Here is a 60,948-nt window from a genome sequence, read left to right as displayed (position 1 = left end):
CTGGTGTCTGGTTCAGTGGAAGTAATAGTATATTTCAGTGTTATTCAATTGGATGGGATTATTACTTCCATTGAATCAGACACCAGTTCAAGAACACATAGACAGAAAGGATCTAGCTGCTGTATGCAGCTCTATGCTTTCTCCCATTGTGCCCTTGTATTTAACCTGTGCTCTAACTTTGCTACTACTTCAGATTTCTGAAACATGCTATTCTGGGCCTTTCAAATGCTGTGCTCCTTATCTAGACTGTCCTCCTCTGACATTTTTCTCCTGGTAAAAATTAGTTCACACCTTTGTGAGACTTGTCAACTTTTTTTTTTAGTCCATGCTGCACAGCTTGGCATATGAACTCTTAGTTCCCTGACCAAGGATTGAACCCACACTCTCATTAGTTAAAATGTGGAGTCCTAACCATTAGACCACCAGGGATTCCCAATCCACTGTGTTCTTATGGATTTTGTGCTTATTGTCATCAAGCCATCATCTCATCCTGGAAAGTTCTACAAAGCCAACAAATATTAATACAATTTATTTTTAATCAATATTAATTTGGCCCTAACTCCCTACATTTTATTTACCAATTCTTCTTTTTATCCTCTACTCAGATCCGTATCAAAGACAAACTTTTATTTCATTTCAACAAGAATATTTAAAAATTGTTTAATTATACAAGCAAGCAATATATTAACACATTATTCTTGTGAAAATAATAAATTCATTACAGGTCAAGATAAAGTTTCTTTAGTTATCATTTTCAGTTCTTGTCTTTTTCCTTCTCCTTGGAGGTAATCATTATTTTGGAATCTTTCTAGATATTTTTAATATATTTACCTTTTTATAAATAAATACATGAATTTAAGTATATACATTAACTTCCATTAAAAATGTTAATATTATTTTCTTTTAATTATTTCTGTTATTATATCAAATTGTGATTCTGCATCTCATGATTTTACTCAACAATTTTTCTTAAATTTTTTTCTATACAGATTTACAACTTGATAGAGTCAAAGTTCAGAGTAGAAAAATCATTTTATTTATTTATTTTAGAAAAGATATTTTAAACAGAAAGCAATTTGAAGTATGAAATCATGTATTTCAAAAGTTATTAGAAGGGCTGGTGTGAAGGCCCTAGGTTGAACTTCAAGAATGACCCATAGAACCATAGAGAACTGATGCCCACAAGAGATAGCCACTGTATTGAATTCAATAGCTAAGATTCAGGGATCAGAAAGACACTAGCAGCAATGATACTACTACTACAGCCTCCTGACACCCGTAAGCTGGTCTGGTCTTTGCCTACTCTCAAATTGTTTCTTAGACCCTCGGAAGCTGGAGAATAGAAAGTAGAATGCTGCTGCAAGAAACAGAATATCCTCATGACCTTTTATCAACATAAATCCCAAGACACCCTCATTTTTGCCTTAAAAGACATCTGACTTGCTTCTCCCTTTCAAGTTTCATACAAGTGCATCTAGCTGGCAGAATCTATTTTGCATCCAGAATTCTAAATGCAAGGCAGTCTTGGAAATGTCTTTTTAAGCTTTCCAGTCTCTGCAGAATAGAAAGAGACCTTAGAAAGAATGATGAGTAAGGCACCACATCAATTATAACCTCATTCCTTTTAATTGCCAAACAATATTGCATTATATAGGTACACCATAGTTTAACCATTGCTCTATCCATGAATATTTTGTTTCTATCTTTTCTGTTGAGAAAACTGTAATAAATCACCTTATATACTCCTGTTTCAGTATATGTGCCAGGATAGATATCTAGATGTATACCTAGAAGTGAAACTGCTTATTTATACGGAATGTGTGTGTGTGTGTGTGTGTATAGTCATGTCTGACTCTAGCCCATAGGGAATACAGTGTTAAAATTAAATAGGTGATGTCAAGCTACTCTGTAAAGTTGGTGACTCAATTCTAATTCCTACCAAAAATATAAGAGAATTTGGAGAGTGTTTTGCCTATGTTCTCCTCTAGGAGTTTTATAGTTTCTGGTCTTACATTTAGATCTTTAATCCATTTTGAGTTTATTTTTGTGTATGGTGTTAGAAAGTGTTCTAGTTTCATTCTTTTACAAGTGGTTGACCAGTTTTCCCAGCACCACTTGTTAAAGAGATTGTCTTTAATCCATTGTATATTCTGCCTCCTTTGTCAAAGATAAGGTGTCTATAGGTGTATGGATTTATATCTGGGCTTTCTATTTTGTTCCATTGATCTATATTTCTGTCTTTGTGCCAGTACCATCCTGTCTTGATGACTGTGGCTTTGTAGTAGAGCCTGAAGTCAGGCAGGTTGATTCCTCCAGTTCCATTCTTCTTTCTCAAGACTGCTTTGGCTATTCGAGGATTTTTGTATTTCCATACAAATTGTGAAATTATTTGTTCTAGCTCTGTGAAAAATACCATTGGTAGCTTGATAGGGATTGCATTGAATCTATAGATTGCTTTGGGTAGTATACTCATTTTCACTACATTGAGTCTTCCAATATATGAACATGGTATATTTGTCCATCTAATAGTGTCCTCTTTGATTTCTTTCATCAGTATTTAATAGTTTTCTATATATAGGTCTTTAGTTTATTTAAGTAGATATATTCCTAGTATTTTATTCTTTTCATTGTAATGGTGAATGGAATTGTTTCCTTAATTTCTCTTTCTATTTTCTCATTATTAGTGTATAGGAATGCAAGGGATTTCTGTGTGTTGATTTTATATCCTGCAACTTTACTATATTCATTGATTAGCTCTAGTAATTTTCTGGTGGAGTCTTTAGGGTTTTCTATGTAGAGGATCGTGTCATCTGCAAACAGCGAGAGTTTTACTTCTTCTTTTCCAATTTGGATTCCTTTTATTTCTTTTTCTGCTCTGATTGCTGCAGCAGGATCCTTTATGACCCACCTCCCGGAATTTTGGAAATCAAAGCAAATATAAACAAATGGGACTTAATTAAACTTAAAAGCTTCCGCACAACAAAGGAAACTATAACCAAGGTGAAAAGACAGCCCTCAGAATGGGAGAAAATAATAGCAAATAAAGCAACTGACAAACAACTAATCTCAAAAATATACAAGCAACTCCTGCAGCTCAACTCCAGAAAAATAAATGACCCAATCAAAAAATGAGCCAAAGAACTAAATAGACATTTCTCCAAAGAAGACATACAGATGGCTAACAAACACATGAAAAGATGCTCAACATCACTGATTATCAGAGAAATGCAAATCAAAACCACAATGAGGTACCATTTCACGCCAGTCAGAATGGTTGCAATCCAAAAGTCTACAAGCAATAAGTGCTGGAGAGGATGTGGAGAAAAGGGAACCCTCTTACACTGTTGGTGAGAATGCAAACTAGTACAGCCACTATGGAGAACAGTGTGGAGATTCCTTAAAAAACTGGAAAGAGAACTGCCTTATGACCCAGCAATCCCACATGCCAGGACATGGAAGCAACCTAGATGTCCATCAGCAGATGAATGGATAAGAAAGCTGTGGTACATATACACAATGGACTATTATTCAGCCATTAAAAAGAATACATTTGAATCAGTTCTAATGAGGTGGATGAAACTGGAGCCGATTATACAGAGTGAAGTAACTCAGAAAGAAAAACATCAATACCATACACTAATGCATATATATGGAATTTAGAAAGATGGTAACAATAACCCTGTAAGCGAGACAGCAAAAGAGACACAGATGTATAGAACAGTCTTTTGGACTCTGTGGGAGAGGGTAAGGGTGGGATGATTTGGGAGAATGGCATTGTAACATGTGTAATATCATATATGAAATGAATCACCAGTCCAGGTTCGATGCATGATACTAGATGCTTGGGGCTGGTACACTGAGATGACCCAGAGGGATGGTACAGGAAGGGAGGAGGGAGGGGGGTTCAGGGTGGGAACACATGTATACCTGTGGTGGATTCATGCTGATGTATGGCAAAACCAATACAATGTTGTAAAGTAATTAACCTCCAATTAAAATAAATAAATTTATATTAAAAAATAAAAAACAAAAATAAATATATAAGAGAGTTCATTTTGAAATAGAATTCTTAATTTTTAATTTTAGTAGTGTTACTGAATTGTTCTAATGTGCTTCTATAATTATTCATGGATGGTATTAAGCATATTTTATGTTAATGTCCATCTCTATTTCTTCCATTAAATGCTCTGTTAAAATCTTATCTACATTCCATATTACATTTAAAAAATATTTTATTAATTTTTAGGAGGTCTACCTATTTTTGGGTATTAATCATTTTATCTAAGCATATATGTTATTTGATGAACATCTACTGGATACTAAGAACTTTGATAAACATTATGAAAAACAAATATAAGCTATAGTTCTTGCCTTCAGGTTTAAGTAACTTATATTTTCATTGGTATGATAGAACCCTCCACAAAACAGATTCAAATAGAATATGATAATTCTATAATTCAATATGACAATTTCTATTAAATTGAAAATGAGTACTGATGATAGTAAATATTATGAGCCATAAAAAAAGATTAAAGAGAAGGGTTTAGATTAAAGATTAATAATTCCAGGGAAGAGTTTATGAAGGTCATAGTAATTAAGTTGGACCATGAAGCATGGATAAACATTAGATGGTAGAAATGGCAATCCTGGGTGTGTTCATCTTAGAGGTAGGAAAGCACTTGCCATTCAAGGAATGTGTGTGTATTCATTGCTCAGTCGTGTCCAACTCTCTGCAACTCCATGGATTGTAACCCAACAGGCTCCTCTGTCCATGTCCATGGAGTTCTCTAGGCAAGAACACTGGAGTGGGTTGTCATGCTCTTCTCCAGGAGATCTTCCTGACCCAGGTTTCCCTGCATTGCAGGCAGATTCTTTACCATTTGAGCTCCCCAGGAAGCCATTCAAGGAATAGAACTGTGAGAAATAGCTCAAGGAAAGTCAAGTTTTAGGTAAAGTCATTGTGAAGATAATACAATGTCCTGTACATTGTGTCAAGCACTTGGCCTACATGGTCTCAGTTGATAACAATTACCTTACATGTACAATATTGTTAGATTCCATTCTTACTTAAGAGAAAAGGGAAGCTCAGAAAGATTTATGTCAAACAACTAGTTACTAGTGATCCTGGCCTTGGAACAGAAGTCATACCCTTCCTGTTAGAGCACGCTGTAATGGAACAGTATTGGTAAAAAGAAATGGCATTCTAAGGACCTTGAATATTAACCAGTGAAGTTTCTATTTTATCCTGAAAGCAAGTGAGAGTTTTGATGGTTTTTAAATGAAGAAATGTTATGAATATGTTTTAGGAAGATGAGTCATACCTATTAATGTTATCATTCAGGTCCATGTTCAAAAGTTTCCTCCTCAGACAGGCCTTTTCTGATCACCATAAAGATAGCCTTCCACCATTTTATACCCAATTATTCTGCTTTATTTTCTTTACAGCATTCATAAATATCTCATATTAAGTTAAGTATTTACTATTATCTTGATTCACTTAGTAAAATAATGCTTGACTAGATTAGCTAACTCCACTTCCCATAAAGACATCAAAATAGAACTGATAAATCCTATACCAAAACTCACTTCCATCAGTAAATCCATTCCTTCAAAAATGTGCAGAGAATCCAGGGAGAATTTTTAGATTAAGTGTGTTTCAAATGAGTAATGCTGTGGCAAAATTATTTTCTTAATTGAAGTATAATGGCTTTACAGTTTTGTGTTAGTTTGTGCTATAACGTGAAGTGAATCAGCTATATATATACATATATCTCCTCTCTCTTGAGCCTCCCTCCCATCCCCATCCCACCCTTCTAGGTCATCACAGAGCTCCCTGTGTTATATAGAAACTTCTTACTTAGCTATCTGTTTTTACACATGGTAGTGTATATACTGTAACAGAATTATTGTATCAAAAAAACAAACCCACAATGTACATTTAAGTCCTTTGTCAGAGACTGCTCTGGTAGGTACAGTTGGTTTCACTGAGGAGGAACCACAGTATCACAGAAAGGAGTGGATGGAATCTGAGTCAGAACACTGATTCACCAATTTGTGGTGATATTTCTTGGGTGGACCTGTCAGATGACCAATCCACATTATGTCTATGTCTTAGTATCCAACTAAAAGAGAATTTTCATTTCTTCCTTTAAATCACAGATCCAAGTTGTCATCAACACTTGTTAAACAAGTTTCCTTTTAATTGCTTTCTGCTATTGCACCCAGCCCTTAAGATCCCAAGTATCACTGTGGTTAGTACATTTACCTGAGAACCACTGATCAGGACAAAAGAAGTGCAGAAGTTTCCTTTATCTTTACTAACATCAACAGCCATTGTATCAGTGCAATATGTACAGGTAAGTGGAGACTTGCTTAATTCTGACATAAAAAGAATTAATACTTTCCCCACTATGACTCCCACCCAAGGGTTGCAGTAAAACAATTGAGTTTGAGGGGAATTCATAATTTTTCCACAGCAGTTTGGATTTCCTGCCTGGGGGCAACCCTATTATTTACATGTTGTACCTGGGATCTATAGTTGTTTTTTTTTTTAAGCAATTTGGGGAGTGCTTCAAAAACTAACATGCAGCTTAACATTCTGTGAATGAAAAACAATATTAATGTGTAACTGCTTTTTACTTTAAACTTTTTTTTAATTTTATATTGGAGTATTTAGTTGATTAATAATGTGTTACTTTCAGGTGTACAGCAAAGTGACTCAGTTATACATATATATGTATCTTCTTTTTCAAATTCTTTTCCCATTTAGGTTATTACAAAGTATTGAGCAGAGTTCGTTGTGCTACACAGCAGGTCTCTTGTTGGTTATCTATTTTATATTTTTATTTATTAAAAAAATGCTTGGAATATGATTGCTTTACAATGTTGTGTTACTTACTATAGTACAGCAAAGCGAATCAGCTATACATCTACATATATCCCCTATTTTTGGATTTCCTTGCCATTTAAATCAATGTATGACTATTTTAAAGTGGAGAGAAGGAAGCAGAGAGATAATTTTCTTCTCTCATAAAGCTAATATTAAACTGTTATTGGTGGTAATGATTATGAATCCTTCATTTTTGTTTAATATCTGTGCTTTCTGAAGTGCTTTCATGGATATAACGTTGAATCTCACAGTACCATTGCTTCACAAGGGTTCTCTATAGAATAATATATAAAATTATGCATTTTTATCTGTAAAATGTTCATAAGCTAGAATAATGTAACTATGTATAGACATGTGTTACCTCAAGTATCTAATCAGATTATTACTTTATCATGTGAACAATGATTATTCATGCCAACCTTTTAAAAACATGCATGGAATTTTCCTTGCAATGTATACAATATACCAAAATTAACTGATCCTAATTTATAATATTTATAACATTATAAATTAGGATAACTGAAATACAAACTCATACTTTACAGTAATATTTCTCTAAAAGATGTGCATCCTAACAATACTCTTAATTAACTATGCTCCAATATAAAATAAAAATAAATTCATGTAAAAATATAATTAGAAAGAGCATACTCAGTCAGGGGAGTACTGGAGAGAAGGACTGGTTGTTTGGGATTAGCATATGCAAGCTATTATACATAAAATGGATAAACAACAAGGTCCTACTGTGTGGCACAGGACACTATATTCAATATCATCTGATAAACATATTGGAAGAATATGAAAAGAATGTATATATATGTATAACTGAATCACTTTCCTGTATAGTAGAAATTAACACAACATTGTAAATCAACTATACTTCAATGAAATAAATTTTTAATTTTTAAAAAAGAAAGACCATGCTCACTGTGATAGAGCATACTAAGAATATTTTTCTTGAACTAAATACTGTTATGTGATTTCTTTTTTTATTAAAAATATTATGATATTTGTAACCCTGAGTTAAGGAAAGCGCGTTCACACACACTTAAAAGTGGAGAAGAAACAAAAAGATTGTTTTGTTCTGTTTCATTTTGCCTGTAAGTTAGTCATCACCTTTATGCTGGGTAGGTAATATTTTTATTTATAGAGCACCTCCTCCTTCTCCGTCATTCTGACACTTGTGTGAAGTCCTAACCTGAAAGAGTTCAAAGGATTAAGCCATTGTTTCTAAGCACTGCTAGTTAGCCAGGAAAGGTTCAAGCCCTCGTTTAGTGAGTAACTTCTCAGGGTGAGGCAATAATCTGATTGCCTGGGGAATCTTGGAGGAATCTTAAAGCATGGTTGCCTCTGAAGGTGCATTTGATGAGATCTTAGGTAGTCTGTAGCTGCACAAGAATTCTGAGTGATGAAAGACCAAGAGGGAGAGAGGAAACACTACAAGTGAAAGTAAAGACTTCAAAACCGTAGTTTATCAGTTTCAAATTCTTTTGTAGGGCTAGTCCAATGAAATAGGAAAACTCTTAAAAGAAAGCTATGTTTTAGATCGTTGCCACAGAAGCTTTGAGATTCATGGCAGTGAGATGGGCACTGCTCTGATCCAATATGGCACTTCATATTTGTGTGGGTTCTTTTTATATAATAAGGACATAGTAAATAACATAAAATCATGATCATAGGATAAAAATTATAATAAATAAGCATCAAGAAGTCCTAAGGCATTTCTATTCTCTTCTCCTCCTGGCCCCCCTACCTGGCAAGGTGTTCACTTACTAACTTTTTCCACTACCCATTAATCAAGGGAGGGAACTAGAGTCTAAGTAAAGGTAACTTGGCACCAAACATAAAAACTCCTGAAAAATAATTTCATAGCACAGATCCAGAGAGGTTCAGTCATAAGCTTTAAGGTAAGCTCATAGGCTTCACCTCCTTTTTCCCCTTTCTTCTTTCTTTTCTTCCTCTCTCCTTCCATCCTTTCTTCTTCCTTCCTTCCCGTCTTCAAATGTCTTTTGCTACTAATGTGTTTAGAGTGTGGATATTCTAGGGGTGAGCAAGAGAAAATAAATAAAGATTTGGAATGGCTGACTTTTCTAATATGTCTTTCTTATTCCTATTCTTTACTTGCAGACCAGTGACAGTTTCTCGGACATCTTTTCCACTGTGGGTGATTTTCCTCATTGTGTTTGGAGTGGTGGCAATCCTAGGAACCACTATTGGTCTCCTAGTTCATTTTCTGGCAGTAGGTTGGTGAAGAATACATTTCTATTTCTTTAAGTTTGTAGCAATCTTCATTTCTATTTCCACAAGACAAAGTAACAATTGCAAACAACAAATAATCTCTTTTTAGAAAGGCCATTAATGAATGACCCAAGACCCCAGAAATAAGCATGGTCAACATTTGTCAGTGTATTACAGACATCTTTTTGAATATACACAGGTAACATAATGTATGCTTTATAAAGACATGAGTGCATAGATAATTGGTAAAAAGTGAAAGTTGCTCAGTTGTGTCCGACTCTTTTCCACCCCATGGACAACACAGTCCATGGAATTCTCCAGGCCAGAATACTAGAGTGGGTAGCCCTTTCCTTCTCTAGAGGATCTTCCCAACCCAGGTCTCTGACATTGCAGGTGGATTTTTCACCAGCTGAGCCACCAGGATTCTTTACCAGCATAATGTATGCTATATAAAGGCATGAGTGCATGGTAAATTGGTAGATAGGCAGAAAAAGTAATCTACCAAGATGGTATCAAGGGTGTTATTTTATATTGATAATTAAAATATTATACTCATTTATGTGATGAAGAGAGAAGGAAATGGCAACCCACTCCAGTACCCTTGCCTGGAAAATCCCATGGACAGAGGAGCGTGGTAGGCTACAGTCCATGTAATGAAGAGAAATCAAAGAATATTGAATTTTGACTATTTATTTCTTGATACCAAAGATATTAACAATAAAAAGTCTCCTCTACATACATTTTAAAAAAGACTTTGGAAAACAAGAGAGAAGTGGAGTCATTTTTAAAAATCATGTGTTTTAACTTTAGACATTATGTTATTCATATCCTGCTATGAAAGTTTAAAAATAGGCACACAGAGTTCTCATTTGTCTGTCACACTTCCCAGTAGTTTGTTACCAATATTATTATGTTTCACTGTCAACATTTATAGCACTTTATTTTGGTTTACAATTATAATTACTACTGTTTTGGAGTTTTGAATGAATATATTTTCATATTCAAATATTCATATGCTCACCATTACTCCTTTATCCATGACTTTGCTGTGCTTGGATTTATTTTTCCTCCTAAGCTTCCTATACTTTAGTTTTAAGAGTCAAACTGTCACAGCTCTTTATAAAAAAGTGGGCCCTCCTCTGCTACCCTTATTTCCCATTTCTCAGAGCAACCGTTTTCAATTCTTTGATTCTTAACATTTCTATACCTGGACTTTTCAGCTATTGATGTCTATTTACTTTCTACTATTCATGTCATACTTCTTCACTCCCTGGCTACATGGTTGTTGACTTGGAATTTCCCTTTAGCGACGTTCGAAGAGTTATTTTCAACTGTCGACTGTGTTTAACCCCCTAATGCCTGGATTTCTTTTTTATTATTTTATTTACTTAACTGTGGGCTTCCCTGATAGCTCAGTTGGTAAAGAATCCTCCTGCAGTGCAGGAGACCTCGGTTCAATTCCTAGGTCAGGAAGATCTTCTGGAGAAGGAATAGGCTATCTGCTGTAGTATTCTTGGGCTTCCCTTCTGGCTTAGCTGGTAAAGAATCCACTTGCAATGCAGGAGACCTGGGTTCGATCTCTGGGTTTGGAAGATCCCTTGGTGAAGGAAAAGGCTACCCATTCTAGTATTCTGGCCTAGAGAATTCCATGGACTATAGTCCACAGGGTCTCAAGAGTCAGAAAGCAAATTTCACTTTCACTTAGTTGTGGAATGTATGTTCCAGAAACTTTCAGGAAAGTTTACATTTTGACATGACTGAAAATATCACAATCTACTTTTGACCTTAATTAACAGTATAGAATTCTAGGTTGAAAAATGTTTTCCTTTTGAATTTTGAATTTAGAGCTCTATAATGTTCATGCTTTTATAGTTTCTGCCAAGAATTCTGATGACATTTTGATTCCAAACTTCTGAATGATAACTCTTCTATTCTTCCATCTTCTGAAACCTCATTGGATTTTTTTCTTTGTCCCTGGTATTTTGAAATTTTATGGTAATTTGATATAATCTAGATCTTATTTTTATTCATTGTGCTGGCATTTAGTGGGTCCTTTCAATCTAGAAACTCATGTGCTTCAGTTGCTGAAATTTTTCTTAGATTTTTTTTTTCTTTGATAATTTTCTAGCCTTTTTTCCCTCTTTCTGGGGCTCCTGTAATTTGGATATTAGGCTTCCTAAATGTAGTCTCTAATTTTCTTATCTGTTTCTTTCTATTTTTTCCATCCCTTAGTATTTTTAAAAATGACTTTCTTGGCCATTTTCTCAAGTTTATCTTCCAAACTTCTACTGAATTCTTTATTTCTGCAGTTATATGTATAACTGCTTTTTAATTATCTGGTTATTGCTTTATATAACATCTTGGTTTTATTTCTTACAAACTTTTCTCTGAATATAATAATCTGTTTTAGTTTTTAGTCTCTTTCCTCAAATGTTTTCTCTGTTTATTTTGGTAATATTTCATATTAGATACTTGTCTCAAATATACGTTAATCTTTCAGCTCAGTGTCTGCTAATATTTAAGACTGGAGATTAAAGAGCTGACTGAAGCTCACTATGAAAGAGATATCTGTTGACAATGGTTTTAACTATAGACGGTGCTATTTAGGTGGTTTTGTTGAGAGAATTCAAGTTACCAGTATGTTTAGATATTTTTTCTTGAACTGGTCAGAATTCCTCGGTGTAGAGAAACTTCATCTGTTTTACATGAGCATATTCTGGGCTGGGGGAAAAATGAAGTGGGGTAGGGGGAGAGTTCAGCATATACATTTTTAGAATGTGCACATGCTTTCAACAGTGTCTCAGTTTCACTAATACAGAAAATTTAGCAGTTGGGGGAGACACTGGGATCTAGTTGCTTCAATCATTTAGAGCTCTTTAAATTAAGCCTTCCCTTGTCTTTTGGTCTTTTTCTGAGCTTAGAGAAAGGAGAATGTTGTAGTTCTTTTACTCCCACAGCCTTAAATAGAAATGTTCTTTTAAACTCTATTGCACCTAGAGCACTCAGTACAAAAAATACAAACAAAAAAACAAAACCCAATCCTTCAAAACCATGTGTGTGTAAATTGCAGGGTTTCTATACAGAAATAAGTTGTAAGTAATCAAGTCATGGAAAGGTTGTAAAATAAATCTTTCTGCACCTTATCTTTCTCAATTCATATTTGCGTTTGGACTACTTTAGAGATGAGAATGTTAATCATAAGGTGCAAATATGTGTTTTAGATTTTTCATCTCTAAGGGGTTATTTTCATCTCATCAGGTACCAACAGGGTACAAAGGCTATATTCACAGTGATTTTAGCATACTGAACAATCTCAGTGGTATATTAGGCTTCTTGCATAGAATTAAAGTAAGAATAGAATACTCAAGAAATGATTTCCTTGGACTTCCCAGGTGGTTCAGTGGTTAAGAATCTGCTTACTAATACAGGGGGCACAGGTTTGAACCCTGGTCTGGGAGATTCCATGCGCCGTGAGGCAGCTAAACCCATGGGCCACAACTACTGAGCCTGTGCTCTAGAGCCCACACACTACAAGACAAGCCACTGCAATAAGAAGCCCTTGGGCAGAGGAACCTGGTGGACTATGGTCCATAGAGTCTCAAAGAGTCTGACACGACTGAAGCAACTTAGCTCACATACAGGCACAACAACTAGAGAGCAGCCCCCACTTGCCACACTAGAGAAAGTCCACCTGAAGCAATGAAGGCCCAGAGCAGCCAAATATAAATAAATGAAATTTTAAAAAGAACTGATTTCCTCGTTCTAGGGTTTAGTTTCTCAGCCTTCAATAACTTAGATATTAAATGTTCCAGTTTATCCACTGGCTCTGGGAAGGTGCTCCTTGCAATTGTAATAAAATCAGTTTGGATCTGGCCAACTTATTGATTTAAACTGAAGAATAGTCATGACTGACTATTATAATAAGTAGAGGTATTTAGAAATCTAAAGAAAGAACTAAAGGATGCATTGTGAACAATGAATTATGAAAAATAAATTGAACATCTTCAAGGTCTATTTTTTGCTACCTATAATAAAACCCAGTACACTACCATTGCAAAGCCCTATCTCTATGATAAATGATCCATGACCACAGACCAGCTAACAACAATTAACAATGTTCACTCACAAATGATTATTTATAACTACACATTTTCAGCATTTTAAGAAGTTTCAACTTCTTTTTCCATCACTTTTCTCATTGTAAAATATTTCCACCATATTTATAACGACAACGCATCAGTTCAGTTCAGTTCAGTTCATTTCAGTTGCTCAGTCGTGTCTGACTCTTTGCAACACAATGGACTGCAGCATGGCAGGTCTCCCTGTCCATCATCAACCCCCAGAGTTTACTCAAGCTCATGTCCATTGAGTCGGTGATGCCATTCAACCATCTCATCCTCTGTCGTCCCCTTCTCCTCCTGCCTTCAATCTTTCCAAGCATCAGGGTCTTCTCTAATGAGTCTATTCTTCACATCAGGTGGCCAAAGTTTGGAGTTTCAGCTTCAACATCAGTCCTTCAAATGAACATTTAGGACTGATTTCCTTTAGGATGGACTGGTTGGATCTCCTTGCAGTCCAAGGGACTCTCAAGAGTCTTCTCCAACACCACAGTTCAAAAGCATCAATTCTTTGGTGCTCAGCTTTCTTTATAGTCCAACTCATATCCATATATGACTACTGGAAAAACCATAGCCTTGACTAGATGGACCTTTGTTGGCAAAGTAAGGTTTTTAATATGGTGTCTAGGTTGGTCATAACTTTCCTTCCAAGGAGTAAGTGTCTTTTAATTTCATGGCTGCAGTTACCATCTGCAGTGATTTTGGAGCCCCCCAAAATAAAGTCTGACGCTGTTTCCATTGTTTCCCCATCTATTTACAAAGAAGTTATGGGACCAGATGTCACGATCTTGGTTTTCTGAATGTTGAGTTTTAAGCCAACTTTCTCACTCTCCTCTTTCACTTTCACCAAGAGGCTCTTTAGTTTTTCACTTTCCGCCATAAGGGTGGTGTCATCTGCATATCTGAGGTTACTGATATTTCTTCTGGCAATCCTGATTCCAGCTTGTACTTCATCTAGCCCAGTATTTCTCATGATGTACTCTACATATAATTTAAATAAACAGGGTGACAATATACAGCCTTGGCATACTCCTTTTCCTATTAGAACCAGTCTTTTGTTCCATGTCCAGTTCTAACTGTTGCTTCCTGACCTGCATATAGATTTTTCAAGAGGCAGGTCAAGTGGTCTGGTAGTCTCATCTCTTTCAGAATTTTCCACAGTTTATTGTGATCCACACAGTCAAAGGCTTTGGCATAGTTAATAAAGAGGAAATAGATGTTTTTCTGGAACTCTCTTGCTTTTTTGATGATCCAGCAGATGTTAGCAATTTGATGTTGGCAGATCCTGTGCCTTTTATAAATCCAGCTTGAACATCTGAAAGTTCATGGTTCATGTACTGTTGAAGCCTGGCTTGGAGAATTGTGAGCTTTACTTTACTAGCATGTGAGATGAGTGCAATTGTGTGGTAGTTTGAACATTCTTTGGTATTGCCTTTCTTTGAGATTGGAATGAAAACTGACTTTTTCCAGTCCTGTGCCCACTCCTGAGTTTTCCAAATTTGCTGGTATATTGAGGGCAGCATTTTCACAGCATCATCTTTTAGGATTTGCAATAGCTCAGCTGAAATTCTATCACCTCCACTAGCTTTGTTCATAGTGATGCTTCCTGAGGCCCACTGAACTTCACATTCCAGGATGTCTGGCTCTAGGTGAGTGATCACACCATCGTGATTATTTGGGTCGTGAAGATCTTTTTTGTACAGTTCTTCTGTGTATTCTTGCCACCTCTTCTTAATATCTTCTGCTTCTGTTAGGTCCATCCCATTTCTGTCCTTTATTGAGCCCATCTTTCCATGAAATATTCCCTTGGTATTTCTAATTTTTTTGAAGAGATCTCTAGTCTTTCCCATTCCATTGTTTTCCTCTTTCATCTTTTATTTTAACATGGTGTCTGCCTTTCTATATTCATACAGAACTTGTTGTTTAACAGTTAAATTTATCATCTAGTTATATCCTTATTAGTATCTCATGTATGCTTTTATCCATTTGGAGCCTGTCTCTCCCACAAGATAATCTTCAAAGGCAATGATCATACTACAAAATAATGTTAACATTTTTTTAGTGTTTACTATATGCTAGGCACTACTATCCATTATCTAGCATATTCCTAGATGTTTCTATCACATATTAGGGGTAAAATGCATTATATATCAAATAGCATAATATCTATAAAAATTTAGGAAGGAAATGTAATGGATTACATGTGGGCTTCAGGGTCAGAGAGGTCAAGAGGTCAGGTATTGATACTTGGCTCTTTTTAGTAGCTAAGTGATGCTAGGTAAATATCTGAATATCTCTGAGACCACATTTCTCTTGAAAAATGGGTATTCTTCACATGGTTTTTATAAAATATCTTCACACAGTAGATGCTTAATGGTAATAATTTTTAAAATATTTACTTTTTATTTTATTTATTTGGCTGTACCAGGTCTTAGTTGTAGCACACGGGGATCTTTGATCTTCTTTGCAGCATGCAACATCTTTAGTTGCAGTACGTGGGATCTAGTTCTCTTATCAGGGATAAAGTCCAGAGCCTCTGAATTGGGAACACAGAGTCTTAGCCACTGGCCTATCAGGGAAGTCCCAACAATTTTTATTTATACTCCCAAAATTGATTATTCTAGATAGATATCATTTATAGCATGTCCTAGCTTCCCTCATAGCTCAGTTGGTAAAGAATCCACCTGCAGTGTAAGAGACCCTGGTTCGATTCCTGGGTCAGGAAGATCCTCTGGAGAAGGGATAAGCTACCCACTCCAGTATTCTTGGGCTTCTATTGTGGTGCAGCTGGTAAAGAATCTGCCTGCAATGTGGGAGATCAGGGTTTGATCCCTGGGTTGGGAAAATTCCCCTGGAGAAGGGAATGGGCTACCCACCCCAGTATTCTGGAGAATTTCATGGACTATACATACAGTCCATGGGGTAGCAAAGGGTCGGACCCGGCTGAGCAACTTTCACTTTCATCTGTCTCAATCAAGATGTAACTCTTCTTTCTGACCTTTGTCTGGTATAGATCTGCTCCATTATTGGTCTTATAAATACTTTCTGCAAAGCCTAGTTTATCTAATCAACTGCCCCAGAAAGGTTCACAAGGTTTATAAATATCTAATATGAACATATTATTTACTATTAATAGTTGCTACTACCATGTAATTTATATTTGGATTTGAAATCCATTTCACTTAAATAATCATTGGATCATTTCCTTATCTCACAGAAAACAAGACCTACTATTACCAAGGTAGCTTTAAAGTGCTGAATATCCCATATAATAGAAATTATGAAAAGGAGACATCACAAGAAAATAACTATCTTAGCAAAATTCTTGAGACGAAGGTAAATTAGTATTTTTTTATATTTAGTTCATTGTTAATTCTCTGAAACATAAATTTATTACTGGAATTTGATGTTTGACTCTATGTTCTCTTTAACAGATGTCTGATGCATTTCAGAGTTCTAGCATTTACAGACAATACATCAATTCTCAAGTCATCACACTGGTGTAAGTAACTAATAACTGTTAGAAAAGATATCAACCTATCACATATATCATTATATTTCAAATATCACTATAAAAAGAGTCTGTTGACATATTACAATCATTAGCCAGTAAGTTACTAATGAATGACATCATCCTAAGCTAAATATCAGGCTAATTGTTTAGTGTACAACTAAAGCAAAGTTTGAGCTATTTAGTTAAGTTCATTTTTAGCGACACTGAGAATACATTATTTCTTAAATTACATATGAATCATTTCTCTAATATTTAAAGTTTTTATGTTCAGCAAATACTAACTGGTCTCTTAGACCAATGTTTGATGGTATAACATTTTTATTTAGCTGTAACATAAATACATATCCTGTTTTTTCATGTTTTTCTATTCTTGTGAACTGCCCTAGAGTTCTTTTATGGTAGAAAAAAGCATATCTACACCAGACTTTGATGCCAAGGAAATCCTTTTAGTGGCCACAACAAGAAGCAAAATAGCTGTGCTGTGTTTTCTGCAAGAGTTTGCAGAAATATGGACTAGCTAATGGAGCTCTGTGTGCTGTACTTCATCACTGTTGTGTCTGATTCTTTGCAACACCATGGACTGTAGCCTACCAGGTTCATCTTTCCATGGGGATTCTCCAGGCAAGAACACTGGAGTGGGTTGCCATGGCCTCCTCCAGAGAATCTTCCCAAGCCAGGGATCAAACCCAGGGCTCCTGAATTGCATGTGGATTCTTTACTCTCTGAGCCACCAGGGAAGCCCAAGAATACTAGAGTGGGTAACCTATACCTTTTCCAGGGGATCTTCCTGATCTAGGAATTGAACTGGGATTCCTATATTGCTGGCAGATTCTTTACCAGCTGAGCTACCAGGGAAGTCCAATGGAGCTCTAGAATAGGAGTTAATCCAACTTTGCTACTTAGTAACCATAGAGTCTTAAGTGAATCGCTACATCACTCTGACTCTGCTTCCCTGTCTGTAAATAGTGATAATAACACATACACTGCATTCCCCATAAAACTATACTCAAGATCAAAGAAGATAATGTGTATGGAAATATTTGCAAGTAAACACTTTTTCCAATGAAGGCTGTTATTGCTTTTACCTTAATCAAGGCCACCAGACTATGTCTGTCCTTCTGTTGCTCCTGGAGTTCAAGGGGACTCGTAGAATTGCAGAATGGTTCAAAAGCTCAACTGGAATTAATCTTGGGAATTGATTTTAGTACTGGAAACAGTGGGAGGCTAACACTAAAGGGTATCTTTCAAAGAGGACTGCAACCACCCCAAGGCTTCTGCTTGGTTTTCCCACACACGTGACATCAGGTATCTAAAGGAAATGTGAGCCCATGGAAAGTGATGGAGAGGCTACAGGTCCGAGGTTTTCATTTGGGCACACCTTGCTGATGGCTCAGACAGTAAAGAATCTACCTGTAATGTGGCAGACCCAGGTTCAATCCCTGAGTCTGGAAGATCCCCTGGAAAAGGGAATAGCAACCCACTCCAGTACTCTTGCCTGGGAAATTCCATGGACAGAGGAGCCTGGTGCGCTACAGCCAATGGGGTCACAAAGAGACACGATTGAGCGCCTAGTACTTTTGACTTTCAACTGCTACTATAATCAAATTTGTATTCACTGAGTGTTACCTAGGAATGACTATTTATTTATATACCAAAAGATAATCATTCATTAGAAAGATCTAAAGCATAGTAATACCACTTCAGGCACTAACCTCAGAGATGCTCAACAATTCTTACAAATCCATTAGCCAGCCTCTTGGACTGCCCCCACCCACATTCCAATACCAACCAAATCTGTCCTGAACATGAGTCAGGTTAATCTTCCACAAGCACAGTTTTATTCAACAACTTCTCTTTACCGCTACCCCTTGGCTAGTATTCAAATCCTCTTCCATCTGAGCTCAGTCTCCTAGACACTATTGTCACTGGCCAACTGGGCATAGAGACAGAATGCAGAGTGTAATGAGCCTGGGTTAGAGAGTCAGTTGTACTGTATCTGGATCTTAGTTTAATTACTGTGTAATCTGTAACACATTGCATGTTTGCGTGCTCAGTCATGTATTACTCTTTGAGACCCTATGGACTTTAACCCATCAGGCTCCCCTCTTCATGGAATTCTCCAGGCAAGAATACTGGAGTGGGTTGCCATTCCCTTCTCCAGGGGATATTCCCAACCCAGAGACTGAACCCAGGAAACCTGCATTAGCAGGAAGATTCTTTGCCACTGCACCACCAGGGAAGCCTCTGAGCACATTAGGTAGACTTTCAAAGTCTCAAGTTTTCCTTGTCTGCAAAAGGAAGGTAATGACACCTAAGGTGCAGGGTTGTTGTGGAGACTAAGTGTGATAATAAATGTGATAATGTAATACCTGGAACACAGCAGATACCCAGTAAATGCTAATTAATATTATTGCTATCCAGTTATTCTGCAGTACTATTCCTCCTTTGTTCTGCCTGATAGCAATTTTTGCTTGATGATGAAACAGTGATAAAAATATTTTAAGGTCTAATGTGTATGTTACCTCTTCAATAAAAATTTCTCTGATACTTTAAGTAAACCATGACTTGTCTTATTTGCAGATAAGATAAACATCTTATTGCTTTGCCTCATTTATTATAGTCATTTGTATAGATGTCATCTCTCTTAGAAACCTGGAAACTTCTTGAGAGTAGGAACTCTGTTATAGTCACCCTTGTATCACCCCATAACACCTAGTCATTTTTCATAGCAGCTCAATAAATGACTGATGAATGTAGGAATAAATGATCCTGGTTCTTATGTGATACTTCCACTCTGTGCCTCAAGCCTTTCCTACATTTTTAGATGTGTAGAACTACTTGTCTTCCAAACTGAATAGTATGCATACTGTCACCAAGCAAAGGTAGGCAGCTGGATGATCCTGTAATTAACTTAAAGTGAAGGTACTACAGACACCTACAAAAGAACCGAAGTGAAGATACAAAAGGTCAGGGAATAAAGACAAAATGTTCATTTTTAGCAACATATGAAACTTTTACTGTGTTTTTAGTCCTGCTGAAAACAGTGTGACAGCACATATATGGCTGGTATTCAAGGCGCCGAAATCAATGAAGGAAAACACAAGAAGAGGAATTGAAAACATCTTACGTCAAATGCTGAGGAACCAGTCAGGATCCTTGACTACAGATCCTGATTCGCTTACACTTAAGGGTAAGCTTATGTACTAGATGGAAGTAGTGTTTCTCTCACCTTTTTATCCTGGACATATATCACAAGCACCGAGCACAAAGCTGATTCTCATTTTTTTAATGAATAAGTCATGATTTCATGTCAGAGCAACAATTTGTATTCTTCATTATTAAAACACACTTCGATCATAATAATGCCACACCTTAAAATTGGTTCTCTGAGGGAAAGTGAAAGTGAAGTCGCTCAGTCATGTCCGACTCTTCGCGACCCCATGGACTGCAGCCTACCAGGCTCCTCCGTCCATGGAATTTTCCAGGCAACAGTACTGGAGTGGGGTGCCATCGCCTTCTCCGTGAGGATAGAGACTGTACCTTTCTTCCTGTTTCCCTGGTTTGCAATAACAACATCATTCTGGTGGGGAAAGCAGACCAGTTTTGGCAGCCCTGGTGGGAAAGGTGAATCTTGCATTTACCTAGGTTGGGGGCAGGAGGACCCTCTCTGGAGGGAATGCTAAACGGGTATACATGAGTGAGACAGGAGGCTCTGGGTTCACCCACCCCCGTGACAACAGGGCAGGCTGGGCTGGGGGCCCTGCCCTTGAGTTTCTGAAGCCCCAGGGCTCTTGCTGCCTGAAGTGTGGGCTGCGATTATTCAGGAACACAGCTGCTCTTTATTCTAAAGTAAATAGTAAAACTTTGAACAATCCTTACAGTTGTGATGTATTCTTGTATTCTTTTCATGATCTCCTATAACTTTCAGAAATAGGATTTGATCAGCCATTAAAAGACAAGTCAATTTTTAAAAGTTATTTTTGTTTACTGACAGGAATCAGGTTCACCTGGAGGTCTTCCTGTTCTTCAAAGGAAATATACTAGTAATTTTCCACTTTGGATGATATAGAATGCAATTCCAATTAAATAAAAAGAAGTCTCTCATGTTGAACTATGAAGATAGTATTTCTATATCACACATTCATATATAGTCAAAAAACAATTCAAATAAGCCAATATTCTCTCCCTTCTGTTGACACTTTTTATCCTGAGATTCAAAATTATTTCTCTTTGGACCTACCATCACCAGCCCCAGGGTCAGTGACTAATGCTAGTCATTAAATTTACAATGAGCCTTTTCTTCTATTTCAGAAATCAGTAAGGTCGAAGCTGAAAAGATAATCAACAACCGTAAGTTCAGATACTTTTTAATTAAATGTTTGTGATGATGTAGAACATATCAATCAAGATTTGTTATTCTCAATCAGACCCAGTTCTAATTGCTTTACATGTAACTTATTCAATCCTCACAACAATCCTAGATAAGTATTATTATTATTTCTTTTGGAAGGACTGATGCTGAAAAGTTGAAGCTCCAGTATTTTGTCACCTGATGTGAAGAGTAAACTCATAGGAAAAGATCCTGATACCGGGAAAAATTAAAGGCAAAAGGAGAAGGGAATGGTTGAGGATAAGATGGTTAGATAGCATCACTGACTCAATGGACATGAATCTAAGCAAACTCTGGGAGACAGTGGAGGACAGGGGAGCCTGGCCAACCATAGTCCATGGGGTCACAAAGAGTCAGACTCAATTTAGCAACTGAACAACAAAAATTATTATTCCACTTTAGAGATGGGGAGCTGAAGCATAAAGAAGTGAAGCAATTTCCTCAAATTCATCCAGCTTGTAAATGATGGGGCCGGAATTCAGACCAGGGAGTCTGGTTGCAGAGTCCATGTACTTAATGGTGTCTTTATCCACCTTGCACAGTTTCCATATCCTCCAAGTGTTGAAAAGTCTTGGAGATAGTATGATGGGTAAGAAGGTGATCCAGGGGTTGCTAGTGATTCCTGTGTAGATTACATTCTGTTCCTTTCAGTGAGAGACACTGTCAGATAGAACAACACAAGAATAACTGAGCTCAATCTCAGTTTTGTAATCAAACAGGATCTTTCTATTCTCAACAGTATAACACTGACTCTTTCTGACAGGCTGTGGGAGACGACCAAGGATGTCTGCTACATATGATAGAATCAAGGGTGGATCCACTGCTCAGGAAGGAGAGTGGCCCTGGCAAGCAAGTCTCAAAAAGAATGGCCGGCACTACTGTGGGGCATCTTTGATCAGTGACAGATACCTGGTGACTGCAGCTCACTGCTTTAAAAAGTAAGTTCATCATATTGCCTGAGGCTAGGGCTTCCCTGATGGTTCAGACAGTTAAAGACTGCCTGCAATGCAGGAGACCTGGGTTCGATCCCTGGGTTGGGAAGATCCCCTGGAAAAGGGAACAGCTACCCACTCCAGTACTCTTGCCTGGAGAATTCCACGGACAGAGGAAGCTGGTGGGCTACAGTCCGTGGGGTTGCAAAGAATCAGAAACAACTGAGCGACTAACACTTTCTTTGAGGGAGGCTAAAGTTCCAGTTTACACCTGTTATCCCAGTGTAATCATCGATAGGATTCCTTTTCATTCTCAAGTGTTCTGGTTTGAAACACAAATCATATGATAAGCCAATCTAAGGCTTTCCTACCTTATCAGTGAGATTGGAAAAAGTCATTCATTCTTGACATTTTATTTCTCACATGATTCTTAACTCTCATCACTTCATACTCCAGACATCCCAAATGATTTGCAATTGTTATCACACATAATCCTGTTTCATACCTCCTTCCCACTCTGCACCTGCCTGTCTCCTTCTCTCCTTGTCTTTTAAGTAAGTATGACTTAGCCCTATAGTCTCATCAAAATGCTACTTTTTCTAAGAAATCTGCCAGTCCCTAGAGCATGCAGATTTAAGTCCTCCTATTTTGTGGTCACACAACAATTTAGGCAGTTATAACTTTTTATGTTCATGCCCATCTTTCATTAGATTTAAATTTCTTGAAGGCATGAACTATTTAATTTCTACAGCTTAATCATTTAACATAGTGTAGGTATAGGGACTCGAAGATTTTTCAAGTGAATTTAAAAAATCAGATGGTATCACTGCTAATGGATTGCAAAGCAAGAAATTGTCATTAATGTCATGAAAAGACTATAATAGATGCAGCCTGTACCTCTATTTCTCTGAAATAAATGCAGAATACATAATTTTTGTTTCTTTTAGTTCACAAGATCCAAGGAATTATACTGTCACCTTTGGCACCAGAGTAAATCGCCCCTATATGCAACACTATGTTCAGCAAATTTTTATTCATGAAAACTACATCAAGGGTGAACTCCATGATGATGTTGCAGTTATATTGCTTACTGAAAAAGTTTTATTTAAGAACGATGTCCATTCAGTTTGTCTTCCTGAAGCCACACAGATTTTTCCACCAGGTGAAGGAGTTGTTGTCACAGGATGGGGAGCACTTTCATATGATGGTAAGTTAAGTTTTGAGTAGGAACTTAACATGCAAGGTACGAAAGAAACAAGAAAAAAATCTAGGGATAGAACAAAAGGATAATTTACCCCTGGAGGCCCAGTACTTCCAGGAAATGGTTCCAGGAAGGTGCATATGAAGTTATGACTTTGCAAATCCTTGATTTGGAACATTCCAAGGAGGCCAATTTGGTAGAAGAAACTCCTTGTCCTGGAGAACCTAACTAAAAAGGTCCTGCTGCAAAGATGTAAGAAGGGAAATAAGGACAAAGAAAGACAGCATTAGAAAGATGTTTCAAATTATTCTTTAAAAAATTATTTTTCTTTGGTTTGAGTGAGGGAAAGGGGCTTCTTCATTCTTAGAATGTGAAAGTGAAGTCGCTCAGTCGTGCTTGACTCTTCAAAACCCCTTGGACTGTAGCCTACCAGGCTCCTCCATCCATGGGATTTTCTAGGCGAGAGTACTGGAGTGGGTAGCCATTCCCTTCTCCAGGGGATCTCCCCAACCTAGGGATTGAACCCGGGTCTCCTGCATCACTGGCAGACGCTTTACCATCTGAGCCACCATGGAAGCCCAATTCTTTACAAATTTCTTTTTTTTTTTTGGTTTGAGTGATGGAAAGGGGCTTTTTCACTCAGAATAGGCAGAGTCAAATATAAGTCTTATACAGAGAGGACAAAGCTAGTTTTCCATCCTGCTCTGCTACAGAGCAGCTCTTTTGCTGATAATGTTTGTGTCCATTAGGTAAATACCCAGTATTACTTCAGAAAGCACCTGTGAAGATTATTGATACAAACATTTGTAATGCTCGGGAAGCATATAATGGGATGATACAAGACACAATGCTATGTGCTGGGTACATAGAAGGAACTATTGATGCATGCCAGGTAAGTCCGGACATTATTCACACTGACCATATAGTATATTATCAACTACTATTTTCTGTAAATTATCAATATGAAAGTAATTCTGTGCTTCAGTTAATTTACTCTTTACAATCCAGTCAAACTCCCTCTCAGCTCTGGGACTAAAGTAATTCTCACCTATATGCCACATGTGTTTATAAGTGTTTAATAAATACATGTTGGACTTACTCTGAGTTAAGCACTGACTGAAGTCCTTTATAAATACGAATCCATTTAATCCTCATCACAACTTTGTGATGTAGATGCTATCATTACTATCATTTTATAGATGAGGAAATTGAGGCAGAGGAAGGTAATTTGCAAAAGGGCACAAAGCTAGCATGTGGGAGAACAGGTATATAAACCAAAATAGCCTAGCATCACAGTCCAAGCAATACTCTAAGCAATATTTCACAAAATTCTCAGTCTCAGAAATGTTTAAATTACTTCTAGACTATTTCTTTTACTTTGAGGCCTCATGGCTACAGTTTTGTTACGTTTCTCAGATATGAAGCCTGCTACTCCAAGTATATCCATAATATATGTCTCCCAAAGTGTGCTCATGGAATGCTTATCAGTTCATGTTTAAGACTCAAATTTACCCCAAAGAACCCCAGTGAATACATAGGCTAATCCATCACAGTTGAGGTTAGACTTACATCATACACCTTCTGACAGTCTCTATGAAGCATGAACCACAAACTCATCTGGGCTTACTACTTTATGTAAGTAAAGTATCTGGAGGTAAATTCTCATAATGACAAATATTTTTTATTTAGGGTGACTCTGGAGGACCACTAGTTCATCCCAACCCTCGAAATATTTGGTACCTTGTTGGAATAGTGAGCTGGGGAGCAGAATGTGGTACAATCAATAAGCCAGGAGTCTATACACGAGTGACTGCCTACCGCAACTGGATTGCCTCAAAGACTGGTATCTAAGAGGAAAGCATCTTATAGACCCTGTTTTAGGTCACTTTTGCCTCTTACTCCTAAGCCTTATTTAACGTGTATTTTAAATTGGTGTGTTTAATAATTATTTTGAAAAAAAAAAAAAAAAACTGTTGTTGAGGGAATATTTATGAACTTTGAGCAGACTCAACTAGACAAAACAAAAGATCTCATGTTTAGCTGAGAAAAGCCTAACTAAAGAAAATGTTCCTATCAAAATGTACCATTACTATTTGTTTTCTATTTCTCATGCCCACAATATGGTTATCTCGCCACACCACAACACTCTTGGTTTTAGTCATTCAGACTTTCTGGAATTGAAAAATATGTCCTTGTCCACTGCAGGTTAGCAAGCAGCACTCTAGGAGACTAGAACCAATACCTTCTGAGAGTTGGTTGGAACACACTGTATATGCCTTCCTTTCTATATTTTGTGGAAGGGATGTAGCTGTGAATTAAATCTGGTCTGAATTTAGGCATGGTTTAGAGTCTCCTATTTGTCATGGGATCTTGATCAACTCTTGAAATCATTGTTTAAAAATTTCACCATAAGCAACATTAGGCAAAACAACACCTTTTTGACTTACAGAAAACAAGTAAACTAATTTTGCTTTGTTCATACAGGCTTCTGTGGAGATCCTTCATTTGTAACATGTATAAAAAGAGTAGCTATGAACCATGAAAGTATATTTTAATTAAAACAAATTTAAAAGCAAACTCTCTTTGTTCAATATGACAATTTTTTTTTCTTTTCTTTTTCTCCTTTTTTGGTTTTTTTTTTTTTGTTTGTTTGTTTTCTAGAGTCTTTTACTGTTGACCATCTCTCTCTCTCTCTTTTTTTTTCCTGTTATTCTTGCCACTTGGTTCATAACTTGGGAGAGGGCTTCAGTGTGGTAAAAAAAGCTACCTTGTTCATTCTATTAATTTCTGAGACCTTAATATTGAAACTCCAACTAAAAAATCTTAATTTATCTACTTAAACAATTGTAATATATAGTGGAACTATATGTAATTTTGTTCTGTGTTTTCCAAGTCTTTAGTAAATTTGTTATCATATTTTACTAATTTAAAAAATAAAAAAGAAAGATAAAAAGTAGAAAAGAAATCTACCTCAAGGCTGGAGAGAGAGGCTTGGGCAAGTGGGTGGGGGAGTAAGGGGTAAAGAGGTGGGGGTTGGGGAACCAGCGGGTGGGACCCTCAAAGGGCCCTGTAGGCTGGAAGATCCTGGACACACTTGAGGATGATGCTGGCCCAGCCTCAGCAGAACTGAGGCCCCAGACAGCCTGTAGAGTTTGGTCAGGTCATCATGTACAATCTGAATGAATTTCAGCTTGGAGTCAAGGAAGTGGCTCTCCAGGAAGCCACAGAGGTGACAGGCAGAGCCCAGGCATGCTTCCTCTCCCAGGCTAAGGCAGTTTGCATAGTGGGCAGGCTGCCTCCCTACACATCAGGATTTCCTGGGGTCAGTAGCCATGCAGGTCTTGCATCTTCAAGAGATGCTGGGTGTCTGCACTGCTGGATCAACTCACTGAAAAAGCCATCTGGGGGTCATTGTCTAGTGGGAATGCAGGTCCAGAAGGAGGGAGGTGAGCCAGACCCACAGGAGCAGGTTGACCAGGCACTGATGGTGTCCTCTATTTGGGAGGAATATGTCTACCTGTTCTGGGGGCTCATGGTTCATTGGCAGCTAGGAGCCAACCTCACACCCCAAATGGTGATGGAATAACCAAGAAGACAGCTCCAGAGTCAGAGATGTAGAAAATAAGTTTATGGTTACCAGAGAAAAAAGAGGAAGGAGGAGGTATAAGTTGGGAGATGAGGATTGACATATACCTACTACTACGTATAAAATAGATAAGGACCCACTGTATAGCACAGGGAACTCTACTCAATACTCTGTAATGAATATGGCAAAAGAATCTAAAAAAGAGTGGAGTTGATTCACTTTGCTGAATAGCCGAAATCAACACAACATTGTAAACCAACTGTACTCCATTAAAAAATTTTAAAAAAGAAGCTGAGGCTGAGAGCTGAGGAGGAAGTTGAGGGTGTTCAGAGGCTGGAGGGACAGATATCTTCCAACCAGAGACAGATCCGTACCCTGTGCCTGTAGCTCCTGTTTTGAATATACTTAAAGTATATTCTGCTTAATTATGTAAACTGTTAATTTTTTAAAAAAAGAACTACTACTAATTCAGTTCCTTTATCCATGAAATGATAATTTTAAAATTATTTCCTAATAGCCTTAATATTATCATTATGTTAAGAACACTGCAAACTTTGGCACAGGTGCTTTTGATTAGAAACATTTATCTTAAATACTTCATTATACATTAGTTAAATGTACATAACACATATGCAGTTAATACATTAAAAAGGTTTCAAATTGTTTTGAATATTTATGGCAATGTATATTATATAGTATACATATTAAAATTTTATACTTTAAAAATCTGAGATTAAGAAAGGAAAACAATGATGACTTGAAAGAGTTATTCCAGGTATTCATTCAACTTGTATTGGAAGAAACATCAAAATCTCAGTGTCCACAAAGTCTGGAAACTTGATGTCCAGTCAACAACCTTAACACACTTTTTCTAAATTCTGGGAAAGAAGCTTCTTCTACAGCACTGTGAAGTGTTGTTGGATTATTGTTGGTGATTTGTTCTTTTGTAGCCATCTTAATCATTTATCTCCTTGGCCTTAGGTTTATTCATTAGGTTTTTGACATTGTCCTTGGTGGTGGAAGATCCTGTAGTTGATTTTTCTATAAAACTAGTGTTTAGATCCAGTTACTTTTATACTGGACCTTTTTCAGAGTCTTGTCTTTTCAGTTTTAAGCTGCATATTTTTTCTTGAATCATTCATCCTCAGCCACAAGACTATCCACATATCTCTTCAGATCTGCTAATATATGTGCTGGATTTGTTAGTTCATTCTTTTATGATGTCGTTTGAGGCTTTGCTTCCAATAGTACATGGACTTTTTGGTTCACTCATTTTCTTGGAGTGTTGGAGCCTTTCAAAAACAAAAAGCAACAACAACAACAACAAAAAAAAACACTTGAATTTGTGTCATATGCTTCTCTTAGGAAAGGCCACTCTTCCGGAAAAGAAGAGATCTTCACCCCTCAGGAGACTCTGAAGACTGGGTTTGTGGGTTTGTGAAGGCTGAAGATAAGTCCCTCCATTCTTGTCCATGTTCTGTTGGGCTTTCATTTTTTTCCTCTTTGCTTTTCTTTTTCAGAGTCTCCTATACAAGTGGTAGCTATTGCATGAGGCTATGCAATATCTGTTGTAAATGAACTTGCTTGGCCTGTTTAGCTTGCAGCTTTGAAAAGTTAGTTGACATTTTATAGCTTCTTAGTATTTCCTGTCAACTGAAAAATCTACATGCATTTCTATTACTGATGAACAGTTGAGAGGTACTTCCATTACTCTCTACTGACTCTCAGGTGAATATCAACATAGCCGCAATGGCAAAAGTGACCTGGCACAGGGTCCATTCTATCAGGGGAGATCCATAAGGCTATTGTAAGGAATTCCCTACTGCACCTGGGAACCTGAAATAGTGAGAGGTTTGCTAATTTCTTTGGAGACAGCATCTATTCTGAACTTATAAATGAGTTGCCTAAGCCTTGTGAGCTTGAGGGTACTTTTCTCTGCACTCTTGTAGTCAGCCTACTATGCTAGCTTTGCCAGATGCATATCCTTGATCTTAAATTATCTGCAGCAGTGGTTTTCAAACTTTGAGCTCTTAGGATACTTCTGTTCTTCAAAATTATTGAGAATCCCAAAGAGCTTTTGCTTATATAGATTATACCTACTGATATTTATGATATTCAAAGTTAAAATAGAAAAATATTTAATCCACTTAAAATAATAACAAACTCATTACATGATAACATAACAGAACTTTTATTTGAAAATACCTATATTTTCTAAGAGGTTTCCCTGGTGGCTCAGGCAGCAAAGAATCTGCCTGCAATGCAGGAGACTCAGGTTTGATCCCTAGGTATTTTCTAAGACAAAAATATGAGAAAAATGGCATTACTTTATAGTTTTGCAAATGCCTTTCATATATAGCTTAATAGAAGACAGCTGCATTCCCATCTCTGCTTTGTATTAAATTTGCTGTTTTGGTTAAAGTATATGAAGAAAATCTGCCACTGACAGAGGTATGCAGTTGAAAAAGGGAAGAGTAAGGCAATATTATTTCTAGATAGTCACCTTTGAAAATACTATTTAACAAGTGTAGTTTCTTCCAATGCAGAATTCAATGAAATTTTTGTGCTGTTATATTAAAATCCATTAGAAGACCTTGCATTTTGAGTGAATGTTTTATCCATATGTGATTCTGTTGCAATATTTATTGGTCATTTTGAGTTATTCTTATGTTTCAAGTATTGACATCTTCTATTATATAATACCAAAATAATCATACTCATCAATATCAGAACTAATATCATCATAACAATCTTTCATTATCAGGGAGCTGTCAAGTTCACATGCCTACATGCTAAGTAACTTTAGTCGTATCTGACTCTTTGTGATCCCACGGACTGTAGCATGCCAGGCTTTTCTGTCCATGGAATTTTCTGTCCAAGAATACTGGAGTGGGTTGCCATTTTCTCCTCCAGGGGATCTTCCCAGCCTAGGGATTGAACCTACGCCTCTTACATCTGCTGTGTTGGCAGACAGGTTCTTACCACTAGCGCTACCTAGGACACCCAAGTTCACAAGGACATGTATACATTTACCAAAATTCTAATTTTTCACAATAAATCTCAAATTTTATCATTAGTAACATATATCTTCAGTTGTTTTCCTTATGATGGACTTACTTCCTTCATTTTCAAGATATTGTCTACCAAATACTGATTCTAAATAGCCACAGTTTTCACTCACTCTTTTCAAATAAAGTGTTGTTCCATGATAAAACTGGTGAGTTCAGCTTGCAAGCTGTACAATCACTCAACATACAGCAGAAGTGCCCATGTATACTTCCCATTTTGTCATTCAGAACATTACAAAGACAGATACTCAGTGTCAAAATTTCATACAATTTGTAACTTTTAATGTTTCATGCAAGGCATTCTTGATGAAATAATATCTTCCTTTATAAATATTTGACTTTGAAAAATACAAGGATATGATGATTCCTACTATAGTTTGATTCCACTACCTCCATTAGCTAGGGTGCTAGCCTTTTTAGCCACCAATGCTTTGGTACAACTGGTGTGATTTTACAGACCTCTTGATAGGTGTTAGGGTTCACAAGGGGCTCATGTTCAGTTCAGTTCAGTTGCTCAGTCATGTCCTATTCTTTGCAACCCCATGGATTCCAGCATGCCAGGATTTCCTGTCCATTACCAATGACTGAGTGACAAAACTGAACTGAACCAACTCCCTGAACTTACTTAAACTCATGTGCATCGAGTAGGTTATGCCATCCAACCATCTCAATCCTCTGACTCCCCTTCTCCGGCCTTCAATCTTTCCCAGCATCAGGGTTTTCTCAAATGAGTCAATTCTTCGCATCAGGTGGCCAAAGTATTGAAGTTTCAGCTTTAGCATCAGTCCTTCCAAAGAACACCCAGGACTGATCTCCTTTAGAATGGACTGGTTGGATCTCCTTGCAGTCAAAGGGACTCTTAAGGACTGCAGTCAAAGGACTCCAATACCACAGTTCAAAAGCATCAATTCTTCAGTGCTCAGCTTTCTTTATATTCCAACTCTCACATCAATACATGACTACTGGAAAAATCGTAGCTTTGACTAGATAGACCTTTGTTGGCAAAGTAATGTCTCTGCTTTTTAATAGGCTGTTTGCTGCTGCTGCTGCTAAGTCGCTTCAGTCGTGTCCAACTCTGTGTAACCCCATAGACGGCAGCCCACCAGGCTCCCCAATCCCTGGGATTCTCCAGGCAAGAACACTGGAGTGGGTTATCATTTCCTCTTCCAATGCATGAAAGTGAAAAGTGAAAGTGAAGTCGTTCAGCCGTGTCCGACTCTTCCCGACCCCATGGACTGCAGCCTACGAGGCTCCTCCGCCCATGGGACTTTCCAGTCAAGAGTACTGGAGGGAGTTGCCATTGCCTTTTCCAAATATGCTGTCTAGGTTGTTCATATACTGTTTAGGTTGGTCGTAACTTTCCTACCAAGGAGTAAGCATCTTTTAATTTCGTGGCTGCAGTCACCATCTGCAGTGATTTTGGAGCCCCCCCCAAAATAAAGTCTGTTATTGTTTCCATTGTTTCGCCATCTATTTGCCATGAAGTGATGGGACCGGATGCCATGATGTTAGTTTTCTGCATATTGAGCTTTAAGCCAACTTTTTCACTCTCCTCTTTCACTTTCATCAAGAGGTTCTTTAGTTCTTCTTTGCTTTCTGCCATAAAGGGTGGTGTCATCTGCATATCTGAGGTTATTAATATTTCTACTGGCAATCTTGATTCCAGCTTGTGCTACATCCAGCCCAGCATTTCTCATGATGTACTCTGCAAATAAGTTAAATAAGCAAGGTGACAATATACAGCCTTGGGACCAGCCTGTTGTTCCATGTCCAGTTCTAACTATCATTTCTTGACCTGAATACAGAGTTCTCAAGAGGCAGATCAGGTGGTATAGTATTCCCATCTCTTTCAGAATTTTCCCCAGTTTGTTGTGATCCATACAATCAAAGGCTTTGGCATAGTCAGTAAAGCAGAAGTAGATGTTTTTCTAGTACTCTCTTGCTTTTTTGATGATCCAGCAGATGCTGGCAATTTGATATCTGGTTCCTCTCCCTTTTCTAAATCCAGCTGAGTTCCTGGTTCATGTACTATTGAAGCCTGGCTTGGAGAATTTTGAGCATTACTTTACTAGCATGTGAGATGAGTGCAATTGTGCAGTAGTCTGAACATTCTTTGGCATTGCCTTTCTTTGGGATTGGAATGAAAACTGACCTTTGCCAGTCCTGTGGCCACCGCTGAGTTTTCCAAATTTGCTGGCATATTGAGTGCAGCACTTTCGCAGCATCATCTTTCAGGATTTGAAATAACTCAATAAGAATTCCATCACCTCCACTAGCTTTGTTCATAATGATGCTTTCTAAGGCCCACTTGACCTCACATTCCAGAATGTCTGGCTCTAGGTGAGTGATCACACCATCATGATTATCTTGGTCATGAAGATTTTTTTTGTACAGTTCTTCTGTGTATTCTTGCCACCTCTTCTTAATATCTTTTGTTTCTGTAAGGTCCCTACAATTTCTGTCCTTTATTGAGCCCATCTTTGCATGAAATATTCCCTTGATATGTCTAATTTTCTTGAAGAGATCTCCAGTCTTCCCCATTCCTTTGTTTTCCTCTATTTCTTTGCATTGATCGCTGAGGAAGGCTTTCTTATCTCTTCTTGCTATTCTTTGGAACTCTGCATTCAGATGTTTATATCTTTCCTTTTCTCCTCTGCTTTTTGCCTCCTTTTTCACAGCTATTTGTAAGGCCTCCTCAGACAGCCATTTTGCTTTTTTGCATTTCTTTTCCATGGGGATGTTCTTGATCCCTATCTCCTGTACAATGTCACGAACTTCCGTCCATAGTTCATCAGGCACTCTATCAGATCTAGTTGCTTAAATCTGTTTCTCACTTCCACTGTATAATCATAAGGAATTTGATTTATGTCATACCTGAATGGTCTAGTGGTTTTCCCTACTTTCTTCAATTTAAGTCTGAATTTGGCAATAAGGAGTTCATGATCTGGGCCACAGTCAACTCCTGGTCTTATTTTTACTGACTATATAGAGCTTTTCCATATTTGGCTGCAAAGAATATAATCCATGTGACTTCAGTATTGACCATCTGGTGACATCCATATGTAGAGTCTTCTCTTGTGTTGTTGAAAGAGGGTGTTTGCTATGACCAATTGTGTTCTCTTGGCAAAACACTGTTAACCTTTGACCTGCTTCATTTTGTACTCCAAGGCCAAACTTACCTGTTATTCCAGGTATCTCTTGACTTCCTACTTTTGCATTTCAGTGCCCTATGATGAAAAGGACATCTTTTTTGGGTGTTAGTTCCAGAAGGTGTTATAGGTCTTCATAGAACCGTTCAACCTTAGCTTCTTTGGCATTACTGATTGGGGCACAGACTTGGATTACTGTGATATTGAATGGTTTGCCCTGGAAACGAACAGAGATCATGCTGTCATTTTTCGTGATTGCATCCAAGTACTTCATTTTTGGACTCTTTGTTGACTATGATAGCTACTCCATTTCTTCTAAGGGAATCTTGCCCCCAGTTCAGTTCAGTTCAGTGGCTCAGTCATGTCCGACTCTTTGCGACCCCATGAATCGCAGCAAGCCAGGCCTCCCTGTCCATCACCGACTCCCAGAGTTCACTCAGACTCGCATCCATCGAGTCAGTGATGCCATTCAGCCATCTAATCTTCTGTTGTCCCCTTCTCCTCCTGCCCCAATCCCTCTCAGCATCAGAGTCTTTTCCAATGAGTCAACTCTTCGCATGAGGTGGCCAAAGTACTGGAGTTTCAGCTTTAGCATCAGTCCTTCCAAAGAAATCCCAGGGCTGATCTCCTTCAGAATGGACTGGTTGGATCCTCTTGCAGTCCAAGGGACTCTCAAGAGTCTTCTCCAACACCACAGTTCAAAAGCATCAATTCTTCGGCACTCAGCCTTCTTCACAGTCCAACTCTCATATCCATACATGACCACTGGAAAAACCATAGCCTTGACTAGATGGACCTTTGTTGGCAAAGTAACGTCTCTGCTTTTGAATATGCTATCTAGGTTGGTCATAAATTTTCTTCCAAAGAGTAAGCGTCTTTTAATTTTATGGCTGCAGTTACCATCTGCAGTGATTTTGGAGCCCCCAAAAATAAAGCCTGACACTGTTTCCACTGTTTCCCCATCTATTTCCCATGAAGTGATGGGACTGGATGCCATGATCTTTGTTTTCTGAATGTTGAGCTTTAAGCCAACTTTTTCACTCTCCACTTTCACTTTCATCAGGAGGCTTTTTAGCTCTTCACTTTCTGCCATAAGGGTGGTGTCATCTGCATATCTGAGGTTATTGATATTTCTCCTGGCAATCTTGATTCTAGCTTGTGCTTCTTCCAGCCGAGCATTTCTCATGATGTACTCTGCATATAAGTTAAATAAGCAGGGTGACTATATACAACCTTGACATACTCCTTTTCCTATTTGGAACCAGTCTGTTGTTCCATGTCCAGTTCTAACTGTTGCTTCCTGACCCGCATACAGGTTTCTCAAGACCCAGGTCAGGTGGTCTGGTATTCCCATCTCTTGAAGAATTTTCCACAGTTTATTGTGATCCACACAGTCAAAGGCTTTGGCATAGTCAGTAAAGCAGAAATAGATGTTTTTCTGGAACTCTCTTGCTTTTTCCATGATCCAGTGGATGTTGGCAATTTGATCTCTGGTTCCTCTGCCTTTTCTAAAACCAGCTTGAACATCTGGAAGTTCACAGTTCACGTATTGCTGAAGCCTGGCTTGGAGAATTTTGAGCATTACTTTACTAGCATGTGAGATGAGTGCAATTGTGCGGTAGTTTGAGCATTCTTTGTCATTGCCTTAGTAGATATAATAGTTATCTGAGTTAAAGTCACCTATTCCAGTCCATTTTAGTTCACTGATTCCTAAAATGTCAGTGTTCACTCTTGCCATCTCCTTTTTGATCACTTCCAATTTGCCTTGATTCGTGGATCTAACATTTCAGGTTCCTGTACCATATTGCTCTTTACAGTACTGGACTTTATTTCCATCACCAGTCACATCCACAACTGGCTGTTGTTTTTGCTTTAGCTCTCTCTCCATCTTCTCCTGTGAGAACTCCAAAATTATAACTCATTGCTGAACAACCATCAACAGAAGAATCCAACCAAAAAAAGATACTCCATGTCCAAGGGCAAAGGAGAAGTCCCAGCATCATGGTAGGAGGGGAAAAATCACATTTAGAATGAAACCTCATAGCTGCCAGAGACGCTCGGAGGGCTCAAACAAAAACCTTGTGTGCACCAGGACTCAGAGATTCACAGAGACTGAGCCAGAACTGTGTTTGAGTGTCTCCTGCAGATGGACGGGTCAGCAGTGGACTGCTGCAGGGACAGGGCCTCTGGGTGCAGTAGACGTGGGTATGACATAAGCCCTCTTGGAGGAGGTCACCATTAACCCCACCATAGAGCTGCCAGAACTTACACAGGACTCTTGAGGGCACAAAGAAAACCTTACGCGCACCAGGACCCAGGAGAAAGGAGCGGTGACCTCCACCAGAGACTGACCCAGACTTGCCCGTGAGTGTCCAGGAGTCTCTGGTGGAGGCGTGGGTCAGCAGTGGCCTGCAGCAGGGTTGGGGGCACTGAGTGCAGCAGTGTGTGCATGGGACATTTTGAAGGAGGTTGCCATTATCTTCATTAACTTAACCATAGTTTGGCCCCAGGTTAAATCACAGGGAGGGAACACAGCCCCACCCATCAACAGAAAATTGGATTAAAGATTTACTGAGCATGGCCCCACCCATCAGAACAAGACCCAGTTTCCTGCTCAGTCAGTCTTTCCCATCAGGAAGCTTCCTTAAGTCTCTTATCCTCCTCCATCAGAGGGCAGACAGAATGAAAACCACAGTCACAGAAAACTAACCAATCTGATCACATGGACCACAGCCTTGTCTAACTCAGTGAAACTATGAGCCATGCCACATAGGGCCACCCAAGATAAATGAGTCATGGTGGAGAGTTCTGACAAAATGTGGTCCACTGGAGAGGGGAACGGGAAACCACTTCAGTATTCTTGCCTTGAGAACCCCATGAACAGTATGAAAAGGCAAAAAGATAGGACACTGAAAGATGAACTCCCCAGGTCAGTAGGTGCCCAATATGCTACTGGAGATCAGTGGAGAAATAACTCCAGAAAGAATGAAGAGACAGATCTAAAGCAAAAACAACACCCAGTTGTGGATGTGACTGGTGATGGAAATAAAGCCCAATGCTGTAAAGAAGGAGCTCACAGCGTATAGTTAAAATATGGCTCATTGTGGTGACCTGACAAACAAGGGGTGAAATCACAGTGGCCACATTGCCTTGGTAGGCATCCTGTATCTACCTTAAGGTGATATCCTGTTTTTCCCTGCTGGTGCCATTTTCTTAAGACTACGTGACCACCCGACCATGAGACCCCTTCAACTACATGACCATAAGACCCCAGCTACTGGCTAAAGATAAACTGAGGCTCCCTCCCTCCAGAGCACAATTTCCCACCGATAGGGTATCAGAAGGATTGGATGTAAAAAGAGCGCTCTAGTTTCTCTCTAAAGCCAGTCACTTTCTTTCTTTCTTTCTTCCTTTCCTATAATAAATCTTTCTCTGCCTGAAAAATGCCTGGCTCACTCTCTTTTTCTCCATGCTCACCTTACAAAAGGATCTTAGAGATCCTCAAGGGTCAACAGCCACACTTTCAAAACTAGTAATTGTTCTCAAGGGTAGGTTATATAACCAATATCCAAAATAATCTTAGCAATTCAGGTGGCTCAGTGGTAAAGAATCCACCTGCCAATGTAGGAGACACAAGAAACTTGGGTTCAGTCTCTGGCTCAGTAAGATCCCCTAGAGTAGGAAATGGCAACCTACTCCAGTATTCTCATCTGGAGAATTTCACGCACAGAAAGCCTGGTGGCTTAAAGTCCATGGGGTCGCAGAGTCTTGACATGACTGAGCAACTGAGCGCATACATGATGACTCCTAGTATGGTTTGATTCCACTACCTTGATTTGCTAAGGTACTAGCAGTTTTAGCCACCACTGCTTTTGCACATTGGTGTGATTTCACAGACCTCTTGAAAGGATCTGAAGGATTGTCCAGGATCAATGGCCACCCTTTTTAAACCACTGTTTGTTCTCAAGGGCAATGTTCATAACTAATATCCAAAATAATCCTATCAACTATATATAACCAAAAATCACTAATCTATATACTCATAAATGACAGAAGCATGTGGAAGAGGCAAGAAACCAGAAAGAGTGATGAGGTTGTCACGCGAGTGTATGTTCCTCGGTTCTTTGTCTCGTCACAACAAAGATTTGGAGTGATGGACATTAAAGCCCCCTCGGCATGTCACAGCTCTCAGGTCTTGGATAGACCGTGTTATAGTTCTCAGGTCTTGAATGGACCATGTTATAGTTCTTAGACAAATCAGTGTTACAGCTCAGTGTTACAGCTCTATTTTATTTAGAAGATAGCAGGGAAAATCCATCTTCGAGGTGTGAGGGCATGTCGATCCAAAGACACGAAGAGAAGAGCGCCCCAGTGTGCAGAAGAGAGAGAGAGAGAGCTAGCTTTTTGTATGTTTATCTCTCCCTGGGCCTGTCCTGTGTAAATTGGGCCAGTCAGGAGTGTTGTTTGTTTTACCTGAGGTCCTCACTCCGGTCCTCCGGCCTTCTTTTGTTCTATTTTCACTGGCTTTTCCCTTCCTTGTCTTTTTAGCCACTGCCATTTTGGACTCCTTTTCCCTATTCTACCTACCTAACAAGGTCAATCAAAGATTTATCAGAGGAAGCGCCTGTGAAATAAAGCCCTATAACATACCCAAGAAGAATCCAGGAAAAGACTTCCTGGTAAAGGGGTGGAGGTACTTGGTAATGGCATCCAAAATAGAGAAAACACATTGTCAAACATCATGACTGAACATAGCATCATGCATTAGTCAGGGTAGACTAGAATACACTGTACTAACACACACCTAAATCTTCATAGTTTAACATATCCGAATTTATTTCTCCCTCAAAGACTAGTATTGATACTGGCCAGGGTTCTTGGCCTTCCCCAATCAATAGACATTAACTAGAGGCTAGACAAGAGATTCAGGCAATTCAGAAATTGCTTTATTGGGGTCTCTGCTGCAGCAGAGGGGAGCGAGAACAAGTAACAGTTGCTCCTTGAGGAGGGGTGAGAGGTAGGTGAGGTTAGGGCTGTGTCCTGCAGGTCAGGCCTGAGGGGTGGCTTTTGTGCTCTACCCATCTCTCTGGTCCTATTGAGTTCAGACCATGTTTGCAGTACTCTGTTTTTGCTCCAGGATTTTCAAATGCACAGAGGAGCCATTAAATAAAGGACACTAAAGGTGTCAACTAAAAAGTACAGTCACAACCTGAAAGTAGAGTTATTTTATTTGGTGGGAATGTTTAGGACTCTGAGCCTGGGAGACAGCATCTCAGTAGCTCTGAGAAAATAGCTCTAAGGAAACAGGAGGGAAAATCAGGCTATGTACAAGCTTTCAACAAAAGGGAGCAGACCGTCTGAACATCAAAGATCACTGTATCAAGTTAAGGAATTTAGCGTTCTTTGTATGGGAAGATGCAAGCCTCTGAGCTCACTGAATTCATTCCTTTCATATGCACCTCAGCTATCTGGGCCGGGCTGCTTCCTTGTTCACCTTGCTTCTTGAATTCCCCCAGCTCCTCAGCCATCTTTGTGGGGAGTGAATCTCAGTTTAGGGAGCGTTCATTCACATTTGGAGGCCAGAAATTGCTGGTGGTTGAGTCATTTCTTGTTTTTCAAGAAGGAGATATTTTCATCTCACAAAGCCTACAGTCCGTGGGGGTCACAAAACAGTCGGTCACAACTAAGCACAGCACAGCACTTCAGAAGTGGCTGTTGGTTTTGGGGTTTTTTTTTTTGTGTGTGTGTGTCTTTTTGTATCCTTTGGTCCAAAATTTGCCCCAGCTGCATATTCATGCAGTTATTTTTAGTCCCATATAGTTTCTTTGTACTTTGTTGCTCAAGGAGAGGCTTGTCCAGATGCAAGCACTGCAGCACCCCTGCAAAGGGTCACAGGTCCTAGTTTGTCTCACTGCCAGTAGTTTTAGGGGAAGCACACTGATTGAAACTGCCCACCCTGGCCAGGCACCACAGTAACTATTTGCAGGAGTTGTTTTATGACAGGAGATCCTGGTAAGGAATATGGAACAAATAACCCACCACCAACTGGAAGAGTTCGGGAAAGGTCTAAAGGAGACAGCCTATGTCCGTCCACTTCCCCAAATCCCTCTCGTTAGCATCCATCTTGGCTGAGCGATGCGTGTGCCACCAGGAAAGACTCTGAATTAGAATGATTGGCCAAAGACCACCCAGAAACTAATCCCATCACCATAAAACCGAGAATGTGAACCTCGCGGCCGAGCAGTTCTCCTGGGTTCTCTTACCCTACTGCTCTCCACTCGGGCGCCCTTTCCCAATAAAATCTCTTGCTTTGTCAGCACATGTGTCTCCTCAGACAATTCATTTCCGAGTGTTAGACAAGAGCCCAGTTTTGGGCCCTGGAAGTGGTCCTCCTTCCTACAACAGTAGGACAGCTCTCCAAGGCAGCTGGAGCAGCAACTAAGGCTTTTTTTGTCTTGCGGCATTGTCGCATGGACATGTGGGTTCCACAGTCCATGACAGAGGAGGAGAAAGCTGCTGATAGCTCCACTAACAGAACCAAATACGCACCCCCTAATACTCCTAGACCATTAGCTGTAACTCCTCAAATGACCCCTTCTAACTTTAAGGGGGCTGAGAAATGTGAGAGAGTGCTTGGATATTTGGAGAGCCTTACACTTCTCTGGCTGAAACTAGTTCTTTAAAATAGACCCCTGGCACAGACATAATTTCTAAGAGTAAAGATTTAAGGGAGATTCACACTGCACTTTCAGACCAAAAAGGAATAGAAGTCAAGGAGGAAAGATCAGATAATAAGCAAGTGATTCTTTATGGTATAAAGAGCAAAATCCCAGTCTAGTATTGGAGAGCTAACTTTTTTTCCTTTAAGCGGGTAGAAGAGGGAAAGAGAAACTGTTGGGGCCATTGTGAGGAAACAGGAGAGACTCCATCTTGAGGCCTGTCATCCATTTTAAAGACAGGATGTGAAGTGGGCCTGAACCCTGCCCAAGAGTGAGGAAAGCATTGCTAGTGAAAACCAGGTCTCCTGGAGACTTCCCTCCCTACGGATGGCAAACAGAGACTATAGTTGTGGTCAGGACCCCCTGTTAGATTAACCATGGAGACACCCTCCCTTGATATACAATCATTGTTGTTCCCCTCCTTTAACCTCAATTGTTTGTTCTCCTAGCACCTACTTGTTGTAAAACTCAATCATATGCAACAAAAGAGGTTGCTAACATGTAACCAACCAGGTAGTGGGGGTATAAAACCGAGCATCTCAGAAACATCAGGGTCCTTGTTGGGAACTGATTTCCCTTGGACCCGCTGGTGTAATAAACCACACTCCACTGTCTTGAGTGCCTTCCAAGGTGTTTTTTGTGACTCCAGATTCCACAACAAAACAAGTAGGGAGAAGTCTAGAATTACACAAATTTCTATCATAATGGGGGCTTTCCTGGGGACTCAGATGGTAAAGAATCTGTCTCCAATGTAGGAGACCCAGGTTCAATCCCTGGGTCTGGAAGATCCCCTGGAAGAGGAAATTGCAACCCATGACAGTATTCTCACCTAAAGAATTCCATGGACAGAGGAGACTGTCAGGCTATAGACCATGGAGTCACTAAGAGCTGGACACAACTGAGCAATTTTTTGTTCTTTTTTTATATATAATAATGCTTACGGGAAAAAAAGTTATAATAAAATACTATGTGGTTTGTCTCTCCTGTGTAAAACTGGCATAAAAAGTCTAAAAGGAAATATAGGATGATTTTAACTACTAATTCAGGTGGTATTTATATTTTCCATAATGAGCATGGTTACTTTGTAACCAAAGGAAAAACAAGCTTCATTTTAAAATACCATTCTAAATGATACATTACCTACAAATAATAAGTCTAATATTGATATGTGACATTCATTAATGTGGTGAATATGCTTTCCCCCGCCTTGAACTGGGATGTGTGGCTTCATATAAACTCTGACAAGACCGAAAATTTTGCATCAAGTAGTCCTGGAAAATCATGTAGCTGCATAGCCACAAAGAACTGAAAAGTTGTAATTATATTTCTTTAAGCTCAAATGTGACGTTTATATATGCACACATATTTATTACAACATACATTCTTGCTTTCCACAACGTATTACTGAAATTTACATTAATTCAATTTCTATAAAGTGAATTACATTTTAAATTACTAAAATAGCTTGTATTTAATAATATATTACTCTGAATTATTTTTCTGTATAAGATGTATACTCAGTTCAGTTCAGTTCAGTCGCTCAGTTGTGTCTGGCTCTTTGCTACCCCATAAACCACAGCACGCCAGGCCTCCCTGTCCATCACCAGCTCCCGGCGTTCACTCAGACTCATGTCCATCAAGTCAGTGATGCCATCCAGCCATCTCATCCTTTGTCGTCCCCTTCTACTTCTGCCTCCAATCCCTCCCAGCATCAGAGTCTTTTCCAATGAGTCAACTCTTTGCAGGAGGTGTCCAAGTACTGGAGTTTCAGCTTTAGCAACATTCCTTCCAAAGAAATGCCAGGGCTGATCTCTTTCAGAATGGACTGGTTGGATCTCCTTGCAGTCCAAGGGACTCTCAAGAGTCTTTTCCAACGCCACAGTTCAAAAGCATGAATTCGTCAGTGCTCAGCTTTCTTCACAGTCCAACTCTCACATCCATACATGACCACAGGAAAAACCATAGCCTTGACTAGACAGACTTTAGTCGGCAAGGTAATGTCTCTGCTTTTGAATATGCTATCTAGGTTGGTCATAACTTTCCTTCCAAGGAGTAAGCGTCTTTTAATTTCATGGCTGCAGTCACCATCTGCAGTGATTTTGGAGCCCCCCAAAATAAAGTCTGACACTGTTTCCACTGTTTCCCCATCTATTTCCCATGAAGTAATGGGACCAGATGTGATGATCTTAGTTTTCTGAATGTTGAGCTTTAAGCCAATTTTTTATTCACCACTTTCACTTTCATCAAGAGGCTTTTTAGTTCTTCTTCACTTCCTGCCATAAGGGTGGTGTCATCTGCGTATCTGAGGTTATTGATATTTCTCCCGGCAATCTTGATTCCAGCTTGTGTTTCTTCCAGCCAAGTGTTTCTCATGATGTACTCTGCATAGAAGTTAAATAAGCAGGGTGACAATATACAGCCTTGCTGTATTCCTTTTCCTATTTGGAATTAGTCTGTTGTTCCATGTCCAGTTTTAACTGTTGCTTCCTGATCTGCATATAGGTTTCTCAAGAGGCAGGTCAAGTGGTCTGGTCTTCCCATCTCTTTCAGAATTTTCCACAGTTTATGGTGATCCACACAGTCAAAGGCTTTGGCATAGTCAATAAAGCAGAAATAGATGTTTTTCTGGAACTCTCTTGCTTTTTCCATGATCCAGTGGATGTTGGCAATTTGATCTCTGGATTCTCTGCCTTTTCTAAAACCAGCTTGAACATCTGGAGGTTCATTGTTCACATATTGCTGAATCCTGGCTTGGAGAATTTTGAGCATTACTTTACTAATGTGTGAGATGAGTGCAATTGTGCGCTAGTTTGATCATTCTCTGGCATTGCCTTTCTTTGGAATTGGAATGAAAACTGACCTTTTCCAGTCCTGTGGCCACTGCTGAGTTTTCCAAATTTGCTGGCATATTGAGTGCAGCACTTTCACAGCATCATCTTTCAGGATTTGAAACAGCTCAACTGGAATTCCATCACCTCCACTAGCTTTGTTCCTAGTGATGCTTTCTAAGGCCCACTTGACTTCACATTCCAGGATGCCTGGCTCTAGGTGAGTGATCACACCATCGTGATTATCTGGGTCGTGAAGATCTTTTTTGTACAGTTTTTCTGTGTATTCTTGCCACTTCTTCTTAATATCTTCTGCTTCTGTTAGGTCCATATCATTTCTGTCATTTATCGAGCCCATCTTTGCATAAATGTTCCCTTGGTATCTCTAATTTTCTTGAAGAGATCTCTAGTCTTTCCCATTCCTTTGTTTTTCTCTATTTCTTTGCATTGATCACTGAGGAAGGCTTTCTTATTTCTTCTTGGTATTCTTTGGAACTCTGCATTCAGATGCTTATATCTTTCCTTTTCTTCTTTGCTTTTCACCTCTCTTCTTTTCACAGCTATTTGTAAGGCCTCCACAGAAAGCCATTTTGCTTTTTTATGTTTTTTTTTTTCCATGGGGATGGTCTTGATCCCTGCCTCCTGTACAATGTCAGGAACCTCCATCCATAGTTCATCAGGCACTCTACCTATCAGATCTAGTCGCTTAAATGTATTTCTCACTTCCACTGTATAATCATAAGGGATTTGATTGAGGTCATACCTGAATGGTCTAGTGGTTTTCCCTATTTTCTTTTATTTAAGTCTGAATTTGGTAATAAGGATGATGCCAAATGATCTGAGCCACAGTCAGCTCCTGGTCTTGTTTTTGCTGACTGTATAGAACTTCTCCATCTTTGGCTACAAAGAATATAATCAATCTGATTTTGGTGTTGACCATCTGGTGATGTCCATGTGTAGAGTCTTCTCTTGTGTTGTTGGAAGAGGGTGTTTGCTATGGCCAGTGCATTTTCTTGGCAAAACTCTATTAGCCTTTGCCCTGCTTCATTCCGTATTCGAAGGCCAAATTTGCCTGTTACTCCATGTGTTTCTTGACTTCCTACTTTTGCATTCCAGTCCTCTATCATGAAAAGTACATCTTTTTTGGGTGTTAGTTCTAAAAGGTCCTGTAGATCTTCATAGAACTGTTCAACTTCAGCTTCTTCAGCATTACTGGTTGGTGCATAGACTTGGATTACTCTGATATTGAATGGCTTGCCTTGGAAACGAACAGAGATCATTCTGTCGTTTTTGAGATTGCATCCAAGTACTGCATTTCAGACCGTTTTGTTGACCATGATGGCTAGTCCACTTCTTCTGAGGGATTCCTGCCTGCAGTAGTAGATATAATGGTCATCTGAGTTAAATTCACCCATTCCAGTCCATTTTAGTTTGCTGATTCCTAGAATGTCGACGTTCACCCTTGCCATCTCTTGTTTGACCACTTCTAATTTGCCTTGATTCATGGACCTGACATTCCAGGTTCCTATGCAATATTGCTCTTTATAACATCGGACCTTGCTTCTATCACCAGTCACATCCACAGCTGGGTATTGTTTTTGCTTTGGCTCCATCCCTTCATTCTTTCTAGAGTTATTTCTCCACTGATCTTCAGGAGCATATTGGGCAACTACTGACCTGGGGAGTTCCTGTTTCAGTATCCTATCATTTTGCTTTTTCATACTGTTCATGGGGTTCTCAAGGCAAGAATACTGAAGTGGTTTGCCATTCTCTTCTCCAGTGGACCACATTCTGTTAAGCCTCTCCACCATGACCCGCTCATCTTGGGTTGCCTCACAGGCATGGCTTAGTTTCATTGAGTTAAACAAGGCTGTGGTCCTAGTGTGATTAGACTGACTAGTTTTCTGTGATTATGGTTTCAGTATGTCTGCCCTCTGATGCCCTCTTCCAACACTTACCATCTTACTTGGGTTTCTCTTACCTTTGACGTGGGGTATCTATTCACGGCTGCTCCAGCAAAGTGCAGCCACTGCTCCTTACCTTGGAGGAAGGGTATCTCCTCACTGCCACCTCTCCTGACCTTGAACGTGGAAAGATGTGTGTGTGTGTATATATATATGTATATGTGTATATATATATATATGCTGCTAAGTTGCTTCAGTTGTATCCGACTCCGTGTGACCCCATAGATGGCAGCCCATCAGGCTCCTCTGTCCCTGGGATCTCCAGGCAAGAACACTGAAGTGGGCTGCCATTTCCTTCTCCAATGCATGAAAGTGAAAAGTCAAAGTGAAGTCACTCAGTTGTGTCTGACTCTTCACGACCCCATGGACTGCAGCCTACCAGGTTCCTCCACCCATGGGATTTTCTAGGCAAGAGTACTGGAGTGGGTTGCCATTTCCTTCTCCATATATATATATGTGTATGTGTGTGTGTGTGACACATATATTTGCTTATGAGATACTAAACATTTAATTTTTAACCTGGGCTTTTTGGGTTTTGCAAGCAGGAGATAACACCTATGTTCTATCGTTTCTCCCAGCAGAGGGCAATGCAATCCAAGCATCATGCTTCACAATTTTTCATGAAAGTCAAACTTGCATAGTTATCGCTTGGCAATTCTTATGCATGGGCAAAGTATAGTCCCACTAGGAGATAAGAGAATAGACAAAGGAAAAAATTCCCTTTCAATCCTTATTTCAGGAATATAAATAAGGAATACAAGGAATATAAACTGAGATGATTTGTGCATATTCTTATTAACCTATGCCAAGCATTATGTGTATGGAGATCGCTAACAGCGGGCAAACAGCTTTTAATGTGGGTGGCTTCACATCTAGGGAAGGTTAAAAATGGTTCTGGGAAGAAGCACAGACTAAGTTCTATTTTTAAAATCTACTCCTGCAGAGAATAGTATAAAGTTCCAGGATAAATAAAAATGCATCTATTAAGTAATGGATTCTACTTTAAAGGAAACCACATTATCTAGTGAGGAGAAAGTATAAATATGTAGCGAACTCAGATGCAAGATGGCATTCAATATAATAACTGCCTGTTTTATAACCTCTAAACTCCATTTCTTATTTTTAGACACTCCAGAGGCCCCGGAGGGAGAAGTCAGAGCACAGCGGTATGGGTTTACTCTTGAGCTTCATGTCCAGTGGACAGCAACCTTCGAGGAGGTAGCTCCAGACCTCCTCCTTGAGGGACTTGTGACTATAGGGACAGTAATGATTACTGCAAATCTCCGAGGGCAGGGGCTTTGCTCTCCTCTGTTGCACCTGCCCAAGAGAATGTAGAAAGTGCAACACTCCTTCAGCCATTTCTACCTGGCACCAGACAATGCCCAGTTGTGCTGGTTGGCCTGGCCAGCCAGGGAGCAGCTGCTGGTAGGGTCCAACACAGGAGGGGTCTGCTGGCCCCACTGCAGGAGGACTGTCAAGTATTTTCTGAATTTACATATATTCAGAACCATAAACATAGTTATTGAATCTGGTAAGGAAATACAAAATATGTTTGTTGCCTACAAACCTGGAGAGTATGAACTAAATATATAAAATACTAGTGGACAAAGGGAGGCTGGACCAAGTTAGGAAAAGTACATATTTTTTTTCTACTGATTAGAGAAGCTTTAGGGTAGTTTAGGCCTTGAAGGAAAGGGAGGATTTAGACAGGAAGAAACTGTAGGGAAAGGCTGGCATTTTGAGTGAGGAGAATAATGAACTTGAACAAAATAATGAAGATAGCACATTTGAGCACACTAGAAAAGAAATGTACACTATGGAGTACAAGCATCAGACCTGGCATATGGAGGTAATCTAGAGAAGTGCTTCTCAGCTTTGGAGCCCTAAAGGAAGGACTGGGGTGTGTAGTTATCATAAAGAATCCTAAATTTATTAGTGTTCCAAACAATACCTTGTGAATATATATTACTTCCCACTTCCAAATATGTATAGATGCTATTGAAATTTATAAAATGTAAATTTATTTAAAGGAGCTGTTGAATTAAAACTATTTTAACATTTCTCAAAGAATGCCATTCTTCAGGTCTCAACTTAAATCTCATATCCTCAAAGATTTTTTTCCTCATTCCACCATGAAATAGTGCCCAGGACCTCACCATTCTCTAGCTCTCATTCTGCTTTAATTTGTTTCTTTAGCAAACAAAAACCAACCTGGAAGTATATTATGTGTCTATTTGCTTACTCCCTGTCTCCTCTTTTTGGCTGTAAACTACCCCGAAGCAAGGATTTTATTGCATTCACTACCAAAACACCAACACCTATAATGGTGCCTCTACATGATAGGCCTCCAGTAAATGTTTGCTGAATAAATGAACAAGTCTGTAAAATACTAGATTCAAATGCATGCTACAAGGTAAGTGAATTGATGAGGTTATAGGCTGTCATCTTTTTCCTCACAGTGAGTAATTTAAATTAAAATAGCAGCAGAAAACTCTTCACTTCCTCTTTACAGTCGTCATCTCTTTGCATAAAAATGAGAATTTCTTATTAATAATAAGAGATGCCACAGAAGAACTAGCCCAATCATGACACACATAAGAGGGAAATGAGTCTTTAAAAAGGCTGCAGCTTAATTGTGTGAAAGAACATTGCTTTTGAGATATAAGTAAATGACATAACCATTCATTTCAGTGCTCCAATGATAGAGACATTAATCAGAGCTTCCTCTAAATTCAGACAGATTAAATCTCTACCATATTATTTAAAATTAGGTAATATATGTTGTCACTTGGATGCCTAGTCATTCATTCCCAAAACATTTTGAACTCCTGCAACCCCAGTTACAATAAGAAAATGATCACGTCACGATATTGCTTAAAGGCGTGTTAGAAACAAGATCTGTGATTATACATTAAGCAAGCAAGTCATCAAAAGGAGAACTAAACATTTAACAAGAAATTTGGTGTGATGCAAAGTACTCAGTAAATAATATTATGTCAGGAGACATCTGAATTTTTAATATCAACGTCACATTATTGTTACCTCAGATCAGTTCAGTTCAGTTCAGTCGCTCAGTCGTGTCTGACTCTTTGCGACCCCATGAATCGCAGCACGCCAGGCCTCCCTGTCCGTCACCAACTCCCGGAGTTCACTCAGACTCACTTCCATCGAGTCCGTGATGCCATCCAGCCATCTCATCCTCGGTCGTCCCCTTCTCCTCCTGCCCCCAATCCTTCCCAGCATCAGAGTCTTTTCCAATGAGTCAACTCTTTGCATGAGGTGGCCAAAGTACTGGAGTTTCAGCTTTAGCACCATTCCTTCCAAAGAAATCCCAGGGCTGATCTTCAGAATGGACTGGTTGGATCTCCTTGCAGTCCAAGGGACTCTCAAGAGTCTTCTCCAACACCACAGTTCAAAAGCATCAATTCTTCGGCGCTCAGCCTTCTTCACAGTCCAACTCTCACATCCATACATGACTACTGGAAAAACCATAGCCTTGACTAGATGGACCTTAGTTGGCAAAGTAATGTCTCTGCTTTTAAATATGCTATCTAGGTGGGTTATAACTTTTCTTCCAAGGAGTAAGCGTCTTTTAATTTACTCCTTGGAAGAAAAGTTATGACCAATCTAGATTGTTGTTACCGTGACATGTTTATTCATTTCCCTGACCTTTATTCTGACATATCAATTAGATTACCACTAGTTATAGGGCAAAAATTGGTAACTCTATCATTTTATGTTATTGAGCTTCCTCTCCCAGGAATTTGACTGGGTTGTTGTCTTCACTTCATTATCTTCCTGTGAGAGGAGTGTGAAAATAGTGGTTACCCTGTGTTCTTCTCTACAGTCTTGTTGTTATTATTTAAACACACTACAGTAGCAAATTTACTCTGGTTGTTTGGCCACGAATGAATAGAATGCATTAATATAAATCACAGTGTGTTGTGCTGTACTCAGTCACTCAGCCATGTCTACCTCTTTGCGACCCCATGCACTGTAGCCCATCAGACTCCTGCCCATGGGATTCTCCAGGCAAGAATACTGGAGTTGGTTGCCATTTCCTCCACCAAGGGCTCTTCCCAACCCAGGGATCAAATCTGTATCTCCTGCATCTCCTGCATTGCAGGTGAATTCTTAACTGATGATCCACCTGAGAAGCCCTATAAATCAAAACAGTAAGCAAATAAACAATTACACATGGAATAACCTGTTTATCTATATACTCACCTATTACGCCCTCAGAGTTATTTCTGATATGCCCATCGCCCCGAAAGCCTAAATTCTACCTCTTGCAAATCAAGAATAAGAATTGTTACAGTGCTAATGACTTGAATAGCTGTATGAATAACTCTTTCCCCCACCGAATCATCTGTTAACCTATGAATTTATCATGGGTTTCCTATTAGGACAGCCTCCTCTACATACTTGGAGCCCAATAGATACGATTCTTCCATTTATCTTTTATCTCTCAATCAATTAGTTTTAGGCAAGAACACAAAGATTCTGCATCTACAATGTAAAGCTATTGCTGATTTTTTTTTTTTTAAATAAGGGGAATAAGAGTTGACCTCTAAGCAGAAAACCTAATCATAGGGGATCTTAGAATCACCAATGATCTTAGTCTCGATTTTCTTGAAAACAGAGCCTGAAGCAAAAAAATCCCCTTACTTTTACTTTTGGGCATGCAATTCTAGGAAAGAAACAGTGAAGGAAAGGTGCCAATGAACAGGAAGGCATGGAAAGCAAATGTAGATTACCCGTCTGGCTAGAACTTTATATCAAGTAAATATAGTGTCTTAAGAAAGTCTACATGAGCTACTGTGTTGCTGCATAGTCTGACCGGGGAGCAAGAGGAAGAAGAGTTGATCTACCTTCTCCTATCCGCCTTTGAACAAAGTTCACCATATAGTGAATCAATAGTGGCACTTTCAGGTTGTACCATTTGGTCCTTCCAGGAGCCATGGGGAATCTAAATAGCAAGACCGGAGTGATGGCATTCATAGCACCCACCACAATACATAAGGGGAGCTAGTGAGTAGAAGCAGGTCAGTGATACTGCCTACCTGTCTATATTCAGTCTCACAGACCAAGTTGGGCAAGCCACTGCACCTCCTGTGTGTCTCATAAGTAAAAGAAGGGCCTGGGTGGAAAGCACAAGGTATAAAGAATGAGACAACATGTCAGTCTTGCTTGAGAATCCCATGAGGGGCTGGGAGCAGTTACTTCCATAGGACTGCCTGATCAAATATTGGATAAAAATTGAGTCTAGTCATAACCCAACAGAGATGGAAAGGAGTGAATTCATGACAGTATTATAGCCACTATAAGGAAAATCTATTTATGGAAATTATGAGTTAAAACTATTTATGGAAATTAAGCTTGTAAAAGAAGTAGGGGAATAAACCACTCTTAATTCTTACCTGTTCAAACTAAGTCCATTAAAGATATGCAATCATTCCATTCACTAAAATTAGAAAATGTTAACCAGAGCCAGTAGTACTCCAAAGACATACAGATGGCCAACAGGCATGTGAAAAGATGCTCAGCATCACTAATCAACAGAGAAATACAAATCAAACCCGCAAGGAGATATCACCTCACACCTGTCAGAACAGCTATCATCAAAAGGAGAATACAAAAAATGAATGTTAGTAACGATGTGAAGAAAGGGGAACCCTTATACACTGTTGGGAATGCAAATTGATGCAGCTACTGTGGTAAACAGTATGGAACTTCCTCAGAAAACTAAAAATAGAACTACCATATGACCCAACAATTCCACTCTTAGGTATATACCCATGGCGGGGGGGGGGGGGGGAATCAACAACAACATTAATTCAGAAGGATGTATGCATCTCAGTGCGTTATTTATGATAGCCAAGATATGGAAGCAACTTAAGCATCTGTCACAGCTGAATGGACAAAGTAGATGTGGTATATATGTGTGTGTGTTCTCACTCACATACAAAGGAATACTACTCAGCCATAAAAATTGATGAAATTTTGCCATTTGTAACAACATGGATGGGCCTGAAGGTGTTATGCTTAATGAAGTAAGTCAGAGAAAGACAAATACTATAGCATATCACTTATACGTGAAACCTAAAAAATAAAACAAACTAGGGAATATATCAAGAAAGAAACAGACTCACAGACATAGAGAAAAAACTAGTGGTTACCAGTGAGAAAAAGGGAGAGGGGAGGGACAAGATGGAGTTTGAGAGGTACATATCACTATGTAAAAAATAAATGAACTACAAAGACATATTGTAAAACACAGGGAATATAGTTAACATTTTATAATAACTATAATTCAAGCATAACCTTTAAAAGTTGTGAATCATTATGTTGTAAACCTGAAACTTAAAGAACATTGCAAATCAATTATATCTCAAGAAAAAAAAATGGAGAAAATAGCAACTGCACCATGGGAAATGTGAGGCATTGTGAGGTAATGAAAAGAAAACTACATGGAAATAAGAAAAACCTGATTCCAGTCCCAATTCTATTACTCATATTGTGAATTGAGCATCTTACTCAGCTTCCCAGATCTCAGTTTGGCTTCCTGCTTTGTGCTTACACTTCACAGCAGTGTTGACGGTTAAAGAAAACAAAGTATTTAAACTCTCATTAGAGCAACAGGAAATCAGCAAATCTTGTTTAAATCAGAAACTGTTCCTGAACTTTCTTTCATCACATTTTTTCTTCTCCAATATTTAATTTTACATGCAAATATATTTACCAGTATCTCTCACCATCTGTGTAACATTAATTTGTTGAATCTAAAAGTGATTTTGCTTTGATTAGTTAAAAATCCAACTGAGGTGTTGCAAACATTCTCTGAAGAATGACTGTTCTCGTGTATTAATATCTGAGCACTGACAATAACTCCTCAATAACAATACTTAACTCTTTATTGAGCACTTCTTATGTAGCAGGTGGTACCTAAGTGCTTAACACAGATAATCTCATTTAACTTCCTAATAGTCCTATGATATAGAAATTATGTGAAATGTGAAAATTTGAGGCCCTTTAAGCTTTTCCCTCTAAAAAGATTTTATTATTTATTGATGGTGCATGAGTAACATTAAAACTAATAAGTTATAAAAATATAATTATTGCTGTCACAATAAATAGCAACACTGTATATCATATCTTAGTTTATCATAAAACTTTGGCGCTTTTATGGAAATTTATTTGTTAACTTATGAAAATTTATACTTTTATCAACCTTCCTTTAATTGGTATTTTAAAAATTTATATCAATAGCTCTTGGCAAGACCACGTTTTTTTTTGAAATGTAAACATTTTAGTTAAAAATTCATTTAAAATAAGCATAATTTTAGACAGTTTTAGGTTTACAGAAAAGTGCAGTGTACATATGTCCCCACAAAGTTCTCTTTGTTGATAATATCTAACATTAATATGGTACATTTGTTATTATTGAGCCAATATTAATACATTATTATTAAAATAAAACCCATTCTTTACTCATATTTCTTCAGTTTCTTCCTAATGTCCTTTTCTGTTCTTGGACCCCATCCCAGCTACCATATTATATCAATATTTAGTTGTTATGTCTCCTTAGGATCGTTTTATCTGTGACAGTTTCTCAAACTTATTTTGATGACCTTGATGATTTTGAAGAGTACTGGTCAGGTATTTTGTAGACTATCCCTTAAACAGGGATATTTCTCATGATTTTTCTCATGAGAAATATGATAAAAAAAACATGGTATTTCTCATGTTTCTCATGATTAGATTGTAGTCACAGGTTTGAGGGAGGAAGCCCACAGAGGAAAAGTGTCACTGTCATTACATCATTATGTTCTATTGACATGATTTATTACAGTTGATGTTGACTTGTTCACCTGACTGACGTAGTATTTCTGTGGTTACTCTTCCTGCTCCCCTTCTTGCATGGTACTCTCTGGAAGGAAGTCACTATTTGCAGCACATCCTTAAGGAGTGGAGATTTATATTACACTTCCTTGAGAATGTAGTAACTACATAAATTGTTTGGAATTCTTCAGCATAAGAGATTTGACTCTTCTCCCTCACTTATTTTTTTCAAGCATGTACTTATATACTTCAGGATATATACTTTGCACTTGAGTTACAATCAAATACTTTGTTGCTCAAATTGGTGCCAAGTTAACCTTCAGAGCTCTTTCACTTGCCTCCTGTGTCCAACTAGTTGACATATCACTGTCATTTTGTTTGTTTGTTTTTTTACCACTTTCTTTCTGGAAGTAAAAGGTACTAAGGGCTCATCTTATGTATTTCCTGTCCCAGACCTAAAATCAGCCACTTCTTCATGGAGTCCTGATGTCTTTTACTGAAGAATAATATTAGAATTCAAGATCTGGAAGCTAAGTTTGTTTCTAGCTACTGGGTTTCCTAGCTTCTAAATCCTCTCAGCTGAAAGAGGGAGGAAATATGCCTACATATATACACACATAGTTAACATATGTATGTATTTATAGAAACTCCAGTACTTTGGCCACCTCATGCGAAGAGTTGACTCACTGGAAAAGACTCTGATGCTGGGAGGGATTGGGGGCAGGAGGAGAAGGGGATGACCGAGGATGAGATGGCTGGATGGCATCACTGACTCTATGGACGTGAGTCTGAGTGAACTCCGGGAGTTGGTGATGGACAGGGAGGCCTGGCGTGCTGCGATTCATGGGGTCGCAAAGAGTCGGACACGACTGAACGACTGAACTGAACATGTACATATGTACAAGCATAGTGTATACACAGTAAATATATGTATATACATATATATATATGTCCAGTGTATATGTTCAGTTCAGTTCAGTTCAGTCGCTCAGTCGTGTCCGACTGTTTGTGACCCCATGAATCACAGCACGCCAGGCCTCCCTGTCCATCACTATCTCCCGGAGTTCACTCAGACTCACGTCCATCGAGTCCGTGATGCCATCCAGCCATCTCATCCTGGGTCGTCCCCTTCTCCTCCTGCCCCTAATCCCTCCCAGCATCAGAGTCTTTTCCAGTGAGTCAACTCTTCGCATGAGGTGGCCAAAGTACTGGAGTTTCAGCTTTAGCATCATTCCTTCCAAAGAAATCCCAGGGCTGATCTCCTTCAGAATGGACTGGTTGGATCTCCTTGCAGTCCAAGGGACTCTCAAGAGTCTTCTCCAACACCACAGTTCAAAAGCATCAATTCTTCGGTGCTCAGCTTTCTTCACAGTCCAACTCTCACATCCATACATGACCACTGGAAAAACCATAGCCTTGACTAGATGGACCTTAGTCGGCAAAGTAATGTCTCTGCTTTTCAATATGCTATCTAGGTTGGTCATAACTTTTCTTCCAAGGAGTAAGTGTCTTTTAATTTCATGGCTGCAGTCACCATCTGCAGTAATTCTGGAGCCCCCCAAAATAAAGTCTGACACTGTTTCCACTGTTTCCCCATCCATTTGCCATGAAGTGATGGGACCGGATGCCGTGATCTTAGTTTTCTGAATGTTGAGGTTTAAGCCAACTTTTTCACTCTCCTCTTTCACTTTCATCAAGAGGCTTTTTAGCTCCTCTTCACTTTCTGCCATAAGGGTGGTGTCATCTGCATATCTGAGGTTATTGATATTTCTCCCAGCAATCTTGATTTCAGCTTGTGCTTCTTCCAGCCCAGCGTTTCTCATGATGTACTCTGCATATAAGTTAAATATGCAGGGTGACAATATGTACATATCCATAAATGTTTACCTGTGTAAAAATTTGTATCTATTTTAAACTAAATATCTCTAAATCTAATTCATTACCTCATGGATCAGTTAAGTCTTTAAAATTTTGAGAATTTTTAATTTTGAGGAAGTTCTTTTCACTGATGCAACTGCAACTGGACCTCTTAAAAGTATTTTATTTTGTTTTATTTATTGTTTTTGGCCACACCACGTGGCTTGTGGGATCCTAGTTTCCTGACCAGGAATTGAAACCAGCCTCTCAGCAGTAGAAGCACAGAGTCCTAATCACTGAACTACCAGGGAATTTTCTTAAGAGTGTTCTATAGAAACGGACGCTTGGATAAATTTCTAGTAAATTATTAAAAAATACAAGTTTCAGTACTTCTAGAGCTGATGATTCTCACATAACTCTTTTTCTAAAAATATTTAACTATTCATAGAAATCAGTTCTGAATAAGTCTGAAATTAATTTTAAACTCAAATTTACATAATGGAATTTTAATGTTTCATCAGACATTTCCTGTAATTTGCAGAGGTCATACAAAAAATTGAAAGTGGTATCATAATTTGTACATAATTCAAAGTGCCTATACAAAGAAAACTTAATTTTTAAATTATCTTTTGCATTAATAATTACATCATTCAAAGTATCATTTGAAAATAGTCTTCTTTTCCATTGACTGCCATGATCTTTACATGAAATTTTAATTTCTAAGCCCATAGGTATTTGTTGTGCAATGGTGGAGCAGTTTTCAAAACTGGAGATTTTAAACATTTTTAAGAATTCTAATAACTCAAAGTGAAGTCGCTCAGTCATGTCTGACTCTTTGCAACCCTATGGACTGTAGCCTACCAGGCTTCTCTGTCCATGGGATTTTCCAGGCAAGAGTACCAGAGTGAGTTGCCATTTCCTTCCCCAGGGGATCTTCTTGACCCAGATATCGAACCCAGGTCTCCTGCATTGCAGACAGATGCTTCACTCTCTGAGCCACCAGGGAAGACATCTATATAACTCTTAACCAAGGGACTGAACCCACATCTCCTATGTTTCTTGCATTGGCAGGCGTGTTCTTTACCACTGGTGCTACCTGGGAAGCCGGGGTATTCTTATTTTGTGATAATTTATTAGGAAAGTTTACTGGTTGAATGCTTGCACTCCTCCTAACAAAGCTCAGGATAGAGAGCTAATATTTGTGCAGACTTGGCAGGTAAAGCTTTAGAATAGAAAGATGAGCTAGAAGGGTCTTCTACCATCTGTCTCATCCCTGTGTCCATGTGGGGGACTTTCCTGGACCACGGTTACTGCCACTGCTGACAGCTACCTCTGCCGCCACAATTTCCATTAGCAATCTGAACCAAGGTTCTATTCTGGCAGCCTGCTCAGGTATGCACATGTGTTCCAGACAATATGACCCACTTCTTGTCACCTATACTGCCCTTCGTGCCTTGGGACTTGAGTCTACAGTTGTGGGCACTATGTTTGATCATAATCATACGTGCTAATTGTTACCCAGTGTGTTGCCTGTCTCACGGATATGTTCACAGATAAAATTACTAAGAATTCTAAGATGGCTCAATAGAACATTAAACCTTCTGGTGGGATATGTCCTTTAAGACTATAAAAATTGTGCTCTTATGAAGCAATCAGTAGGATAGGGATTCTTAGTAGCTTTACTAAAAAATTAGAAAACAAAGGTTTGAAAAGTCACCTGCCCAAGTTTATATAGCTAGAAAACTACAGAACTAGAGATTAAACCAAAATATATCTCATCCAAAAGTTAAATTCTTAGTTATAATGTTGTGTCATATAGAAAAACTCACTCCTTCTGAAACTTCTAGTTGATCATAGAAACTGCTGTTGGCTTATTCTGTTAAAGCAGTAGCACTCTCTTTCTATATGGTAATGTCTTATTACACGACAATTCACCCCCAGAGAAGTATATTCGCAGATCAGTCACCCTCTGTTCAATTTGAATTTCAGTAAACTAAAAATATTTTGTGTAAATATATTTTCAAACATTGCTTATCCTTGCAAATAAATGGTTCAGCTGGGTTTCAGACCTGGGCAGTTGTGAAATGTGGGAAGATGTTAAATATTGCATAAAATATACTTACACTAAAAAGTTATTTATTGTTTATGTGAATTTAAAATTTAACCAGGCACCCTGTATTTCATCTGGCAACTTAACTTCTTAGGCCCCATTGATAGATTAATGCTGATTCTCCTCAACCTTTTTCTAACCAGATCTAAATATGGAGTGATTTTTTTTTTCAAATCTTTTGATCAGAGTTGGTAGCTTTATATTACTCTCAAAAATAAAACAAAATGCTTCATGATTCAAACATATAATTTTTCCTCCTCTTCCAGCCCTGTTCTATCATACACACAAACACACACAAACACACACAAGACCACACACTCAGGATCAATTCCCTCCTTCTCTACCACCTCACCATCTCCTCCTCTCTTCATTATAATGACCTACCATCTTCATTCTTGTAGTCTATAGTATTTTTTTTAAGGGAGTGAAGGAAACAGCATGAAAACATCACATTAAGGAAGTAAAGTAGTTTGAATCAGAGTAACAGAGCCTGTTTTTCTTGTCCCCTTGTATCTGTGAGGTGTTTTTTCATTATGTTGTGAGTCATGGTCTTTCCCATGCTTTGTTGAATCACAGAGAGTCCTTGGGCATATATGCTCTGGCATCAGTTGTTTTACACTGACCAAAAAAAAAAAGAAAAGAAAAGAAAACTTTTCTTTCAGAGCTTAATGAGCTCTGAGCTGAATTCTCTATTCCTTTGCTGCTTTCTTCTTCACTTGTCATTTTCATCTTTTTTATTTTCAGCCTTCAGCTGAAGGCTCAGCCAATTGGTTAATTAAGATTGTGATTTGTGACTTACCCCAGCTCTCCAAACTGTTTATCTTGATTGTATTTCCTTTTAAACTGGTCGATGGATCTTTACCATTTGGATTTCTACACTTTCTTCTTCTCAATCCCATCTTTTTGTGGTATTCCCTCTTCTTAGACAAAAGAGTCATTTGGATTTTCAAGAACTGTCCTTCAGAAAATATCTGGCATGAGTCAACTGTTTCCATTAGGAAGTCACCAGATAGAACTTGTAACTAACCCTAATTACTATCTGGGATTTGACAGTTTTTAAATCTATGGAAGTAGAATCAGGGGTGGGAGAGATTGGCAGTTTTTGAAAACTACCTCTTCACAGCCCTTGCTTAAATTTTGGAAAGGGAGCCTGTATAAAATGAGAACAATGTCTATCAAGATGTCTCTTCAAATTAATAGCTGACATAGCACAATGGAAAAAGCAAACATGTATATGTTAAAATCTTGATTCTGCCACTTACTATCTGTGTGACTTTTATTGGCCTCTCTGAGCATTGATTTCTTCACCTTTTACTAATAAGATAGTAATACAACTCAAAGTGCTGTTGTATAGATTAAAAATGATATAACAAAGCCCATGACATATGATAGAAATTTAATAAATAGATTTTATCTTTATTGTTATAGTTTCCTAATCAGAAATTTAAGGTTAAACCCTATTAAGATAATATTGTTTTATGTAAGTGGAGCTACCATTGCATCTATGAATTTTAACTGTTCTCATGATCTGAATTTGTTCAATATAATTGGTCTATGAGAAAATGAGAGAAACAATGATGTGTCCTTTAACTATTCCAAAGGGCTATAGGCCATATATAGTTTCATTGCAAAAGAAGAATCTTCCAGTGTTACGTACAATATAATTAAGAAAAAAAAAAAAAAAACCCCAAAGGTATTATAAAGTGTCAGTCTTGTTTTGTTTTCTCATCAGATATTTGTTGTAGCCTAAGGTGTAAATTAAACAGATTCATATTGTGACAGCTGTCTCATACCATAATTATTTAATGACATTCTATGTGTACAATTTTGAGTGTAGACTTATAATTTTATGAATCTAATAATGTAAATTAGTGCCTTTAAGACATAAAAGCAAATGAAAATTTATGATTCAAGAAAAAATCCTGAGTGTTTCAGAAGCAAGCTTTTTACACAAGAACACTCTATTTCCAGTAAATTTCTTGACTGTAATTCCCTATGACTACAATGATGTGTCAAAGGGTAAATAATTATACGTAAACACAGAAGCCTAGACTCAGGGAGGTTAAAAAAAAAAAAAAAAGTCCAGTTGAGGGTCTAAATGGGGTGTGGGCAGCAAAAACAATGAAAACAAAACAAGTAGCTAAAAAATCTAGTGGTTTTCATACTTTATGAAAAGTAGAAGATAATATTATTCTCTAGAAGATTCAATTCAGCTACTATAAGAAACACAGTATTGTGGGATGTGAAGGATAATAAAACATATAATAAGTCAATATTTAATAAATTATGTTACAGTACCTTTTTTTGGGCACACTTTTGTGCATGACCAACTCTCTATCTTTGGAGTTAGAATTTTTACAATGAAAATTTTGTAAAGGAAAGATGCACTTTTAAAAATCCAAAGTAGGGTTTGCTTTTAGTTGAGAGAAAACAATAATTTTGAAAGCAAAGCCTTATCAAGGAATAAAAATATTTTTCAAAAATTTTAGCTCCAATGATTTGTAGATCCAGTCCTGGATAAAATCATTAAATTCCTTTCATAGCATATACAAAATATTTCTTTCTTCTTTAAACCAAACTTTGAGAATTACTTCCTCAGGAAAGGAAGTTATGAAGCAAGGTGAGTCTACATTGGTGAAAAAGAGGAAGTGATACTCCGTTCTTTCTACCTGGGCAAATTGTGTGGGTGGGTGGGTGGGGATGTGTGTGGAGAAACAGAGCTGGGAAGAGTGGTTAGATATACATGTTCTGTCTCCTCTTGAGGTAGAACTCCAAGATGAGTGGAGTAGCAAATAAAAATAGAAATGGGTAAGTCCCGAAATGCTGGAACTGTGATAGCTAGGGAAAGCTATGAAGTTCTAGAAGCCCTGTATGTGGTCTTACCGAGCTTGATAAAGGAGAGATGTTGCACATTTGAGAAAGAAATGTAAGTATATAGATAAACCTGAGGCTTATTCTTCAAAGCGTACTCTGCATACAAGGAAAAAGGCTGTGTCCATGTACTTCAGTGATGAAGTGTGGAGGTTCTGAGACCTGGACTCAAACTGGTCACAGATAGAAGGGAGTTAGAGACTAGGAGCAAAAGACCAGGATCAGACTACATTGCTGGGTGCCATCATGCTATCCTGAAGATAAGCTGGGCAAGAAAACCTCAGTATTAACTATGGACCGGATCAGAAAAGAGCAAGGATCAAGAGAATACCCCATGAATCTGAGGTCTCCACTGCTCAGCTGCCTTAGTCACAAGCACTATTCATTCATACATCAATATACTTGGAGAGAACCAGGGGAGGAGTAAGAAACCGAGAGAAAAATACAGTAAAAATGGACATTTATCTGAAGAACAATCTTTAAACCAACCTAATAGAAAGTGTAATTTTGAATTCAAGAAACTAATCTATTCCAGTTAGGGAGCAAAAAGTTGAAAGAATTTAAAAGCAAAACATAGGTATCTCAGTCCTGTTGCACACTGCCCGGGGTAAAGAAGTGCCAGAGGGAAAGATGGCATCTTTGACAGAAAAAGAAAATTAACCATATTACTTTGCATATCTGAGTGTAGTGGGTAAATGTTGATCTCAATACATCTCCTAAAATAGATAAATGAAGAATGGAGAAATTACCTAGAGCTGATTCTTTCCTCACACCTGCCATCTCTGTTCAATCATATTTATAACATATCTCCCAGCTATGGAGACCATGCACCATATTAAAAGAAATCAAGGGCAATGATGAACAGATCCACATAAACTTAACATTTCACAAGCATCATCTCTCAAAGAGAGGACTTCCTTGGTATCTCAGCTGGTAAAGAATCCATCTGCAATTCAGGAGATCCCGGTCCGATTCCTGGGTCAGGAAGATCTGCTAGAGAAGGGATAGGCTACCCACTTTAGTATTCTTGGGTTTCCCTGGTGGCTCAGCTGGTGAAAAATCTGCCTGCAATGCAGGAGACCTGAGTTTGATCCCTTGACTGGGAATATACCCTGGAGAAGGGAAAAGCTATCCACTCCAGTATTCTAGCCTGGAGAATTCCATGGACTTTATAGTCCGTGGAGTTGCAAAGAGTCAGACAAGACTGAGAGACTTTCACTTTTTCTCAATGAGAAATTCATCCAAATCATTTAATCATGAATGCAGAAAAAAACAAACAGCAGAAAAGATCAGATCTAACAAAGCAAGCACTGAAAATATGAATTAATAAAGAGGAAACAGCAAATATTTAACCAATTCCTGACTTCTAATTTATTTTGATTTTACATGAATATAAAATAATGATAATAATGATATCACTTGATTGTCAATTGTTTTCTTCATAAACTCAAAAGTCTTGAGACAGCCATTTTTACAAAAAAAAACTATTTCTTAAACAGGATATTTATATATTTAGAAAAGCCAAAATTAATCTGATTTAGACAAATTATCAAACATTTTAGAATCTATTATATATCTAAGATGGCGGAGGAATAGGAAGGGAAGACCACTTTCTCCCTCACAAATTCCTCAAAAGATCATTTCAACGCGGAGCAAACTTCACAAAACAACC

General features: G+C 38.5%; 1 protein-coding gene across 1 annotated transcript; it reads left to right on the top strand.

Annotated features, from left to right (window-relative positions):
* Positions 1-6,250: 6,250 nt before the first annotated feature.
* On the top strand, positions 6,251-25,859 carry LOC120862186 (transmembrane protease serine 11B-like protein). The gene is made up of 10 exons (XM_040238304.1): positions 6,251-6,356; positions 9,017-9,132; positions 16,463-16,581; positions 16,680-16,747; positions 19,789-19,949; positions 21,071-21,109; positions 21,913-22,087; positions 23,029-23,288; positions 24,032-24,174; positions 24,972-25,859. The coding sequence occupies exons 1-10, from the start codon at positions 6,349-6,351 to the stop codon at positions 25,131-25,133; spliced, it is 1,251 nt and encodes a 416-aa protein (XP_040094238.1). The 5' UTR covers positions 6,251-6,348; the 3' UTR covers positions 25,134-25,859.
* Positions 25,860-60,948: the final 35,089 nt, after the last annotated feature.

This window comes from Oryx dammah, unplaced genomic scaffold (genome assembly GCF_014754425.2).
Source record: "Oryx dammah isolate SB20612 unplaced genomic scaffold, SCBI_Odam_1.1 HiC_scaffold_3, whole genome shotgun sequence".
NCBI classification, from domain to species: domain Eukaryota; kingdom Metazoa; phylum Chordata; class Mammalia; order Artiodactyla; family Bovidae; genus Oryx; species Oryx dammah.
Note: the sequence above shows the minus strand (reverse complement) of the source record. Positions and strands in the feature narration are given on the sequence as shown.

Bases quoted from the DNA above. Each gene is read 5' to 3' on its own strand.
- LOC120862186 (XM_040238304.1), top strand. The intron at 16,582-16,679 runs GTAAATTAGTAT...TCTCTTTAACAG, and splicing joins GCAAAATTCTTGAGACGAAG to ATGTCTGATGCATTTCAGAG. The intron at 22,088-23,028 runs GTAAGTTCATCA...TGTTTCTTTTAG, and splicing joins GCAGCTCACTGCTTTAAAAA to TTCACAAGATCCAAGGAATT.